General features: G+C 40.2%; 3 protein-coding genes and 1 long non-coding RNA gene across 5 annotated transcripts; 2 read left to right on the forward strand and 2 right to left on the reverse strand.

The window, feature by feature from the left end:
- Window positions 1-2,092: 2,092 nt before the first annotated feature.
- On the reverse strand, window positions 2,093-27,822 carry LOC131686851 (exportin-4-like). Of its 2 annotated transcripts, XM_058970845.1 has the most exons (8): window positions 27,181-27,822; window positions 11,955-12,931; window positions 11,717-11,891; window positions 10,520-11,655; window positions 10,265-10,466; window positions 3,833-4,246; window positions 3,259-3,770; window positions 2,093-3,177 (listed from the first exon to the last, which is right to left on the reverse strand). In XM_058970845.1, the coding sequence occupies exons 1-7, from the start codon at window positions 27,229-27,231 to the stop codon at window positions 3,297-3,299; spliced, it is 3,429 nt and encodes a 1,142-aa protein (XP_058826828.1). In that variant the 5' UTR covers window positions 27,232-27,822; the 3' UTR covers window positions 2,093-3,177; window positions 3,259-3,296. The 2 variants fall into 2 exon arrangements, with proteins under 2 accessions (XP_058826828.1, XP_058826827.1); XM_058970844.1 differs by having other exon boundaries at window positions 2,093-3,770.
- Window positions 27,823-36,855: 9,033 nt separating this feature from the next.
- Window positions 36,856-38,583, forward strand: LOC131691495 (uncharacterized). Its single transcript, XR_009305785.1, has 3 exons — window positions 36,856-37,442; window positions 37,502-38,228; window positions 38,285-38,583. It is a non-coding gene; the product is annotated as an uncharacterized LOC131691495 (long non-coding RNA).
- A 3,342-nt stretch (window positions 38,584-41,925) lies between these two features.
- Window positions 41,926-43,510, forward strand: LOC131692333 (zinc finger protein 180-like). The gene is made up of 2 exons (XM_058979315.1): window positions 41,926-42,174; window positions 42,237-43,510. The coding sequence occupies exons 1-2, from the start codon at window positions 42,001-42,003 to the stop codon at window positions 43,458-43,460; spliced, it is 1,398 nt and encodes a 465-aa protein (XP_058835298.1). The 5' UTR covers window positions 41,926-42,000; the 3' UTR covers window positions 43,461-43,510.
- Window positions 43,511-66,903: 23,393 nt separating this feature from the next.
- On the reverse strand, window positions 66,904-68,986 carry LOC131691277 (glycoprotein endo-alpha-1,2-mannosidase-like protein). The gene is made up of 2 exons (XM_058977552.1): window positions 68,400-68,986; window positions 66,904-68,344 (listed from the first exon to the last, which is right to left on the reverse strand). The coding sequence occupies exons 1-2, from the start codon at window positions 68,799-68,801 to the stop codon at window positions 67,313-67,315; spliced, it is 1,434 nt and encodes a 477-aa protein (XP_058833535.1). The 5' UTR covers window positions 68,802-68,986; the 3' UTR covers window positions 66,904-67,312.
- Between the last annotated feature and the right edge of the window lie 3,103 nt (window positions 68,987-72,089).

Here is a 72,089-nt window from a genome sequence, read left to right on the forward strand (position 1 = left end):
AGCAGTGATGAATACAATCGAGATTATTTTTCGCGCAGATTCGCTGTTCAACGCTTGATGTCATGAAAGCCGTGGACTATTTCTGTGGTCTTATGGTGGACGGACACAACCGGAAATGAGTTAAGAAAACCTGCAATGATTTCAACGCGTGGCTTCTCAAACGAATTTTCCTTTTCTTCTGATATCTTCCACTTCTCATCAATGTCTTGCCTTTTCATGACTACATGCGGGGAGTGCTCTATTTTGGCCAATAGATTCTGATTCCTGATTGTCTCTGTTTACTGTAGGCAGCATCAACAGTGCTGAGCTGCATCGTGGTACTGATGGTAATCTACTAGCCAAACTGCGTACCAGGTATGAGGTTCCATAGTCGGATTCACAAAGATCACATTAAAATGACTCAGCACGCTGAATAGTTGCCATGCGATAATTGAATTTGCAGTGGCCGGTGAAAACCATGGCCAGCGTACCGCAGGGGAGTTTCGAAAAATGTAGTAGATTTTTCGAAATCACACGGAACGGTTGTTCATGAAACGCCTTTGTAGCTAATAATTGCGCTGCTTGAACGAAACCCAGAACTGGATTTTTTTCTCTTACATCAACATAGTTACTATTCAAAAGATCAGTAACCTGCAGTCTGTATGTGCATAATAGTGCATCTTTTTAAGGTGTATGTGTAATGGTTTGATATTTAGAAGTGTCTATGGCAGTAGTCGGAGCTGTGATAAAACCATCAGTCAACGCCATGAATCCCATTATTTGCAGATGGGTGAACATTGACTGGACCGTCAACACCTCTCCCCTCTGCCACCACACAAGGCATCCATATGACACAGTATTGAATGTACAAAATGTCGTGCAAATCCAATAGATGTATTTATGTTTAAGACCCCAGGTATTTCCAAAACTTTGTCTGCACTGCCCGAAGGTCATGCAAGCTTTCTTGACTCTGAGCTCAGTGTGAGCAACCTAATTCAGTTTGGAATCCAATATAACTCCAACGTATTTGACTTGATCTGCACACAGTAGCTCAGAATCAAAGAACTGCAAGGGATGAACCCCGGTTTTTATCCGCTTCTTCGTGAAAAGAAAGAAATCTAACAGTTATTTATCACCATGCTTTCGAGATATACCCGGTAGCAAAACTGGTAAGCATAATTTTTTTCAAGACATGTTTGAGAATATCAAATCTCGTTTGCACGGGAATTATGCCATCTGTTCCAGGCAATTTGTACGGAGCAAAGCTGTCAACCGATTCAGTGGCAACCAACGCCCATGAGTTCTTAATTACCAGAATCAGATCTGTGAACATTGTTCTGCTGGGGATCGATACAACCTGGAAAACGTGCATCGAAGAGACAATTAAGAGTATCTTTTTCGTCCGCGACGTAAACACCCTTTCTGGTTTTCGAGGTGAAATTATGAATCAGTGACGGTTCGATGCCCACTCATAACCGAACGAAAAAGACCTTAAGGTCTCATATGAAAGTTCTGTATAATTGTGAATCAGGGCAGAGACACTACTAACTAACGAACTAACAAAAAATACGCTGAACTATTGGAGCATACAAAAAAAAATAAGTATGTACTATGTTAGCTACAAAAAATCAGTGATTTGTCGCAATGCAGAAGATAGATGTAACTGAATGAGCGGGAAGTAGAGCAGTGTGTAATTTCCTACGGTAAAGATGGATTTTGTGCAACTCTGGACTGACACAGGAATAACAGCAATGGACGATGCTTCTGCTTGCTCAGATAGCACGCATAAATCAAAACGAAAAATGTCATGCTTCATACAATCGGTTATTTTTCGCGCATAGATAGAACCGATAGAACTGAATAAGAAACTGAAAAAACAACCATTGTATGATCTCTTTCTCGAAACAATACATTGTATGATTTCTTTCTCCCCAAAATTCCATTCTAGGGAAATCACCCCTATCTAAGTACACGAGCCTACCTACTGATACATGGACCTTTATCACACCTAACCGTTTCGGAAAGATTTGGAAACATTACGTATATGTAAAAATTACTGAGAATTAAAATACACATTCAAAGAGACGCTCACAAAAAGAAAAACAAATTCCAATCACTACTAATACACCAAAAATACATTTTTTCTAAAAAGTACACATCAGTGTTATAAATATTTGTGATTTTGTAGAATCGCATCATCATAATTTGGTGTTTGCATTTCTGTCGCTCGTCATACTCAAGATTCGCTGTTCAATATAATTATAAAAAATAGTTTCCGACCTCGTGTTGTAAATATGTATTGTAAAAGCAGCAATAGAGGAAGTCATAAAATTACGCAAAATATTATCAGCGATTTAAGAATTAATTTGAAATAGAAACTAAAGAACGTGAATGTAGTTTGTGGTCTAACCACATTCAATTGAAAAAGTCCTATTTCTTTTTCCCTTTGCGACCATTTTAGTCAACGAAATAGTTGAACCTTGTAATTGATCAAAACGTTGTTCATTTGAAGTGATGGTAATTTACCTCCCTTATTTGAATTTCACGATAAGGTGCTCCAGTTTGTGCTGTTCGAAAAGCATTTATTACATCTGGAACATCAAATTTTAAATTCTTATAATAAAAACTATCAACGACGTTAAAAAATATTTCATCAATAATCAATTTTTAAATCGAATTGAAAGTACAACGTATCTTTCTTTCTTAAATATTATATACTACCTAATGAAAGTTATTGAATTGTGTTGTTCGCCAAGTTATATGATCCATTTTCTCATAACGTGAGATGCAGCTCACAACCTCGGATATGATACTAACAACTCATATCTAACACAGCAACGTACTAAGAATCTGAGAAATAGAAGCAGGTCATCAAAATGGAACCATATGCGTAAGGTTGAATTTCAAATATCCAATTCAATCTTGTTTTCTAGCATTTTAGTTGTCGGTTTTTTTGCGTACTTGTTATCCTCAATTCGATCTTCGCGTTTCTTATTTTAAGTACTGTCCAAGGCCGTCCAATATTTGACTGAACCGTAATTCTTTGCATTGATAAGCATAACAGCCCACGTTACTAAGGAATTCCTCCGTAGATGGGATTGTTGTGCGAATCACGGGAGTTCAGTATCCCCAAAAAACCTGTTATAAGCTTCACATTTCCGCAACACGATTCTTCCAATCACTCTCTCAGCACAATTTCTAAAACGTGTGCAGTCGTACAAAATAATAACTATGTAACAGAAACAAACATAAATTCTAAACAAACTAAATGAAACTTACCGATCCGATTCGAAACTAACGTAAAAAATACATCGCGCTTACTTTTTATACATGCTACTAAAATTCGCCACAAACCGGTCGAACCGCTCAACAAATTTGGACTTGGTCATCCGATTGTTGACATACTCCATATCATTCAGTAGGCTAGTAATGGAAAGCACCACGTCGCTGGTGATGACATGCTCCGGGTCAAGCAGCTCGCTCAGAAAATTGTTGAGCAATTCCTTGAAGTGATCCGGGAAACAGCAAATCACGACAAACAACATACGGTACCAGTCCATGGTGTTGTTCAGATCGATCTTCTGACCTAGAATCATATCCAGCGACAGTTTAAGGAATGGACGCAGCAGCTGTGCCATCGGCGCCTGTGGGTCCTGATTGAAGTACACATTGTTTGCGTACATTTCTAGGAACTCTAAACATTTGCTCTCGATTTCGGACGTGAAGGAACTGAGCCCAAGTTCGATGGAACCGAGCAGCTGTTTCAGCAGATCCGGATGCAGATTGGGAATCTATTGAAAAAAAAATCTGTTAGCACGAGTCAGAATCTAGGAAAGAAATAAACCAAACTCACTATACTATATTTTTCTTCGATAAAAGACGTGATTGTGCTGTAGTACTGTAGGCAAAGATCCGGATATTTGATCAGATCGATCGTGATCAACGGTACAATATGCGTCAGACCAAAAATGCAAATTTCCGACGACTGTGCGTTGCTCTCATCGCTTCCGGTGAGAAGTAAATCGTCCGTGAAAAGCGGTTTCGATGTTAGATAGTTGAGCAGCTTCAGGATCAGTATCAGATCTACCGGATCACTGTCGGTGTTCGCCGCACCGAGTGAGACTCGATTGGAATTGTTTTTGACGTAAATTCGGATCACCGAGAAGCAGCAATCATGCACAGCTGTTCGTATCACCTGTTCCGATGTAACGTTCCCAATGACGGACACAATTTCGCAAACTAGCTCCAGGATGAGTTCAACGATTACCTGTAAGTGAATGTTTGTTCGGTTGATGAGCATTTTTAGATAAACAAACGAACGACTTCGTCAGGTTGTTTTCGCGCTGGTTAAATTGAATCTTTGAAGAGAGTAGGTATTTTTTTCGTTTGTTTGTTTATTTGTTGTATCTTCACCAAAAAAACCCTTGGCCCCAGTGGTCGTTGCTTAAACTATTCACATTTGATGATGGACAATATTATCAAATTTCTCGTCAAGTGGAAGTCAAATACCGTCGCCATACTATTGAAAATAACGCTGAAGGAGACCAGAGTTGGTTCTCCTGAAAGGTAATCGTAGGTGAGAGCCACTACGTAGAGCGCGATACGGGCCTGAAGATCCAGACATTCGAGCATTGTAGAGCTATCCACCCTCGCTGGTAGTAAGCCCGTGTCGAACAGAGCTCGAGAACATTTTCTCTATTTCATCAAGGAAGATGTCGGAGAACAAAGCACATAAGCCGACGTTGGACAACCTCTATTCTATCAAGCCCGTTCTAGTAGTACGGATTCCAAACAACAGAACAATATTCTAGTGTGGAGCGAACGAACGCACAATAAAGTGATTTTACACAGTATACATCCCTAAAGCTTTTTCTATTTGAAAGAATCCCAGCTGATGCCTTATTCACGATGCATTAAGTATGTGGCTTGAACGTTAGAGCCGAATCCATGATGACTCCGAGATTCTTGACGTGAGAGTCTCTTGGAATGCTCGAGTCGAACAAATGGTAGTTAAAGTGGATTGTGTTACGTGTCGTGTTCAGCCGGCTGTGAATGTCTGATGTCTTCGTTTGCAGGTGGTATTGATCACATCCCGTTAGATGACAACCACCGATTGACAACTATCGGTTGATAACTGTCGGTTGACAACTGTCAGTTGACAGGCGTGAACGTGCGTATAATAGAGTCGCACTACAACACCTCCCATTTTAGTAGAGCTGGCGGCATCGGCATCGTAGCGGATCGGTACAAGTTGCTGTCTCGTCTCGAGCGACGCAGAAGCGCTTCAACTGGGTTAGGTCCCCTAACAGGAACCCGTCCACGACGTTGTTGGCTAACCGGCTCGAGAAGCTCTCGTAAGAACCATCGCTGCAATTCGTTCAATCTTTCTAGTTCAGCTTGATATGGTGCTGCTACAGTAGTAGCGGAATCTTCAGACGGTTTAAGCCTCTAAGCACCTAAAAGAACATCAAGAGGAATAGTCTGCTCTGCCCTATCTGGTACTCCATTGCAGTCGTCATAGCGTTTCCGCAGCTAATTGCTGTGTGAGCGGGTTATTCGCTCCCGTTTGAATTTGTTGTCGTTATTGAGAACGCAAATCATATTCGTTCGAAAAAGCGATCCGTCGTAATGCAGAATAAGGGTGTTTGTCTTGCACGTCAAAGTTCTTCTCTGTCGCACCATGTTTCGTGTTGAACTATCCTGCTTGTTGTTGTTATCCTTTATAAACCTCCTGTGTAGTTGCTCGAGGACTTACTGTTGTAGTGTATTCGGGATGACGCTAAAAACGTTTTACGCCAAGTACAGCGAATTCCGACCCGCAAACAGCTGTGTTCCGGAAAGAGATTTTACGTCACTTGGCCATCCATTATGTACGAGCTCCACGACTTCCTTGCTGGTCTCGGTGGATATCATGAGACGCTCAATGGGCTGACAGACGATGTTGCAGATAACTGTTTCAACCTCAATCGATGCATTGATGTATTCCTCATCGGGTTTAACATGCCAGTTGATTAAAACGCGAGAGAATATTTGCATATCCGAAATGGTCAGTGGAAATGTAGAGGAGCTCGGGGCTAGTTGGCGGTTGAGGTAAGATGACGATTGGGGTAAGTTGACGGTTGGGGTAAGTTGGCGGAATCTCTTTCCCTCCGTTTCTACTAGATATATAGCGCTACCTCTCGTTGTGTAACTCAAGTTATGTGAAAACCATTATCCAATGTGTTTTTGCTGCAAAACATTTTTTTTTGTAGAAGGTGTGAGCGATATTGTGCTTTCGAGCATACCAAGTGAATTTTCTAAATTCTAAACGCTTTTTTTTTAGGTTGATTTTCAATTTATTTTCCGGAACCGAACACGAATGTCAGACAGAAGCATTGTTGGCGCCCAGCACTGTAGGCAATTTACTGTGTATGGTGGCGAATTACCACGCTTTGAACTGAAAATCGCAAACAACGGCTTGTGATCCGTCTGAAGAACGAAATACCTTCCGTTGATCATTCAGTGGAACTTTGTGGCCGCGTACACCAGACTCAGGGCTTCTTTCTCAATCTGGCTGTACGGGACTCGGCTGGAGTTAAAATTCAGGATGCACGTAGATTCCTTTCTCTGGTCCGTTTGAAAACCGGTCTGCAATGCTGGCGCCAATTCTCACGTTCGAAGCATCTGCAGACACAACTATCTTAATGCGAGGGTTATAGTGCATCAGTATGAGCGATCAAAAGAAGCTGACATGCATCAGACCACTGGAAACCGTTACTTTCCTTGAGCAGCTCATCCAACGGTTGGCGAAGTGCGCGCATTTCGTGGATGCATTTCCCATAATAGTTAATCGCACCCAAGTACGATCATTAGGTGGATGCATGTTGACGATATTCTCAGCCTTGTCTTGGTCTGGCGCATAAGGAAAAGACACTTCTCGAGCTTGACCGTGAATCCTTACTCTTTTAGTCGATGCAAAACACTGTACAGACTCTGTTTCTGCTCCTCAGCGGTGCGACCACCGGACTGAGATGTACATAATCCAGTCAGCATGATTTGCTGAAAAGCGCCGGGAGCGCTCTTGACCCCAGAGGAAATCCCATTGAAACGATATAGCCCCTTGTAAGTGTTGATCGTGATAGGCTTCCAATTTTCTTCGTGGACCTCAAATTGAAGACATTGAACAGGTCGATGTGGCTAAACATCGTGCAATTTGTCATCCGTTTGATTCGAGCGCACCATTCAATCCAGTAGAAACATCTGCGAAAATACGAAGGGAGCGGTCCGGTTTGCGATCCACCACGATAGGTGACTCGAGTTCCCAAATCTTTCAGTCGCTTCAATTCCTCTTCGTCAACGGCTTCCATGTTTGGTGAAACGCTTCGGTTTGAGTACAGGCTGTGTGTCCGGTTTGAGAATGAGTCGAACTTACTTTGTATTGCACAGGCCGATACGGTTTGTAAACACATCGGGGAACTTGGCTTTTAATTCTACTATCTGCTGATCAGGTTGTACGCTGCCGATTAGCTTGCAGAAGGACGAAAATGGCACGTCCCAGAGCCCTGTTTTCTAATTGAGATGTACACATCTTGAATTTGATGTAATTTGACATGACGTAGTTCTATTGGGATCGACTTTTCACTTGGACGATCGACTGCGATTGACCTGAGGTTGTAGATGAATCGATTGACCGAGGCCAATGTGCGGAAGATCAACGAAAAACTAGAACGTCTTTTCAAAAGCTACAATTCGTAGTAATAGTTTGAATTGCGTCGAACTACCAGGTGGTGCGACCTGGCAGGTCTTGTTTCCAATAGATCATCGCCTTGAACATCTGGAGAAGGAAACCACAAAAGATTACCAACAAGTTCCGCCGGTGAGTTACAGCGGGATGCGAGATCTGCGACGGCCAGCTTAAACGAGTCCATACGCAATGCTCAATGGCAAGATGAGATAGCGCTTGAATGATACCTGCTTGATCTGTGCTACACGTGATTTGTAAACAATCAAAGCCAAAGAGACGTTACCTTGTTCATCGATTGTCCTTGCGTACACCACGGCTGCATATGCCTGCTCGGAGGCATCCGAAAATATGTGACGTTGAATTCAACCACGAATAGAAAATATACATCGTGGAATTCAGATGACTTCAAGTAGAGATAGAGCCTTCTTTATTGCTTTCCATTCAAATTCGACGGTGAGTCATCCCATACAACATCGAAGAGGCAAAGTTGTTGGTAGAGAATTTTTATCTTGACCGTTTCAGGAGACCTGCCCAATGGATCAAGTAGTCTAGCTGAATCTGCAATCATCTGGCGCTTTGTGTTGACCTTGAACCATACTCGTCCTCGGAAGGGTACCGGTTGATTTCTAGTGCCTTAGCTGCATTGATGTTATTCAACATTTTCACCGGAACATGTTCATCTTGGGTCTGATTGCTAGTTGGCACTATATTCGTGATGTTGATAAACTGACAGAAAATCATCTACATAAAAATCGAGATTGACGGATTCTGCTTTTGGAAGTACACCGCATTAAACCGCTTTGCTGCTTCTTTCATGTACTCTATTATCGATTAAGGGACCGTCTTTGTGTCATATATCATAGTACATAGTTGGTAGTGCTTCATTCATTGATTCCGAGTTTTTTTGAAAAAGGATACGTTGGAAGTCCTTAAGCGGTGGTGCCTTGCAAATCTCCTCATGCTCCAAAATTTTTGCGATGTGCGTTGTTTTCAAATCCATCTCAATATGCAGCATGATTGTGGCGTCGTAGCTGCGCTTCATCTGCACCTAGGATGAGGTCTATTGTGCCTGGATGATTGAATTCCGTATCAGCCAATTCACCGAGATCGTCCAGCAGCTTAATGTTTTCGGAGTTGAACCGCTGAGATGGGATTACGGTGGTTAGTTTTCCGAGAACGTAAACCACAAGTTGGGTCCTCGGAATCAACAACTTCCTGGGAACAATTTGCTCGCGTATCCTCATCAAGTTTCTCCAGAATACTATGATTTGAGTGTTGCGAAACGAACGAGCAGCACAACAAGCCCATTTGTTTGTGGATGTGTACGAACTGCATGCCTAGCGTTTTTCTTCGGTCACGCAAAATCTCGAGCGAGAACAGCATCGCTGGATTAATCAGCCATAATCTCTCATCTCCTAATGCATCTAACTGGTGAATAATCTCATCTGAAGTTGTTACCAGCTTGGTCAATGATTTAAAAGTAGCTTGTTCTGTTGGATATTAAGCTATGAAATCACAGTGTCGTAGTGGCTGAGTGAGATGCTCCATGCATTTGGATAATTTGCACCAGGATTATTTTTATTTATTGACTAATCTCTTTACGTCTCCCTCGAGTTAGGAAAAAAGGTACTGCATTTCCAATGCATCCGAAATATGATTTCGATTATAAATCGTTGAAACGTAAATATTTTTAAAATATATGTCTTTGGTAATATACTGAAGCACAGCTCTTCCCGTACGTTATGCATGAATGCGATAGCTTCAATATTTCCCTTTTTCTTCTCGATACATCCTTGTATCTGCCAGAAAATAATCAGCTCCTTTAGTTGGTCCAGTTCTTAACCTCATTTACGGACGGACGTCGTTCTTGAACAGCGTTTGTGACTATAAGCTCAGTAGGGTTTGAAAACTACAAAAGAAATATACGGCGCTCGACAAGCGTAACAACGATGCCGAAACACTAGGCGACTGGTTTTTGAAATCTGGCAATCTCGTACATTCCTGATCAATTTGGTTTTTGATTATAATCATTTCTATTCTATTTTTTCGTAGCTACTCATTCGTGTATTTGATATGGAACTGCCATCAGACCGCGGTGAATTTGGAGCGGAGTTCAGTCCGTCGTCCACTTGGGTTTGTTTGTTTTATAGTTGCGGTCATAGAAAAGCTGGTTTCGTTGCGAACTGGTGTTAGGAATCCTTCTAGTATTGACGTTAGGTCAAAGACGTCGGAATTGTCGTCGGTTCTTACATGTGTAGCTAACATATCTGTAATTGCTCTTGTAGCTCGAACATATGTTTATTGCCTCACAATGAAGTTAGGCAATAAACATATGTTCAAGCCCCAACTAGAAAGGACTAGCCACGCCAATGTTTTTATGGTTGGACTCATCATCGACTCCGTCGAAACAACAATCAATATTTTGCAATAGGATTACAGTACCACGTTAAAGGAAACAAAACATCGAGTGCTCAATTTGTTTCGAAGAAAACTACTAGGTACTCGTATGTTTCTTAGTCTTCCTATATAAAGTCATAACAACCCTTAACCGATAATGCTCACCGCATAATTATGATACAGATCGAGAAAAATCGGCAACTCCTTGCATATGCATTGAATCTTAGTGAAAATGATCGTCAACGAATTTTGGTAAGCTCCCTGTACGCAACCAATTAACTCCTCCAGTATTTCGATGACCTTCAGCTTGACATGCTCTTCCTGATAAACGGATTGAAAATTTTGGTGTGAGATCAACATTTTGTACCTGAAAACAAAGAATATTAAAAAATATACATATGCTAATGTCAACCATCATACTTCTCCTCGATCGGCGCCAGAATCTTTCCCAGGTACTCGGCCCGCATCGCTTCACTCTCGACGCTGGAGGCAACCATCACAAAACCCTTCAGTAATTTACGTTTAGCCGTCGCTGGAAGATCGACGCTTTTCAAATCACAGATCGAACGGAAAAATTCCGAATTGAAGATAGCCCTGCAGCGATCCTTTCGCTTCAGCAGCACCAGGAACAGCTCGCAAGTTTCCTCGACGACGGACTGCTCGGCTCGGAGGAACTGTGCGTTCAAGCAGATCTTGTTCAGCAGATAATTTATAACCCACACTGAACCCGGCGTTCCCGTTCCGAATGCTTGCCGAAATATTGTACTCACGTACTCTTCATTAACCGGCATTAGATACGCATCGGACCATCTCCGTAGGAACCAAACCAAGGTGGAACTCAGTTCGGGACTGAGAAACTGATACATGCGAACCTCAATGGCACTCTTTTCCAACTCACACAACCGAAAGCCGGCTGCGATCAGCCGAATCACCGGATCCGCATTTATCACCGCATTTGGAATCTCCTGGATGTCCTGGCTAGGCGATGCCAGCAACTTCAAACTATTAGTAACGTCCGTCACACCGTTAGCAATTTGTTGCGTGCATAGCTGCAGAATTTCGCCTGGAATCATTGCTGATTCACCGTCCGCTTCCAGTGCCAACACATGACCAGTGACCAACAAAATCCAATGTATGTCTTCGAATAAGTTTACCATAGTCTTGGAACTGGAGGCGCTCATTGTCTTTGTCGAATGCAACAAGTGCAGCTGCGTTCCCAAGTTTCTCGTACGATCTTCCAACAGTTTGGACAGCAGCGACAGCGAATGTGTCAGAATCTCTCGCCCAAAGTAACCGATTATTATCAATTGCTCCTTAAAACGCTCCCGATCAGATTCCTCAAAATCTGCAATCTCATCTATCGATTCGTAATCCCGACCGACACCGCGCATTCCATCCGGAGCCGCCAAATGGTACTGAATATATTTTTCAAACATTTGCGTAATAAACGGTACCATAACTTCCGCCGGATAGTTCTCCTTATCATTCAACACGTACAGCCAAATTTCCAGTAAATTTCCTAGCGCATCAATGTAAACTGTTTCATCGGGAGTCATCTAAAATGATAGGAAAATAATTAGGTTAACTTTAATAGTTGAACATTGTATCGAAACATACAGCCTCCTCCATTGCGGCCAACTCGATGAACTTTAAAGTCATAGCGAGAGTTTGCTGCATAAACGCATCGCAGAGAGAATTCGGAAGATCTTTGATCTGTGCACGGGGAAGCAGCTGCAGCAACTTACGTAGAATCAGGGAAAAACTGTATGCCTCTTTCTCTTTGATTTCAATGCTGGAATAAAAATTGTGACATTAGAAAAAGTAACTAATTTGGATAGGGCAGCAAATAACTTACGTATTCAACATCGAAAGAAAATGAGTCAGATAGTTCGTCAAATAGGTTATACTTTCTTCTTTGTTATCTGTTATGATTGGCCCTTTCAAGGTGGACAGCTGGAGGATACAAATTAGTGCTTTCGGTTGTAGGTCTTCATTATCACGAATCTTCCAGTAGATGTAGAAAAATATCTCCAACAATTTTGGTTCGAAAACCACATTCTTCCACTGGGCATGTAGCCTCAGAGGGGGTGCATGCAGTGCTTTCGTAACAGTTTCCGATGTGTCAATAATTTTCTTCGACAAGGACGGTTGCAGGAAGCGTACAATTTGTAGCTTAGGCAGCAAAAAACCCCATGCCAGGATTGTTTCCATAACGGAAAGCATTTGCTTGAAAAGATACAAATGCATAGAGTGACTGGCATCGAAAACTTTGATGAGTTGCTCCATGGCTTGCAACGTCATGACAAAGACCTTCAGCAGGTCCGAGACTTCGAATTGTTTCTTCGCTCGGAAGTGTTCATGCGTCGTTAGACCGGTATCATCCGAGCGCACGATGTTGCAATACTCCTCCAAAATGGCCAGCGTAATACTGCAACTCAGAATCTGTTGTTTGATATCACCAGAAGTCAGCATCTTTTTTGTTTCCTCTATTATTTGACCCCGTTCCACTCCCAAATCTTCCAGGCTCGCTCGTTTGATCATGATCGCTACCACCTGGAGCAGTTTGTCCCTTATGAATACTGGAATGTCCCGCTGGATGATGTAGTTCAGCAAATATTGCCGAAGTGACGCCTTGTCCCGATCTGGAATGGACATCCATTCGGCGACTACGGCTTTCTTGAGGACGTCTGCTGCCTCGAAAAGCACTAGATCTACGACGGATTTTTCCAAGATTGTCTGGCACAGGACGTACGGGGACTTCGTTCTGCGAAAGTTCATGAATATGGCTTCGGACTGCTGGCGCTGCTCTCTGGAGACTACCGTCGGCGGAGCCTAAAGGGAAAGAGAAAAAATAGAATAAACGATATTGGAAATAGTGTATGTGCGCGGGTCTTGAGTCCGTGGGATTTGTTGAAAACAGCACTAAGAATCTGTAGACCAAATCCGTGGTTTTAAAAAAAGATTTGGAGTTGACTTTCTAATTTTGGTAATGTCCAACGAAAAACCGATCGATATATTAACTGCCGCTATACGCATAACTGTCCCATATGCTATGGGATTTCCTATATACGGGACCATTACTTATGCGTAGAACTGCAGTTAATGATTGAAACGAAACTTGAATATGTAGTCACATGGTCTTTTCCGCCTTTCACATACGGAAAGGTTATACAATGGATCGGAATTTGGACTTCTTAACCGAGGCCGCAGGGTCGAGTCTTTTATACAATTCGACGGAAAAAGTCTGCATATGATTTTTTTTAATAAAACTAAAAAAACCAGAAAATCCAGGAAAAAATCTACAAAACCCTAATGTCTCAGGGAACGGGTTTGGGCTGCCACCATCCAACCCGCTAAAAACCACTGCTCTTGCCCAGAACATGATTCCTCCCCGGCAGTACCTTACGACATAGTGGCGAAAAAATCTTCCATTTTTCGAACTTTTCTGAAACAACTCAAAAAAATGTCTGCTCGCAAATAATTTTTTTTCTGAACGAAAGAAAATTCTGGAAAAAATTTGGAATAAGACGGAAGTAACATTGAGAGCCTTTCTCTTTCGATTATTACGACGTTACTGTGATAATCTGCACTACTTTTCCAGTACATGTCGAAAGCCGAAGGTTTTTACTAGAATATTATGCAAAGATGTGAATAGTAAAACTGAATTTCTCATTGTTACTAACGTCCTAATCCAAATTTTATCCAGAGCTTTTTTCCATGGCCTACTTTTACTAGTGACCCGTTTTTTCGTTCTTCCCGTTACTTTTTCACTCTCATTTTTTCTCGCATTCTCATTTCATATGTACTCTCTCATTGAAACACTCAGAAAAGTACCATTTACGAATAATTGGTCTCTCGTCTCGCTTATCAAGTCGAGGGGTTACCAATCGACTGAATTCAATCACTCACCAAATACATAGTCAATTTTGGGAGAGAAATACACAGACGGTCCATTTCTGCATGGCAGTCGGAGAACTAGCTGTGAGCCGAGACTTAGTGCTCTTCCCCCCGACGACGGAGAATTCCCCGGTTAGAGAAGTCCTCTTGAAACCGAGCCAAGCAACAAGGTGTCGAGGTAAGTTCGATGATTCCGGTGGAGCAGGGCGTCCGGTTTGCTGGTGCCCTGACGACCCGCGACAGGTGGTGTCTCGTCGCGGTATGTTTAGTCCCCGGCGGTGAATCTAGCTTAGGCCGACGGAGCTCATCGGCGGTGAATCTAGCTTACGCTGACGGAGTTCCCCGGCGAAGGAAGTTCTCCTGATAACAATTATTCTTTGATTTTAGTATTACAACTTCTTGAGCCCATTGGCTCCCTGTCCGGTGCCATTTAGCACCGCAACCCCCTTAAGTTGTTTGGTTCCCCCCTGGTTCCATTTCGCCCCATTTCCCCGATGAGCCATTCAGATCCCAATTTTAGTAAAATCTTGTTCGCGAACTATTTGGTCTAGTCTCCGACAATGGATTTAGCCTACTCCGACGGAAAATTCTCCAGCGAGAGAGGTTCTCCCGAAACCGAGCGTTAGAGTGCTCCCGATACCGATGTTGATTTAGCTCCCCGCTTCGTCCCAATCTACTCCATCTGGTCCCCGGCGGTGCACCTAGCCTACTCAACGGGCCAACCAGTAGGTGCTGGGGTCAATTCAGCGGTGGAGCGCAGCTTCCGGCTTACTGGCGCCCCAACGACCCACTGCTAGCTATTCGGCGCTGTCCAATCCCTGGCGGTGGATCTAGCTTAGTCACGATCTACCCGGTAGGGTGTCGAGATTGGTCTGGCAATTTCGGTGAAGCCTGGCGTCTGGTTTGCTGGTGCCCCTGCAACCCAAACCCGGTGATACGCCGCGTATGATTCAACTGGGCACCAACGAAAAGTTCCCCAGCGGCGGAATTTCTCTCGAAACCCGATTTGGGGTATCACGGCGACTTTCTAGCCAATGGCGCTACTTCATTGGTCCCTTTGCCACTTCCTCTGCAGCTCGGAAAGTATACTCGTAGCCACTTTGTTGACAGCGTCCTAGGTATGCTCGTCGTGGCACATCTCTTCGACGATACTGTCAACTGTCACACCAGGCATACCCGAACTTCTTCAAACCTAGGGCATTAGAAGACCACGTGTTCCGGTGTCTCTTGCACGTACGCACAATTCGGGCAAAGCGATGACGAAGCTTGTTCAAATCGATGCAATGCTTCCGGAAGTACTTGCATCAGTTTGAATCAGTTCCGAGTTCGCGGGTTCTTAGTTACAGAATCGACAAAAGTAATCTACATCCCGCATCCGGTGATCCACTATGTGACCTCATATGAGATGTCCAAGTTCGTCATCCATTTTATATTGAACTGTGGTCAAGACAGGATTTAGGTCGAGTTCCCTTATTATACTCAGGTGACCATTTAAATCCCTATCAAGTAGTGGTTTACCCTTTAGCGCTCTATGTTAAAATTTTATCGCAATCTCCTGCTTGTTCCTAATCGTTGGAAATATTGCAGCGACATCTCGTTGAATGAAACCTGTAATTGTACTAGTCCGTTCATCAAAACTGCAGCTCTTGGAGTTGTATGGTCTTTGGAATATACTAACTTGTGAGCCGTGGAATTTAAAATAAGGATTGAAAGTTTATTTGATCACGGCTCCTGTATGAAAGCGATGTCTAGGCGCTCCTTGGTGAACCTCCGGGCAAGAACTCTTGTGGCACTTTTTGTGCGATGAAGGTTCACGTTTGCTGCTCATTGTTTGGGTGTTTTCGGCAGTCGATTTTTTGGGCCAATGCTTTTTTTTTTTTTTTTACAATGGAGAAGACCTTTATGTCCTAGCCCAGTACACGTGCTAACGGTAGAGTCCAATCTACCACACGGGGTGCACTGGGGGCGTGTCGGACTCGAATGGTGACCAGCCATTAATACCGACTAAACTCCATTGGGCTCCGCCATCATTCCTCCCAGGAACTACCTCTCGGTATTACTTCTGGGGGGATGGCTGTACTCAATGTACTCATTCACTCTCACTCACGCGATCATACATCCTGTATGAGGCTTACTTGGGTGCTCTCTCAATCACACTTTGATTCACTCTCAAACACTCCCACATGAGGCCGACTTTTGTGCTCACCTTTTACGTTCCATGCGAGGCTGATTTGTGTGCTCACCTTACTCATTCCTTGCTAGGCTTACTTTTGTGCTCGCCCTACCCATGCATGTGAGGCTGACTTGGGTGCTCACCCTATCACCTGATTCACTCTCAATCGTGCCACTCTATTGTACCTTTGTCACTCCCTCTGGCATCCCATGTGGGACATTTTTCTTAGGCCCCACTTCTGACATACCATGCGAGGCTGACTTTTGTGCTCACCTTTTTCATTCCTTGCTAGGCTGACTTTTGTGCTAGCCTCTACCAACCTGTGAGGCTGACTTTTATGCTCACCCTTAACATGCAGTGTGAGACTGACTTGGATGCTCACCCTTTCACTCCTCTGCCACGCCATGAGGCATCGATAGCTTAGTTCCAACATACTACGCTACGACCCTCCCGTCTTGGCATGAGGCAGTCCACTTATACGCCTATACACTCACTCTTCTGTCTTGCTTCGGGGTGGCTGGGTTTACCCCTTACGCGGTTGCCATTCGCTGCGCCAAACCTGCCTCGGCATGAACAGACCATTCACTCCCTTTTTTGCGCTTGGCCTTTTTTGCTCCAGCTAACCAATCACTAGTTAGCCGTGCCCGCCGTCTGTTGCTCGGTTCGCCAGATTACCTGTAGCCTGCTGGCAATCTGGATGGTAGCAGCCGAGACTGCGTTCCACTTCTCCACCGTTTGACACATCCGCTGGATACGGGTATCCGGGGTTGTGTCCCAGCCACAGACGTCAAGCATTGCTCTTCTTTCGACGTCGAACCGATGACATACGAACAGTATGTGTTCGGCAGTTTCATCTACACCTGGGCAGTCCGGACAGACTGGGACCTCCGCGTGCCCGAACCTGTGGAGGTACTGACGGAAACAGCCATGGCCTGACAGGAATTGTGTCAGGTGGAAGTGAACTTCCCCATGGGGTCTTCCCACCCAGCTCGATATGCTAGGTATCAGCCGGTGGGTCCACCTACCTTTCGAGGAGTTGTCCCACTCACGCTGCCATCTGGCGACCGAGGTCACCCTGGTGCGCTCGCGGGCTCCCCTATTTCCACGTAGCTCAAAGCACTCCTCATCTTCCCGAATGACCAGCCCGACTGGCATCATGCTCGCTATCACGCAGGATGCATCGTGTGATACCGTGCGGTAGGCAGATATCACTCTGAGGCACATCACGCGGTAGGTGCTCTCCAGTTTCTGTAGGTAACTGGTTACCCTCAGTGCTCTTGACCATGACGGGCCGCCGTACCTGAGGATAGATACGGCAACGCCTGCCAGTAACCTACGTCTACTGGCGCACACCTTTGAGCTGTTGGACATCATTCTCGATAGTGCCGCAACAGCAGTCGACGCTCTCTTGCACGTATAGTCGACATGGCTGCCGAAGGTCAGCTTGTCGTCTATAATGACTCCGAAAGACTTCAGACTTCGCTGTGAAGTGATCGCGACTTCTCCCACATGGATAACTGCATGTTGTGCCGACTTGCGGTTGTTGACGATAACTACCTCCGTCTTATGATGAGCGAGCTCCAGGCCTCTCGCGCTCATCCATTCCTCCACCGTGCTAATCGCGTGTTCTGCGGTTAGTTCTACCTCAGGAATTGACTCCCCGTAGACCTCCAAGGTTACGTCGTCGGCAAAGCCGACGATCTTGACCCCAGGAGGGAACTTCAGTCTCAGAACCCCGTCATACATGAGGTTCCATAGCACCGGGCCTAGGATCGAGCCCTGCGGGACTCCGGCGGTAATCGGAACCCTTTTCTGACCGGCATCGGTCTCGTATATCAGTACGCGGTTTTGGAAGTAACTTTCCAGGATCCGGTACAGACCCACCGGTAGGCTAAGCCGGTGTAACGAGAGCGCGATGGCATCCCAGCTTGCGCTGTTAAATGCGTTCTTCACGTCAAGTGTCACTAACGCACAGTATCGAATACCTCGCCTTTTTCGTTGGATCGCTATCTCGGCAGTATTTATCACTGAGTTGAGAGCGTCCACTGTGGACTTACCCTTCCGGAAGCCAAACTGGTTGCTTGACAGACCGTCCGTACCTTCCGCGTACGGGGTGAGCCTGTTGAGGATGATCCTCTCAAGCAGTTTGCCAGTCGTGTCTATCAGACAGATTGGTCTGTACGCCGATGGGTCGCCTGGCGGCTTCCCGGGCTTCGGCAACAGCACCAGTTTCTGCCTTTTCCATCTATCGGGGAAACGGCACTCGTCAAGGCATCTCTGCATAGCTAGCCTGAACATGTTCGGGTTCGCTATGATCGCTGCCTTGAGAGCGTTGTTTGGAACTCCATCCGGCCCTGGAGCTTTGTTCATTGCTAGGGATTTAGCCACTGCGAGTCGTTCTTCATTCGTCACTGGAGCCACCATTTCGACCGTGCCCGCACTGTCTCGTAGTGCAGGTGGCCAGGGGCTTGTGGCTCGAGACGGGAAGAGTACTTCGATAATCGTTGCCAACCGGTCCGGAGACCGTTCTGGGGGTGAGGAGCCCCCTTTGGTCTTGGCCATCACAATCCGGTAGGCGTCACCCCACGGATTCGCGTTGGCACTCTCACACAGGTTGTCGAAACACGCTCTCTTGCTGCTTTTAATAGCCTTGTTAAGGGCTAATTTCGCAGCTCGAAACACTTCACGGCGGTTCTCTCTTGCATCCTCGGTGCGAGCTCTTTGCATCCTACGTCTAGCTCTGAGGCAGGCTGACCGTAGAGCTGCAATCTCGGCACTCCACCAGTATACCGGGCATCTACCGTTTCTTGGCAGTGTTTTTCTCGGCATAGTGGCGTCGCACGCGCGTGGTAGAACAGCTACCAGCGCATCCCCGCTTAGACTGTCGGTGTTGGCCTCCAGTCCCAGGGCCGCGGTGAAAGCTTCGCTGTCGAAGTGATTGGACTTCCACCCGCGTACCTGACAGGGATCTCCCGCCCTCGGATGCTGCACACCATAGTTGATCTTAAAGCGGATTGCTAAATGATCGCTATGGGTGTAGCCTTCGTCTACCCTCCATTCCATGCCTGGAGCCAGACTCGGGCTGGCAAAGGTCAAATCAATCCACGCCTCCACTCCGTTCCTACGGAATGTACTAGCGGAGCCATCATTAGCTAGCACAGTATCGAGTTTCGCAAACGCTTCCATTAGCGCTTGACCCCTGCTATTTGTACAGCGGCTGCCCCACTCCACTGCCCAAGCGTTGAAGTCTCCCGCTATTACTACCGGTTTCCGGCCCACGAGGTCCGACGAGAGCCTGTCAATCATCTGGTAGAACTGTTCTATTGGCCACCTTGGTGGGGCGTAGCAGCTGCAATAGAACACACCATTGATCTTGGCAATCGCCACACCCTCGGCGGAGGGGTGTATTACCTCTTGAACCGGGAACCTTCCCGTTGTACAGATTGCCACCATTCCAGACCCGTCCGACACCCAGTTGCCGTTGCCGGCAGGGATGCTGTACGGGTCTGATAAGAGGGCGACATCTGTCCTCGACTCCGAGACCGACTGCCACAGCAGCTGTTGGGCTGCTGCACAATGGTTAAGATTTAGCTGTGTGACTCTCACGGCTTCTTCTTATTTAACTCGCCGAAGGGACACGAAGGTCCGCCCATAGCATGTTTATGGGCTTGCTTCTTAGCGGTGCAGATAAGGCACTTATATGCCTTAGTGCACCCCCGCTCTTTATGCCCCTCCTCGCCGCAGCGACGACATAGCTTGCTCCTATCTATGCCTTTGCATTCGTATGCTTTATGGCCGGATTCTAGGCACCGATAGCACCTGTCCACTGAAGGCGGCTGGGGTATACTAATAGGGCATACCGACCAGCCGATCTTCAGCTTCCCTTTCTCGGTTACCTTTTTGGCATCCGCATTCAGTAGCCTGAGGTAGGCTACTTGGGTGCCAGAGGGTCCGTCCCTCAATCGCACAGAGGCCCGCTCGATTGTGACGCCGCAGTGCTCCTTGACGGCTGCGACGACGTCTTCTGCGGTCGTGAACTCGTCCAAGTGCTTGCACTGGAGAGTTGTTTCCGCACCTAGCGACCTGATTTGGGCGCCCTCACCAAGGACCTCTTGGGCCAAGGCCTTATATACTGCACTTGATTGTGCGCCTCGCTTCAGCACCAGGAGCATCTCTCCCGTGTTGGTGCGTCTTACGCTACGCACATCCTGCCCAAGGGCCGAAAGGCTTTCGGCCGCCTTCATCGATTTAAGGACATCGGCGTATTTGTCCTTGTCGGTTTTTAACCACAAGGTTTCGCCTCTGTCCTTGGCCTTCCTCGCAGGCCGCGGTACCTCCGGTTTCGGTGCCGGCTTTTTCTTGGTGACCAGCGTCCAGGGGTTTGAGCCCCCCTGCCCCGGTCGTGCCGGGTTGCTGGTACCATCGCTCTCCACAGCGAGGTCACTCTCGCCCTCGCTTACCTCACCCAGGCGGCGTTTGACCTTGACGGTTGCACGCCGAGTGGTGTCGGTTTTGGCACCCTCGCCTGGCGACTTCCTAGGGCGCTTCGCATTCGATGCCGTCTTGCGATTGTCCTTTCCTTTTCCCTTCGAGGGGAACTCGGTCGCCGCTCCGATCGACGTGGCTGCTCCGTAGAAGGTAAAGGCCACTGTCTGTGAACCTCTATCGACCTTCTCTCTTTCCTCCCTATTGGAGGCCACTGTCTGGGTTTCTCTGTCGGGCCTCTCCCGACATTCCACCCTCTCAACATAGGCCTGCTGTTCCTGTCTTGCGACACGAACAGCTTTCCGGAGCTCCAGAAGGCTCAACTTCAACTCCTTGGCTATGTTCTGCTTTGCGCTAGCGAAGTCGATTATAGAATCGAGTTGCTTCGCTACTTTGCGCATCGCAGATATTGGCCTTTTCGATGCATTGGTAGGGTTATTGCCTACCGCCGCTGGGGGGTCACTGGTGCTTTCGGATGCAGCACTCATCGCTCCACTACTCTCCCCACGGGGGGGAGACCTCGCCAAACCACCTCTAGCGAAGGGGTTTGGCACCTCCGTCTGTTTGTTTTTATTTTTATTCATCTCCATGTATAGTCCCACGAGTAGCGCGAGAAATATATGTCCGCCACGCCAGAGCTCCGCATTAGCGTGGTAAGGGACGCTTACTGTGGGGGTTGCCCAGGTACCCCACAGGCTCCGTTAACGATCGAGCATCTTTTTCACCCCCTCGATCACTCATCCCTCGGCACGGGTCGCTTCACGCCTTGGAATTGGGGTTATGCCCTACCTTGCTTTACGTGGTGATCTCAGCCCGGATCATCACAACCATCCTCCTTTACCAGGGCTTTGGACCTGTAGCTCTGGTTCTCAATAGTTCCATGTACGTATGTTATTTCAGACATGCTACTATTGGGATCCGTCATTCGCTAGCGGAGTTCGCAAATGCCAATGCTTTGTCCCCTTTATTTTGTCGACGTCTAATCGCAGGCTGTGTGCTTCTCAACGTTCCAGCGAAGTTCTTCGGCCCAGTATTTACTTCAGCTATAGCCGTTTGCGCACCTTCGCCTACAAGGGGGTTTCCGATCATCTCCTTCCTTATTAGTTCGTGAGCCGCATACGAAAGGCAACTTCTAAATATAGATCGAGACGGGCTCTCACAGATGCACGAGTTATCGTTGCTGCAAGCTTGCTATGATCAGAAATCCGTCGAGAAATGTTCCGCATTGGGCCACCCACAGGAGCTTTTTACGTCCACGCTTGCCCAAAACTTCGTCGAAGACCGGGTCACCCTTCAACTGGCGCATTCTAGCCTTTCCGAATACATAGTTCAGTGGGTTGTGTTGCGAGGTTATCAGTTTCATTGAAGCCTTTTTTACTGCCAATAGGAACCCTACAGTTTTGAGAATTGCGTTTCTCTTCACGAACCTCTAGCATTTTTTTTTCGAGAGTTGTCCTACTGGAGCTGTACTACAATTTACAGATGGGACAGGCAATGTCGCCCACTAAAACACTGCATTAGGCCAATTGTAGCGGGCCGTAATTCTGAATGTAATATTCATTGTACGGTTCAGGTATGTGCGGGCGTAGGGACTCGCGATCGCGTGTATCATCGCGAAGAGCTCGAGCATTTGTAGTTAACGTGTTCGATCGCGCGTGCGTTTGTATGTCGCGTGTGATAACGTGTATGTAGCTTCGCGTGTATAAATTCTTTTTTTAACCATGTGCCTTTCGCATATTCGCGTGTGTTCTTGGATAATCGTGCGCGGACCGTGAGTCTAATACTTATTTTTTGGTGTACTGCTAAGATGCTAAAAGAGTGTGAGATCTTCCATATCACTAGAGTGCCCGGTGATGTCGCCATGGAACGTGTTGTCTAGTGGATATGTGCTTTTTTTTGGTCCTACTGTATGTATGGACCTAAGTTATTAGGACAGAGAGTAATTGTTTCCGGACGTGACCGATTCATGAGCGCGCGAAAACGGACGTTTGTAGGTTCGTGTTTGAGACAGCGTTTGAAACTTCGTGAGTGCTACAACGTTCTCCTGATTACCGGGGTGTTATAAAGTTTGCGCGATCGCGAACGTAGGTGTGCGTTGTTAATCGCGAAGGCTTAAGCGTTCGTACGTTAACGTGTTTGTCACGTGTGCTCGCGTTCATGTCACTTCGCGTGTACAAGACTGGATTTTGTAACCGTGTGGCATTTCCTATATACGCGTGCGTTCTTGGATGGTCACGTGGACCTTCATTCTGATAGTTAGTTTTTGGTGTACAATTCACATTCTGACAGGGAGTAAGTTACCCCATATCACTAGAGTCCTTGGTCATGTCGCCATGTAATGTGGTGTCCAGTGGATATGAGAGCTTTCTTTTTCTAATTGATCCAATTGAAGGCATGGACCTAATCTGCTGATATCAAGGACAGAAACAACCGGAAGTGACCGATTTTAGGTTCACGCTTGAGACCGCGTTTGAAAATTTATAGGAGCTGAGACATTCACTTTATCACTGGGATGCCATTATGTTTACTAGATCGCGGGTGTAGATGTCGGGGATGATCGCGAAGGGCTCAAGCATTTGTATATTAACGTGATTGTCACGTGTATGTGACTTCGCGTGTATAACTTCGATTTTATAATGACGTAGTGTGTATTTTTGTCTGATTGCGCGCGGACCGTGAATCTGATGCTTAATTTTTAGTGTATGGTACAGATGGTAGTCCGTTTCCCTATAAGGAAGCTTGAGTTCCAGGTCATGTCACCATGGAACGTGTTGTTTGGTGAATATGAGCGTCACTTTTTTGATTGGTTCAACTGAAGGCATTAGTCCAGACTGGTAAAACTTTCGGACGTGACCGTTTTATGATCGCGCGAGTGGTGGGTTAATGTTTGAGACTGCGTTTGGAAGTTTAAAGATGCCACGTTTACTTAACTACCGGGGTGTTTTCATGTAGGCGAAATCGCGGGCGTAAGTATAGGTGGATTATTGCAATTGCATGGTCGCGTTTGTGGCCAGGTTTGTGTTATCGCGAAGGCCACGAGCTTTTGTACCTATATGAGTATGGATAGCGTATAGTAGGGATATACTAATAAAAGGAATCATAACATGCCGAATAAAGAAAGAAAGATGCAAAGAGCTTGACTAGAAGTGTATAAATTGAACAATGCTATTTTGGTATACGTAAATAATGGAAAAGCAAACTAATAGATGTACAAAATAAACAGACTAATGAAGTAGAATAGAGAAACATATGTAACATGCAATCAAACTCGTCTAAATGCAGCAAATGTTGTATATTTATCATTAACAACAATTGCATGCTGTTAGACTTTCATCATGCTATGCTGGCCGGGAATGGATGACTCGCGTGCGTCGGTAAATTTATTTTACCCTAATTTATCCAACCCGATTTTTCCGAATGCATAGAACCAAATGCTCAGATTGATCTCCAGAAGTATTAGCCACTATTCTATCACATACGTCAGCTCTGCATCCATTCCCTGACCCAACAGTCACAAATACTCAGACGAATACATACATAGATAGGCATACGACTAGCACATAACAGTTTTACACTAGTACGAAAAACTACGATTATCACAAAGCTACAACTAATAGGTTTCTACTTATTCTACTTTATTAAATTAATTTGATCATTAAATTAATTTAAGGGGCCGTTCATAAACCACGTAGACTCATAGGGGGACTGGGGGTCTAGCAAAACTCTACGTTTGTCTACGAAGGGGAGGTGGTGGGTCTTTGAAAAAGTCTACGTGGACTTTTTTGTTGTTCTCGTATTACTAATTATAAATGGGATTTAAAGAGAGTTGTTGGTAAAAGTCTACTAAAGTCTACTAGGGGGGAGGAGGGGTTGAAAGTTCTCAAATTTTGGTCTACGTGGTTTATGAACGGTCCCTAATTAGTATACGCATGATGACGAAGTCGACTGATAAATGTACACACAATGACTCCCAGAACAATATTTGCAAGCACGGCACACAGCAAAAGTCAATCTACGTCGATCAGCCAGTCGGCCACGACACCGCGCATAGACCAGTGGTTTAGCGTTGGTATGCGCAGGTGCAGAGTATGAAGAAACATATAGCATAAAAAGGCGCATAAGCCCTCTCGGTCTCCTCGATGCACCACTATCGAGGCGTAATGCAATACCCATCTTAAAGCAATTGATGCTTGATGATGTTTGCAATACCGTCAAACCCCTAAACCTTGGGGAGGGCTTCACGAACCTCTAGCATTTTACACATAAATTGTTTTGATTCTGCATCAGGCGGAGAATGTTTCTATTAACCCATTCATGCCCATGTTGTTTGTGGACAACAACGTTTTTCAACAGCTATAACTTTTCATTGGGGCTAGATTTGCTCACAAAAACAAGTAAGACTAATAAATGTGACTGTTGCCTTCCATTTGAGCATTAACAGTTACCAGGATCAGTTCTAGAACCGAAGTTATTGCAATTAGTCTGATTGGATTCCGATGGAGCAGTGCTGCCAGGGACAGTTTACGTTGAGGATGGAAAATGAATTTTTCATATATCTTCGGTATGGTGCAATATTATTGAAAACTAATAAAGCTTATCAATTTGGGCTGTCTTTGGCTATGGTTTTCACGTGACTGGACTATTGTAAATATTCTAGGAGAATTGTATTGAACATTAAAAGGTAAAAATTGAGCAGCTTCTAGCACTGCAAGGGAAGCACCTATCTTTATGAAAAAAGGCTTTTCGGGTTTCTTGATCCCACCGTTTTCAAGGAAAAAGGTGTTGGAAGCTGCGACGTTTCTACGGCTTCCAATGAAGTGCCGTTTTTGGGCTTCATCGCAGCTGTGGAATGCTGCAGCCACTTGTGTGCACAGATGATTTCGAGTTCAACTAGATCATTTCGTTGAAGGTTGGGCGCTACTCAATTTTTTGTGGTAATTTAGGATCCTGCCGCTTGATCTTTTACGGTTGGGGCTCCTCCCTACACCCACTATTGTTCGTCGGACGCTGTCGCTCGACTGGTATATTCTCTATATTTGGCAATTCTAGCGCATCAGCGGGTTTGTGGCCGTTCCTCAGCAGTCACCCATAGCGTTTCTTCGCCGCTCCGTTGAAGTGAGGAGTTTCCCGTGTTCCTCACGTTTTATTTTCCAAGCCCTCCGACCGGTTCCGCCGGGCTGATCAGTTGCGTTGACACCTGTCCGATTCTCGTCTCTAATCGGAGAGTTGAGAATGGACGAAGTGTAGGACACAACCTCCTCCAACGACCTTCAGCAGCTCCTCAAGTTCGCATTCTGGGCAATCCTTCTCATTTTCTAATGGTTTCCGGTTTCTTCTTACGAATAGCCAGAGAAAGAAAGTCAACCCTGTCAAGAGTCTTGCCTGACAGGGTAAAGGCAAAATCAGTGTGGGGTGCGCCCTGGCGCATTGCTTGCTTTTTATAATCACTTCAAATCCCAGTCAAAGTTTTAGGTAGGGCCGGGGTCTGAAGTGTTGAAAAGATTTATTTTACAAATATTTATACGAATTTCCGTTTCGCTAGTTGCCAAGCTCAAAAACCTATTTAGAATGACGGAGTCGGTCATCAGTCGGCAATAACTGCAAAACGCAAAGAATGTCTCTGAGCTGTGGACCATGTGGCGTTCACGTCCAAAATAAACAAGGCTTGCGTAGAATTTACACCCCTTAAGCTAACGGAGCTATGGCTTGAAATCGGAGAATGACACCGAAAACCATGTTATCCTTGTTGGTTCTGTGGTGTCTTAAAATTCGTTGTGGACTGTAGTTTCGATTACCATAAGTACTCCAATTGTGGCCAATTGGGAAATCGTGAAGAATACTGCGACGCCGCAAAGTCTCAGAAAACACAAGTCGGCTCAGTTCATTGTTCCGGAACGAATATGCGACTGTAACTCGGCACCGCATCTTCAGTGGGATTCAGTTTTACCACATCAGCAAGATCACATCAAAATTTCGCAAAATTCAATCATGTGAATTAAAATTGTTGAAAATAACAGTACAGCAATATGTTTCTTTAAACCTGTCCAATCTGGTGCATTGAACTACAAGCTGAAACTATTGATCGTACAGCTCCAAATGACCTTGAACTGCTACATTTAGGTACCAGCATACCTGGTGGAGATAGTCGAATTGAGTACTGACCGCGCAAATTGCAGTCGTCAGCTCTCGAAACTTCCCATTAATGAACGATTGACTGCGATATCAAGCATCGTTACCAGAAAAAACAATCAGCTGCCAAAATAATGTTCTTTATTCGCACCTGAATCACAAACTGTGCGTTATTTTTGTTGTTATTGGCACTGACTGTGTTTGTGTTGGCTGCGACGTCTGTGGAGCTCGAGAAGTACAAAAATCAATAAATACTTTGTTGCTTTGTTTTGGTTACGCGCTGGTAGCTGAGAATAAGTTATTTTTAATTGGTCCATTGTACTGAAGGTCCTCCAAAGTTGCCTTTGTACGAAAATAAGCCAAATGTTTTAATTGAACACTATAGAAGTTAACTTACCATTATAATATGAGCAGCCGTCTCCAAATCCTTCAGCAAAGATTCTTCCATTGTGAAATATTAATTCACCTCTTTTTCTCTTACTCTATCTAGAGGACTGATTAATTCCAAAGTTTATCTTCAGTCACAAATATTATTCACCAGCTTTTCATCCAATGTTTGCATTCGCTTTTCCTCTGCTCTGGCGAAAAATTTCAAACCGAAGCAGATGCTAACACCCGTAAAATCGCAACACAAAAAAGAATGCAATAATATTCAAGAATCACTCCTTTTCCTATTTTCTTCAAGACGTTCCAACTACTAGGCCTGGTTTCAAGTTTCAACACGTCCGTCTTCACGACCTTTTCTTTTTTCTTCTTATGCGAACCCCGTCTAGAGCAGGTATATCGACTCCCTGCTTGTGGGGTTCGGAATGTGAAAATTTTCCTGGCAATCGAAAAGGGAGTTTTCCACTTAAGTTTACGTGTTTTTTTCGAGCACTACACAGAATGAGCAACGGGAAACAATTTTGTGAACTAGATTTTTGAAATCTGTACACGATTTATACAGAAAACTATAAAAAGGTATGTACTTTTCACTTTTCTTTACGCATGATGTCTAACGGGTGGCAAATAGTGAGGAAATGGTAATCTTGAAGAAGGAAGCGCGAGATGAAAGTAATAAAAGCAATGGAGATAGATTTCGGTAAACCATCTTGTATTAAATAAAACGTCAAACTATGCACAAGAAGGAGTCCGTTCATATTTCAATTCGTGGCAGCGTTGCTAGATATACCGAACCGATTGTTATCCAATGAACACATTAAAAAAACTTTACCCATTTTATGTATTCAAATTACCCATTTTCGGAAGTTATTCGAGCTGTCAAAAAATGGGTATTTTTTTGTTTCTAACAATGAGTACATTTTATCCATTTCACAACTACTCGATGAGGTGATGTCAATGGGTATATTGATCTTGATAATGGGTGAAAAATCCTTAAGCATTATTTCAAGCGAGTTAACCTGCAAACTAAGGATCGTAGTGGAACTTGCAAATTATTGCCCTGCATCGGAGTCTGTGGCGGAAACGGAACATTTCAGCAATGCTCCGAAAACAACGTCTGTTTAGACTACTGAGGATGTTGAAAATATGCGCCAGTTCGGCATTTTTAGAGCAGCCAAAGGATCCAGCCATGAAAAATATGTCCAGTTGGCGGTTTTATTTTGTTAAGTAGTTTTAGAATAGGATTTCTATCTAGATTCCTATACTTTTATAAGGAAACAATAATGTGAAATGAATGTTATTTTATGTTTTTTAATTCAGAAATAATTCTATTGACAGTATTTTTCATTCTGGCGCGAATTTCATTAATGGGTATTTTTTACGCATTTTGTTGTAACAGTTCTGCGAAAAATAATGGGTGAAACATACACAGGTTGACGTACAAGGTCTGTACTCATTTATGGGTACAAACGCTTTAACCATTTAATGGGTTATTCCACTTTTATTGAAAATGAGTAGTTTTCTACGCATTAATGGGTACTTGATTTTATCAGTGAACCCTCTATAAATACAGATTCTTTTCACGCTCGTAAAAAGTTACTCAGATTCTGAGTACTTTTAACTCAGTTTTGAATGATGTTCGTAAACGTCAAAAATTGAGTTGTCATGTATAATATCTCTGAGTAACTCTGACTCTATTTTTGGGTATTACACAAGAAACCGTTTTGGAGTTACCAAACGGAAAAGCCGTTTCTCGCCAAGTTAAAAATTCCAAGCGTCATCCGCCATTTTCCATTAGTAGGTACACGCTCGTTTAGTTATCGCTCATCACTTTTTCACAAATAAAAATTTGTTCAAATATTTATAATAGTTGAAGCTAGAGTTGTAGTGTGTAAAATACATTTTAATTGAAAGAGTGGATTTGAACAACCAGCATGCAGAAGATTTCGGAAGAGGTGGATGCTGAAACTGCAATGAAGTTGCGAGGTAATATTCACGTTATATTATATATATATATATATATATATATATATATATATATATATATATATATATATATATATATATATATATATATATATATATATATATATATATATATATATATATATATATATATATATATATATATATATATATATATATATATATATATATATATATATATATATATATATATATATATATATATATATATATATATATATATATATATATATATATATATATATATATATATATATATATATATATATATATATATATATATATATATATATATATATATATATATATATATATATATATATATATATATATATATATATATATACTGGAAAAAAGTGTAAGGTTTCAGGTTTCTCATGCCATGTGCCAAATTGTGGGAAGATGATTCCTGGACACGTGGATGAATTGAAGGAACACTTCCGGTTGGTACACAATTTGAACACCAGCAAAGCAGCCGCTCAACCTTTCCTTTGTTCAGAATGTGGTTCACTGTACCAGAGGTTTAAGAGCTTGAAACGGCACATAGAGAGTGTTCATCCACTAATTACAGAAAATTCTACAAATATTTCATACGACCATGACGCTGTTGAACAAATTCAAAATAATCATCCGGAAAATATGCTCGTAGATGATGATTATCTGTTGAGAATAACGAATACCATATTCTTTAAAACGGCGCCGTCGTTGGATGAAATTACTAAGAAAATTAGTAAATTCGCCACAGATTTGCGAAAAGATGTATCTCTTCCCGAGACAAAAATCAAAAAGTTCTTACAGGTTACCTCGAATCTTATAGAAGATTACGAGTGTTACATGTTGAATCTATTCAGAGAATTTTTGAAATCGAAGTCGATCCCATTAAACGATACCGACGCTTTGAAATTTATAAACGACGCATCTTTGGATGGAATTTTTGCAGACGTAGCTTCTCCAAAAGACAACCTAGCATATTTGTCTGGAGTTGCGGGTTGTGCTGTGCCAAACCCTAGAGAAGAAGTCTTGGGAAGAACTAGAATCACTAAAACTGTCCCTGCGATTACCAAACTAGGCAAAAGAAAAAGTGTACAAATAGTGAAAGACGTTGCTCACTATATTCCACTAACCAGCATTTTAGCACTGGTTATGAAGAATCCCGGAGCTCGCAAGATGATAGCAGAAGAAGCAGTGAATGACGATATCTTGTGCGGTTTCAAAGATGGTCAACGTTTCAAAACACACCCGTTCCTGACACGGTTTCCCGATGCATTACGACTCTCGCTTCATCTGGACGATGTCGAATATCTGAACCCTTTGGGATCACGCAAATCAAAAAAAAAACTTACCAATTTCAGTGTTAAAATTGAGAATCTCCACCCCGCAATTAATTCATCCTCCAACAGGATATATCTAACGCTTACAGTTCGCTCAAGAGATGTAAAAAAATATGGTTACAATAACGTTATGAAACCGCTGATTCAAGATTTGCGTGAGCTTGAATCAGATGATGGTGTTGTAGTACAATATGGGAGTGAAAAGTTTACGATGAGGGCAGTTCTAGTGCATGTTTTGGGGGACACGCTGGCAATTCATGAAATTTTCGAGTTAATGGGGCCCCAATCAAGTCTATTCTGTAGAATGTGCTATGCGACGCGTACTGCACTTCATTGTGGAAACATTGGTGATACCTTCCCTCATCGCACTGAAGAAAGCATACAAGGTGATTTAAATGCTCTTCAAAGCGGAACTAAAACACCTTCACAATGCGGAATCATTCGAAAATCAGCACTGAATGAAGTTAAATATTTCAACATAGCGGAAAATAACACGTTTGATCCAATGCATGATCTTTTGGAAGGCGTCGTCATGGTCGTAATCAAATGTGTTTTGAACGAAGCTGTAAATATCCATAAAGTGATAACGATTAGTCAAGTCAACCAAATTATACAGCATTACGAATACGGTATAACTGAATCGGCTGATAAACCTACCGCTAATTTTACTTGCGAGAAGTTAAAAGCACGTGGACATGCTATTCCTCAGTCAGCTTCGCAATGTTGGCTTCTCCTTCGAGCATTCCCTTTTATGTTCAACCAGATTCTCGGATTTAATTCAAATTTATCATCATTGCTTAGAGCTCTCATGAAAATAACTTATTATAGTTTCTCCAATAAGCTAACATTGAATCAGATTAACGATCTGGAAAACGAAATCGAATGTTTTTACAAGTTGTTCAAATCCTGCTTCCCTGCCATCAACCCTACCAATAAATTCCATCACATCTCTCATTATCCCTACATAATTCGTCAGGATGGGCCAGTTGTTAATCATAGTTGCTTACGCTTCGAAGCGAAATTCAAGGAGTCGAAATCCCAAGCGAAGACATGCAACAATTTCATCAATTTAACAAACAGCTTTGCTAAGCGCCTGAATCTAGCACAGATAACCACTATTCTTGACCATTCATACGAAATTGGTACGGTAGATATCGTTTCGTCAAAGCACATACACAAAAAATCTCTAAATAATTTACTCCTGATCCGGGATCTACCAGATTCAATCAAATATATAAACCATATGAAAATAAATAACACAAGCTTTCGGCCGGGACTGATAGCGAAATACCAAGTATGCAACGAAATGTCCTATGGTTTGATAATAGATATATCGCAATCGGATAATCAAATTGTTTGCCTAATACAGCATCTCGAATGCGAATATTGTTTACAATACAACAGTTACAAACTCAAAACTGACAGTCAAGTTATTCGCATATCACACAAGAACTTGCAAACGAAAAAAACATACAACTTATAGTCTTATCCACGATGACGTCATCAGTTTTAACTTTGACAGTAGCTGCGGGTGGAACTGTGTTCGATGTTTTTCTTCTTCTTGTGTTGTATTTATTTTTGTTTGAAAATTGACAATCACTGTTTGTTTACCAAACTGTATTTGGATAGTTGTTGTGATTTTTATTTAAAATGACTCATGACTGTGTAGTAGGTAACTGTAAGTCGACTGAAAAGACGTTGAAAGTTCGTTTGTGTTAATTCCTGCTGTAGGTAAAGCAGCGGAACTGTGATACTCATCAATTGGGTACTCTCACATAAGCTGTTTAGATTCTGAGAGCAACAATGTCCCTGAAAACATGAAAATGTACAATCTTCGTGTAGAAGATTGTAGTGATAGAAAAAAGCGGATTTCATGATAATGCAATACATGCCAGCTCTAAGAGCAGCACACATTATTATTCTGCTAGGGGCTTTTCCGAAGATCTGAAAAAATCATCGAACTAGAAAAAAGGTACATCGCTATGCATGAAAATCGCAACTCTCCACCAAATTATCAAAAAATTAGTTCAGACAGATTTCCGATGCGGTCAGCTGCATCCGGGCGCTTTTCTTCTTCATGTAAATAGTTGTACCTGTATGAAAATTTCTAGTATATCCTTACAGTGGACATATGAAAAGTAACTTTAGATTTAGTGCCGATTTCTTCACCCACACCGAACTTTTAAAAATAATGCGTGGGCAAAGAAATCGGACCTTAGTTTATTTAGTCACTATTTTTGAGTAATTATTCTCTGGCAAGAATCTGAGTATGTTTAATAAGATTTGTTTTCATTTCAGATGAAACACCAAATGTAGAGAATTCAAAACGGATCATTCCGAGTCCATTCCGATGAAAATCGCGAGTGTCGATTATTAAAACAACGATATCGTTTGCAATTGGCACGGTTGCAACAACGTGTTGAATTTCTAGAAACGATACTACGATAATTAAAACGACGGTTTGATTGGCTGAAAAATGACTGGCATTAGGAAATTTTCAACGTATTAACAATTTTGTAGAAAGTAGCCAAACCTTACTGTGTAATGACAAAGACTGAAGTCTTCGTAATGATATTGCAAAAGCTTCTAAGTAACGTTTCATTTGATGAATATTACTCAGTGTGTGCTACAACAATTTCGAAGTATTTTTACCGAATAGTATTCGCAATGTACGAGTGCTTAAAGTATGCAATCGAAATCGTATCAAAAGATACAATCGATAAGCATACGCCTCGATCGATCAAATAACAGTATGGAAATAGAAAGATATTTATTATTGGCAGTTTCGAAATTAGTACAGAGAGACGGTAGAATCCTGAAGCTAGATCATTAAAGCGATTACAAACTTATGCAAACTACAAAATTTCTAATCGGCCTGGCAGCAAATGGAACGCTTGTGTTCATCTGTTGCCGAATTTCTCGATATTCTCGAATGCAGCTGATATAGTTCTTGCTGACAAAGGATTTTATATCCCCAATATAATCACATCAAAAGAAACTACTTCCTTAGTAAAGGGACTAAATTAAATACGTTAAATATTGATAGAGGTGAACGAATCACGTCGCTTAGAGATCACGTGAATAATTGGAGTTCTGAAATTCAAATTTACTTCTAGGAACAATTCATATCGACTCTTGGAGATGGAATTAATGCCGTTGATTTGATTGTATGTTTGGCTTGTATTTTAGGTATTTTTTATTCCTTGAACATTACCATCGCAATAAAGCGTCGAAGACTTCTTTTTTATTGATGTGCACCGGTGTAGTGGAGTGCACTGGTTTTGCACTTTCTAGCAGAAGTGTCAATGGAACATACCCAGTTTTCTACACTTCTGCTAGAAAGTGCAAAAATGGTGCAAAACCAGTGCACTCTATTACACCAGTGTCAATCAATCGAAAATCCCATAAGTGTAGCAAGTACGTTTCGATAACAACCCAGTAAAGTTTAGCCGGAATCCTACCTGTTTCTAACTCGCACTCCGGCTCCAGTGTCCCTGGTGCCGGAATACTATTTAGAACCAGGTTCATTTTTCGGTATAAATTACTGGGAAATACTATGAAGCTCCAGATCAAACCATTCAGCATTTTATTCGGAATCTTAAATGGATTCAGTATGGCATCCAGCTCAAATGCAACAATCAACTCCAAAACTGGGATAAATCCTCAAGAAAATACATGAAATGTTTATTGCCAGCTGGTAGGGCAATTCAGAGGTTCTTTTTTCACTATCCAGAAAACCTTGACTTACTGGACACAACTTTCCGGAGACACTATCTTCCATAATGTTCAGTCTCGCATCAAATCAAACCATTTTAACCCGTAAGGTTTAGATTATTGCAATGTAGCTGAAAACCATACAGGACCCATTCAGGATTCCGATCACCGGGTGCCAACTTTGGAACTTTGAACCCATTGAACGATAAGTGACATTTATAACTAATTTTTTTCAAATCCGTCTGTCCGTCGACTGTACATGCAAATTTGCCAAGAAGCAGATTATAGCATTCAAATGGGAGCAAGCAACACCATGGCAGTTTGAGGTCGGGATATTTTCTCGTTCATCCGCATTGAATAGATCGCTTGAACAAAGAATTTTCGAATGTTTTCTATAGCTATAGAACTAGCAAGTGAAACTATTTTATTGGTTAAATTTACTTTTCCCACAACCACCTATTTTCCTCTACTATCATGTCCTCGACTGTATGTACAAACCAGTTTAATTTTTATTGTAGCGATCCAAACTACGTTTTTTATTATATTGTTAGTACACGACGAAAGTTCATTAAAAAGTCAACAACAAGTCAGTCGTCACGGATATTGATAGCTCGCATAGTCGAAATACAACATAGTATGGATCAATGTTTCTAATAACTTTTGTTTTATTGATGTACCATGATGTATCAATCGATAAATAAATTTCTGGTTAGCTATTGTTAGATTTTACACATCGGAGGACAAAGAACCATAATATTAATTTCACCCACAAATAACAAAATGCTCTAAATAAAAACTCTGACCAAAGCTACTCTTCGTTGACTTGATATTCAGTGCAAACTAGCAGATTGTCGTATTTAATAAGATTACAAAATTTTATTAAATTACGAAAAATTACTACAAATCGTATTAACCAAATGTAAACAATCGAACAAAACGTTGGTCGCAGTGTAAAATGTACGCAACAAACAAAAACAACAGCTGTCATTCCACCCGCAGCAAACGTCAAAACGGCCGGGAAGTTGAAATCGTGGATTGGACTATGGAGTATATACGGAGATTCAGAAGAAAACTACTATATAAGTTTGAAATATGTAGATAGTTAGTAGGGAAATAAACTTGGAAATAAATTTATAATAAAATAAACAACAATCAAGAAGGTAGTGCAAACAACTTGAGATGTCACTTTAAACCTTTATATATACTTATTCGCTCTTTTCAGCCCAAAAAATAAACGATCAGAACCTAGTTCTGCTCAACGATGCCGACCTAGTTGAAATGGGGATAATCGAAAAAGGATCCCGTCTAACAATTCTTAACATAATAAAAAACTATAGTTCTGAAGCTAATCCGACCAAAGATAAAATTGATGAGACTTCCACTAATGTTCAAAATTTGGTAAACTTTCTACTATAATTACTGTAAGCGCTTGTCGTACTATACATATTTAACGTTTTCAGATTAACCGTTCGACATTCGAAGATGACGCAAAACTCCGAATGAAAATTTTGTATCCAATTTTGGATCAAGGGATCGTACCAGATAAGGACGGTTTAAATCATCTTACACGAGTCGCATGCAAGCAAATGGAGACTCAAATAATGGACGGTCAAAGGCAAGTAGAAAGTTTTATTTGTTACTCTACTAGTGCATCAAACTATGAACACTCCTTAAAGTGTGATAGAATGAATTGTTTACATTGAACCGCACGAGTCTCTCCGCTAGAGCAACCTTGCGGCGAAATGCGCAATGCCTATACATATTTATAGGGCTTACGGCCAATTTCTTTATCCTCGCTTAAATTTTAAACCGGGTTCACCAGTACGTTTAAACCTGGTTAAGACGTTAAGCGAGAATGAAGAAATCGGCCCTTAGTAGTCCTTCGAGCAAATATGCAGGTGATCTAACACTGTCTATGAGCAGAGAAAAGCAATGCCTTTCGTTGTGAAGCTTCTATTTCAAAAAACATCGTAGTCAATCAGTATCATGCATTATTACTTCATTGAGCCTATGAAACTATGAAGTATGCATAGTAATGAAGCACGGCCAAACAACTTCACTTCTGATTATCAATGTAAAGAAATGTATGAAACACAGTACAAACTGCTAGAGGAAACCACATAGTTATCAGTTCTTCGCATCCTGATTTCAATATTGACCATTCTTTTCACATCTTCAATCTGGTTCGATTTATAAACTTCGGCATAAGAACGTACATGCGTCTTTGACGGTGGTACTTAGAAAGCGTAATTCGTCATGTTCCGGCACAAAATTATAAAGACGACTGACGACGACGAATTATAATAACTTAAACATTTAAACCAACAGAATTTAAAGGTATACAATTTCTGTTTATAGCGAGCGTGTTTATTTGTTTACATATACAGTTCAATCGTAAATCGACCAAAGGGTCTAACTAAGCCGCAATGTCGTTGAATCGAGCAACAGCGATGCCAGATTTACAGACTGTGGACAGATTTGCTGCACTGAGAAACAAAAATATGCAGAATTAGCATACTTTCATTCCCGTCTCTTTTGCTGTAATTCTCGACGAACATATGATTACGGCCTAAAAGCCAACCGTCAAAATCCACTTTGAATGGAAATTCCAGACAAACCGTTACTAGTCGAACACAGCTCACAACAGTTTATGAAAGAGAAAACTTTTCTCTTTCGTTTACTACCAACATCTGTGATTGGCGTGTAACGGTTTGTCCGGAATTTCCATTCAAAGTGGATTTTGACAGTTGGCTTTTAGGCCGTAATCATATGTTTGTCGAGAATTTTCATGCATTTTCTAGCATATACTTCTAGTAAATATTCAATTAGTGGATAGACCGAATACGTCCAATGCACAAAATTTGCAGCAGAAGAAACGAGAGGCAGATCAAAAAGTATGATATCGGTGATTAAAAAAAAGTTCTGCGTATGCCTGGTCCAGACATTTACAGACTTTTAAAACAGTAATAAACTGACCGATTTTCTTCAGAAAATAATAGATGTGTCCCAGCATGCAAAGAATTACGAATCAAATACCGTTCATACTTTTACCATTTAGATTTTTTTAAAGAAATTTAGAACTTAATCTTTCACGGAATCTTTTTGGTCTTTTTCGGAGTAACGAACCAATGATCTCTAAATGCGCAGGTATCCTTCTGTTGATCAACAGCATGCGGCAGCTGTTCAAATCGTAAAATTATTTCCACAACTTAGTAATACGCGAGTCACACCAACTGCTCCTGATGAGGTTTGTTATTCTATGCTTATTTAATTTCTCTAATATAATTATAATTATTTTCATGCTAGTCATTTTTCTTTTGGCGCAACGGAGGCAAGGAAAAGGGTGCTCATACTGGCATGATATTTCATCGCATCCGGAATGTCATCAAACAGCTACCTGCAGAAAAACAAATATAATCGAGGAACTATGCCTGTAGAAGAGTCCGTTTCAACTGAACTTGTAGAGCGGGCTCAATTGCTCCGAGTAATGCTTGCATCGGCATCAGTAGCAGAACATATTTGTGATGAAATGGACCGATGCTTTCCAGTCCTCAAACTGTTATTAAAAGAAAAGAAACCCGTTAATGATATCTTGGATATGTTTCCACACCTGTGTTCATATGAAGGATTGGTGGTAACATGTTTATTTTTTATTATTTACTATTTCACTTTATGGTATTCACGGAACATATGAATATTTATATCATATCACTTTTTCTAGATTCGTCAAATGTTTGAGAGATTGTATCCTAACAGAACAGAAGGTCTCAAAATCGAGGATGTCTTCTCTCAGTGTCTATCTTATTCACCGTCCAGATTCTCTAGAGTAGAAGATGGTGAGATATAATTTTTTTTAATTTAGCCCAAAGGTCTGTCATAAAATTTTAAATTTGTAAAACTATTCACAGATCACATTCGAGGATGCTTGAGAATAATTTCTCATATGCCAATTCGCGGACAAAAAAGAACGCTGGTAGGCTGTCCAACTGTAGGCGAAGAACATTCGGCTTCAATTTTAATTCGTTGGATTGGGGTAAATGCAATATAATATACATAAGGTTAGATGTAATGATTTTATATCATCATTAGGAGTGCTTAGATACATACATGGCATCCCCCGCAACTGATTCCATACTACACATGGTGTGCGTAGCAAGCCCGATGAAAAGAGGAAATTATGCCGTCATTTGTGAGAAAAAAGTTATATTCGAGACTAACAATTCTATTCATGCAGTGGAAATTTTATTCAAATGCCACGCAGTTCTCGGAGTGGAGGTGCCACCTAATTTTAGAATGTTTTGGGACTTTCTGGCATGTGCCATATATAATATAATTCCGCACAGTCAGAGGACAACTGTGAATAGACTCGTCCAAACTTTTATTGAAGTTTCCCGCACACGTATTGACAACAAATAAAAGGACAACTTTTTTATACAATACTTACTAAAAACCATAAAATTTAATAAACAGAAGTTTCTTTAATTATTATTGTAAAAATATTCCATAAGAAAAGAAAGACTGCATTGTGTTGTATCCAAAACAAAATTTTGACGGCCAATTTCTTCACTGGATGTAAACCGGTTTAGTTCCAGTTCAAATGCAACAATCGATCATGAACCAATTTAAATAGGAATCGGTTGTTGCATTTCTTCTTACAGAAACCATTCAGAATTGCAAGTCATAATCCGGATGGCTCCAGTCAGTATTCCGGCTCCAGTGACACAACCTATTCTAACTAGAATCGATTGTGTCACTGGAGCCGGAATACTGACTGGAAACAGCTGCAATTCCGGCTCATTTCCGGCTGAACTTTACTGGGTTTTAATGAAATCCCACTGAGACGTCCAAAAAATTGTTTCAAAATCGTTCAACACGGGTCCAACGATGGACGTTCGTTGAACGGTTATTTGGACGATGCCCAAATTGGTCCAACGAACGTCCTTCATTGGACGATTTTGAAACCAACCGTTCTTAGAGGAATATTGCACTCATAAATTGGTTAATATTCTACCCAAAAACTGAGGAATTACAACTGGCTTTGTTGTCTACTCAAAAATTGGGTAAGCTTCTGCTCATAATATGAGTAAAAATCGATCAATTTTTGGTTTTGTTGAAGTTCTACTGAACCCAAAATTTGAGTAATGTTCAACTCAAAGTCTGCGTAATAATTACTTAATTTTTGGTTTTGTTAAATTTGTACTGAACTCAAAATTTGAGCAATGTTGAACTCAAAATCTGAGTACTAGTGAAGCACTTTTGGGTTTAGTGTAGATATTATTGTACTCAAAAACCGAGTAATAATTACTCAGTTTTTGGTTCAGGCTGGCTTACTCAAATTTGAGTAACTCCGGAATTACTCAATTTAAGGGTTGTTCCACTTTATCTGGAAATGGGTGGGATTAAACTCATTTTTGAGTAACTTTTTACGAGCGTGTTAGTAAGATTTGAATACGTTAGCAAGATAACCTTGAAATTAATTAAAACCCATTTACAATTTAATAACCATTATATTACTCCGCTTACAATAAACGTGTATATTCTTCACTTCTATCGAAACAACCAATTCATAGTAAGGTTCAGCCGGAATTATGGCTGGTTCTAATTCGTATTCCGGCTCCAGTGAGACAACAGATTCTAACTTGAATCAGTTATGTGACTGGAGCCGGAATACGAATTAGAACCAGCCAGCATTCCGACTCATTTTCCGACTGAACTTAACTTGGTTATACCCTAGGGGCAGATTACTTGTGATGTATTTTTAAAATTCAGCGAAATTAAATGCATTTCCTTTCTATCAAAATAGAAATTCACAATGTATTTTGCGTTGGGCGCAATGTATTTTGCTGTGCGTGTAAGACTTCAAAACCCTATCAAAAACTTGCCCTACATTCAAAAAACGTGGATCAACGTAGGACGTTTGTTGAACAAACTCTGCGAGGGAGTGCAAAGTTGATGCAAAATGGAAATTAAATGCATTTTTTCTATTGCGAATCTTTTCTAAAATCCACATCGTGACATCAGTCATGCGCCGCCAAGCCTTGCGCCGAATCACGCGCCTATTCACTTTGCATTAGTGGAAGCTAAAAAACGATTTGACGTTTATTTTTGTTTCGTTTGCACTCATGTGTGAAACATATAGCAACAAATCGACGGAATGCTAGTTTATCTCGGGATAGACAATAATTTAATGCAGATTTGTTTTGCATTCCTACACTGAACAAAATCCAAATTTTAATTCTTTTTGCTTCAAACCACTCTAAATCCATATGAATATGAGATACTAATGTTATCACGCGCACACATAGCTTCTATGTGTCAACTGTATAAACTATGTATGCACACAGATAAGCTATATGTGCGTTTTGTTATAGAATCGGGTTTTATGTGCCTTATAGTTATGAAATGTGAATGTAAGATTAATGTCTTGTAAATACACAGATTAGGTTTATGTGTCAGAAAATTGCATTTTCGGTCCAACTAGCGAATCAAATTCGTTAGTTAGACAGAGGCTGTGACCCAACTAGCGAATCACGACTGTAGTTGGACCGAAAATGCATCTGCTCACATATCTAATTAATGTCAGCTTGCTTGTCAAAGTGAATTTGACCAAGATTTCGACATTTTGATGCTTTTGAGTTGGACAATGGTCCAACTAAAAAGCGTTCCAGTTAAAAAGTGTCCAACCAGCGAATCACGATTGTACTTCATCACAGTACATACGTCAATGTATGCAGTCCGACGAAAGGCTGTTGGGGCTACATGTAATTATCACCGAGATAGAGGCGCTGAAATCGATTCACACCTGGGAACTAATCGAGATTGCCACCAGGACGAAAGGTCCTGGAGTGCAAGATGGTCTATAAGATTAAGGACAGACCGGATGGATCGTTGGAACGGTACAAAACCCGACTTGTGATGATTAGCTGGATACCAGGTATCTTTCAAATGTCCATATTTAATAAACAATGTATTCATCTGCCTTCAAGCACCAGTTGGCTTATACGCCCTAATCATGTGTTTGTCGAGAAATGTTTTCACAATTTCTCAAATGTCTTAAAACTAAACACATATCTTCACATCTGGCATCTCTGGTGATTAGAAGGATTTTCGATACACCACACGGAAACGAAAAACTACCTAAAATTGAGTTCCTTTGACTCAATCTCGTGGTATCGTGGGGGAACTTAAAATTAGGTAAACCGTGTTGAAGGTAGTTTCCATTAAACCACGGCAAAAATTACAACTCATTGATAGGTTTTTTATACTCAAATTTAAGTTGAATTTACCTAATTTTGAGTTCACCCCAAACAACTCAAAAGTACCTCCCTCCACGGAAGACCTCGACTGAGTCGAATCTCTCTTTTTGTTTTTGACATCACTAATAAGTGCGAAAGCGACGCACAACTCAAAAGTAAGTTAAAAGAACTTATTCTGCAGGTTGTTTTATTTAAGGTTGCACAGAGAATGCGTAAAATTCGCAAACGAAAAAAGCAGTTTTTTTCCACACCGTATGTCAGATCTTCATAAAAATCAATCAGCGTATGTAGAATGTTGTTACTGTACTGCTGATTGATTTTTATAAAGATCTGACATACGGTGTGGAAAAAAACTGCTTTTTTCGTTTGCGAATTTTACGCATTCTCTGTGCAACCTTAACCGTGCATAAAACGTAAAAATAAGAACGTACTCCATATTTACATTTAACGACATTTATTTTGCTCTCTTATTTCGTTATGATTTTTGGGCCAAGTTTGATTTTTTAAAATTTCTTCCGTTCTGGAGTTTTTATTGAATTGTGTACGAAAATGTCCGAATTTCTGTTTAAATCGCTAGTTGAGAACAATTTCCGCGTCTGTCGCTTCTGCCTACAATCAAATGAGAAAGAGTTGTGTGATATTTATGAAAACATCTTTGGAAAAACAAATCTCGTCAGTATAAACACCACCGTGCGAAATGTGCTAGCACTGCTTGATATTCAGGTATGAAACAGTAATTCTAGTAATTATAAATCTATTGATATATTAATTTATCTATACTGAAGGTCACTCAAAATGACACATACCCAAACTTCATCTGTCGGCGGTGCCGAGATTTACTGTTTTCTATTCAGCAATTTCGCGAAACAGTACAAAAGTCTGCCCAACACCTGGCCCAAGCAAAGCTGCTGAAGGAGTTTCCTAATGTAAAGTTCGTTGATTCTCTTGACTCTACCCAAGAACAGGATATGGTGAAAACTGAGTTGGAATTGGAAGAGGAATCTGTCTCTGCGGAACAAGTAGAAGATGTAGAAATAACTGTTGAGGAAATACTGGTCGAAAACGAGAAGGACAGTGACCAAGAAACGGAAATCAGTCGATCTTTCCAAGAAGAACAAAACAAGGCAGCAATTCAATTAACGATTGAAGCATTAACGGACGAAAACGAGAAAGACACCGTTCAAGGAATGGAAAACAATCAATCTGTTCAAGATGAACAAAGCATGGCATCAGATGAAATTGTTAAAAACGAGTATATTCAAACGGAATGGATCGTTTATGAACAAATAGACATACCACCCGAACAGGAAGAATATACGGAAACGCTCTATCTGGAGGATGAATCTCAACATGAAGAAGGGTCACCAATTGATTATAAGTCTGCTGCAATGTTCTTGGATATACAAAAAGATGACGAACAGCACGCGCCGAAAGCAAATAGTAAACGGCACTGTTCTGCTCCAAAAATTTGTCCAATATGTGGTACGACAAGCACTGCTATGGTAGTCCACATGCGGACACACTCGAAATTGCGACCATTTGCATGTCACAGCTGTAGTAAAAGTTTCTACACCAGCAATAAGCTACGATGTCACATTCAATCAGCGCACATCAGCGAGCGAAGTTTTCAGTGCGAGATCTGCGAGAAGGCTTTCAAGCTGAAGAAAACGCTAAATGCTCACATGATGTCACATCTGTCGGAAAAATCCTACGCATGTTCACTCTGCCAGAAAAGTTTTCTTTTCCGGTGGGCTCTGGCAAAACACCAAAGAACTCATACCGGGGAGAAACCGTTCGTGTGCACCTTGGACGGCTGTGGTAAGAGCTTCGTTTCATCTTCGAATCTGCGACAGCATCAGAAAACCAGCGCACATCTCAGGCAGCCCCGGAAGGACGCTTGCGACGAGTGCGGGAAGCTGTTCCAAAGCAAGTATGCTCTGAGAGCACATCGAAAGGTGCACGAGCTGAAGGAAATGAGACGGAAGCAGATGGAGCTGGCAGTAGTATAACTAGAATCATTATGTATTGTGTTCCGATCAATAAATTCACATTTTTTGTATTTTATGCGATTTCCTTCAGATGATACTGCAGTTTTAGTTCAGGACCTTTGTGCGAGTTTTAGTCACCGTGCTTTGTTTGCCGCATAGTACGGTACCTTCCGAGCCATGGGGTAAAACGTACCCCCGGGGCAAAATGCACCCCTGGCTTGTATCGAAAACTGCTAAAAATTTCCAGAAAAGGGTACAGGTGCATTTTGCCCCGCTTATTTTTCAAAAGGTAATTTTGAATGATTTTAAACAATTGAATATTTTCCATGTTTTTGAATATTTCGCAGTGTTATGCTTGTGATTACTGAGGAAAATGTTGACTAAACAATATCATTAATTCAGTTATGTTAAACCTTTGGGTAATTTATAAAATACTTCGTGAGCCCTCATATTATGTCGAATTAAGCATGGGAAAAAGAAAATATTTGGAACGTTTTATTACGCAAAACACAAAAGAATAAAATTTCATACGCTGGGCGGATAGGGTATCAAAAAATTCGGCTAATACATATTCGACGAGAACATTTCAAATGGGCCGATAAACAAAACGTAAACAATTCCGGTTAATACTTACTTCAAATAGACACTAACAAAGCTTTAAACACACCTTAAATAAGCCGGTTCTGAAGCCTGGCTGTTGGCGAAATAATAGATTATCGAAAAGGCACATAAGCAAAATAACTTGTTTTGATTATGTTCCCTTTCACTTCCCCTCAAAAATTAACGGTTCATATACACCAAACAACAAAACGGGAAAATTTGCTTATGGGCCCTTTTCTTAATGAAAAAGACTATACTTGAAAATGGAACAAAAACATCGCAACACCAAGAAAGGGATCAAAATAAACGTCACATAATCATTTGCTGTAAACAAAAGGGCTCACCCGCACGCACTATAAGCTATCGTCTCGCCGAAAAGGGATTATAAGAGAGGGCACAAAACCAGTACGATATTTCAAAAGGGACCAAAAAATTTATCTGCAAAAATCGTTCAAAATACAATTTTTTAATAAAATCTGGTGTACTATTCGGAAAAAATGGTTAATTTAACATGGCATTGAGTTGTTTGGTCCTTAAATCAAGCTCCTGTTCATAAATGGGAATATAAAGTACGAGGTAATTTTTCAGACGCCATTTTCTCAACATGAGCATATTGTATATAATGCCTTATGAAATGTTGACGTCGATATATACATTTATATTTAGCATAAAATTGAATACTATCTTCAACCTTGCGAGATCATTCATTTTGCAGCTTTTTTGAATGATTTTAACACTTCTCTCCTCTCTCGAGCCGTTTTATCTCATGATAGCAACGCTTTTTCTTGAAAAGGGCGATACTAGCAGTGACACCATTTAGAGAAAATCACGCGTGTTTTTTGAAAAGGGCCAATAAGCATACTGTCAAAATTTACTTTGAGAGGAAATTCTGGCCAAACCATCAATCGCCGATTATTAGTGACAGCAGTAAACGAAAGAGAAAAATTTTCTCTTTTATAAAATGCCAACGTCCACTCTTGGCGAGCTACGGTTTGTCCAGAATATTCTCTCAAAGTGAAATTTGACAGTATGCTTATTGGCTGTTTACAAAAAACACGCGAGAAATCAACAATGAATATTTCCCGACTTGGTTTTATTTCCTATTTAAGAACTATTGTGTTTTTACACCCTAGATTGCATGATTCAGTGATTGAAACACAAAACTTCATAAAGTATTTGAAATTATTACATTAAAATTTGTTTTTGCTATTGAAATTGACAAAATCCATATCAACTTTTGAATAGGGCTAATAAGATTTGTAAACAAACTTTTGTTTTGCTGATTTCTCTTATTTTGTTATAATTTCAACACAGAAAACATTTGAAATTGATTCTACCAAGGGTAAATATGTTGATTCAAGTGTATTTTTCATGAAATTCAACCCGGCAGCGGAGTAATGAGCGAAAGAAGTTTGTTTACAAAAATCTCATTAGCCCTTTTGAAGAATTAATATTGAAATGATAGTATCGCCCATTTGGCGATTGTTTACTTTTTCGGTCCCACCTATCAGCATTGAAGTATCGCCCTTACGTTTTTTTACAATAACTACCGTTTTACACCACCAATTTCGTCCGGGTTTTTTTCAATAGCGATCATTGTTACTATTTACAACTGGTATCAGCTTGATAATCTTAAAAAAATACGTAAAAACCAGTTTCGCCTCTAAACTGCTAGCAAAAAAAGTATCGCCCTGTTTGTTTGCATGAAGCGTGGAGGGCGAAACTTTAAATAAACAAACAAAAATACAGTTTCGCCCGCTGTATTTTTTTCTGTAGTTTGAGAAAGCAAAATCGTAGAATCCAAATTTTTAGGTTAATTTGTTGCGCTTCAAAGCCCTCATTCGCATGTACACAGAAAAAAAATATTGATAAAAGTAAGTGTTCCGCTCTTAGCAAAAAACAACCAACGCCAACTATTAGGTTGAAAGTAAAACTTTTAAATTAATCAAGAATAGTAATGAAAGTAAAAGTTTTTTCTTTTTAGCAAATGAAGAATAGTACTCAAAACAAAAGTTTTATTTTTAAACTAAGAGTATGCGTTGGTTGTTTTTTGCTAGGAGTGAAAATCTCTTATTTTTACCAACATTTTTTTTCTGTGTGTATGAAAAAAACCTTGTTTACATTTGTAAGTATCGCCCCTTTCACAAAAAAGCGCTGATAGGTTTGTTGCAATGAGGTTGATACTAAGGTGTGGCAATGCTATTGCTCTCTCGCTCGATCTCTGTAAAACACGTGGACAGCAGATATATGGAAAATATATGGAGTTGAACTTTATTACGTAATAAAGTTACAGAAATTGAGCGAGAGAGCAATACAGCATTGCCACACCTTTGTATCCAGTACATTGGGTTTGTTGCATCAAACCATCTTTCCCTCCAACTTTGTATCTGTTAGTTTAAGTTGAATATGTTGTTATGTATATCATTAGGTTTCGATGTAATCTGTTGATGCGAAAAGATGAGGAGGTTTTATGCCTATTCAAGAGAGAAATTGTTTGTTTTTCTGCTTGAACGGGCTTTTCCCTGCTCCAAATAAACGAAATAATAGTCCAATTGCGTGGAAATGCGGCCAAAGACAGCCTAAATTCTAACTAGAATCTGGTGTGTCACTGAAGCCGGAATACGAACTGGAACCACCCAGAATTCCGGTTCATTTCCGGCTGAGCTTAACTGGGAGGGAGTGCGTTTTACCCAAGAGGGTGAATATTTTGACGCTTCTTTGAAAAATGAGTGAAGCCAACATAAGATGGCTTCCTGGCTCGGATAGTTGCCAAAAATGACAGCGAACGCGCTTTAAGCAACATTCACATTGCTACGAGCCAATGTTGCCAAAACGACCCGAAACTTGTCGAATGCAAACAAACTTCATTTTGATGTGCATAACCGGTATGCAGGCGATAAAAACGTTCGAATTTTATAGAGAAGAAGCAATGCAAGAAAAAGCGTGCTTTCTCATATATTGTTAATATTTATTTATTCTGAATCCCACTTTCAAACAGAGTGTGTGAACAGACCTTAATTATTTGGAACGTAGCTAGCGCTACTGGCATTTGGTGGTAGCTTCAGGCAACAAACAGTTTTCATGGGGTTGGTTTTACCCCATCTCCTCCTATACGGAGGATAGACTACCCACATTACCACGGCAGATGGATAGCTAACTGAGGGCGAGATGCCCCACCTGCCAACACCGATCGCCTCAATACATGCCGACAAGTGACGGGCGAACGAAATGCAGGCTCAGATGCAACAACCAGGCGGATGGCTGCGTTTTTTGCTATGAATATTAGCCCCGCCATTCGCATGCCTTTTGCCTGCCGTTCGCACGCCATCCGGTCGCCAGCATGCCTGCCGGCGGATGGTACCTTCGGGTGGGGCATCCCGCCTCCCATAGAGTAACAAATAATTCAAAGTTGTTCTAAATCAATGAAACGTGTAAAAGCTGTCTGTAAACGTCAAAATTTGACGTTTAATGACAGCTCATACTCCTTTCATCGATTTAGAAATATTATTCAGGAAAAATTGAAAATGTTTTACAAAGTACATTTAATATTAGTTAATCTGAAAAAAAAGTTCTTAAAGTTTTGTATTTCTGGATTTGTGTGGATAATTTCTGCATAATTTGTTTCGGAATTTTGGACTGCAGTATTTGAATTTTCTAGTTGTTTAATTGTTTGATTTTTCAGTTGTACTTATTAACATTAGTAACAGTTATACAATGCTCTGCCAAGTGATGTTATGCAGCAAAGTTAGTGTGATGCAGCTTGGCCACACAGCTGAGGCCAAGTTTCCGCTGGAGAACGTGTTTGTAAATCATCCGTCGGAAGTGCAATCAAATCTGTGATCCACTCGTTCGTCTGGTTTACTCAAACATGGGTTATGGCTAGTTTAAAGCCGACTAAGCGGCAGTGAAGATGGATAACGCACATAAATGCAATGTAACGTTGCTACGGATGTAGTACTTTGATATTTTGTATAAATGATATGCTTAGGCACAATCACAGTGCGTTTTTGTGGATACCAAGTTACTGCAGAACAAATCGATACCACTCAGTCGGCTTACCCGGTACCTGGTCAAACCAGTCTACCTATCGAATCCAGTTGAAAGGCAACAACCGATTCCGAAACCTACTGAGTCAGAATAGGTTATTGCATTTGAGCTAAGTCGAAATCCTTATTGAATTCATTAAAGATACCGAACCGGTTTCGGAATCGGTTTGACTGAGTATATTTGAGTAAACCGAAGGCACTAGTACCCAGTTAAACTCATTCCGGAACCGGTTCGGATTTCTGAATGGAGTCATTATGGATTCCAAATCAAATGCAACAACCGATTCCGACTTAGAATCGGTTGTTGCATTTGATTTGGAATCCATACTGACTCCATTCAGGATTCCGAATCAAATTCCGAATGGTTTGACCGGGTACCCTCTAAGAACGGTTGGTTTCAAAATCGTCCAGTAAAGGACGTTCGTTGGACCAATTTGTACAACGTCCAAATAACCGTTCAACAAACGTCCATCGTTGGACCCGTGTTGAACGGTTTTGCAACAATTTTTTGGACGTCTTAGTGGGTATAAAGGGGCGCAAAGAGTGCAGAGAGTGAAGCCAAAAATGTCTACTTATCGAGCAAAATTGCTACAAAGACGGATTCCAATTGTGCACGATAGGTAGACTTTTTTGACTTCACTCTTTGCGCAATTGTTCTCTATAAACTGTGGAGTAAATCGGACAAATAAGTGAATCACAGGTTGGTTTGCACATCCGCCGGCGGGTTTGATAACACCTCTTCAGGTGGACCGTCAGCGGCTTTGTGCAGCTTGGTATCCTTCGCTGCGACTATGTGGTCCAGCCACACAACGCTAGCTTTGCTGCATAACATCACTGGCAGAGCACTACGTCACTGTTACTAGTGTTATTAAGCACAACTGAGGAATGATAAATTCAATAATTTGTGAATTCAAAAACTGAACGAAATTCTAAAACAGGATAAATTATGTACATTATAACAATCAGAAATACAAGACGTTGAGAGCGAAAAATTTATAGTTTTTTGAAAATAAATGGCAGAAGTAACAAAAATATATAAATTGCTTGCTAAAAATATCTAAAATTCAAGATATCTGTAATCAAAAATTTAAAAATTTTGAGATTAGAGAATTCCAATAACAACAACAAACATCCACAAAAATTAAAAAAATGAATATTCCAAAATTAAACAATGTTATTATTAAAAAAAGTCTAAAATTTAAAAATCAAATCTTCAAAAATTCAGGAAAGTTGAAGAATTCAAATGTTAAAAATTATAAACTTCAAAAATCGAAATGTTCAAAAAGTAAGACCCAAAAATTCAGGAACACGATGATACAAAAATTCATGTAATGCAATTCAAGTATTACAAATTCAATAGTTCTAAAATACAAAGATGCAAAAATTCCAAATCAAATTAATACAACCACAATAAAAATACAAATACAAAAAGAAAAAATTAAAAATACAGAATTACTAAAATTAAAAAGCACTAAAAATACAAAAAAAATGAAAACCCCTTCTTAGCACAAAATTCTCAAATTCAAAAGATCAAAAATTGAAGACATCAAAAATTCAGAAATTCGAATATTCGAAAATTCAAGAATTCGAAGATTTTTAAAATCCAAAAATTGGAAAAGAAATAAAAATTCAAAGATCCGGTAATTCAAAGGTTCGGAAATTCAAAAACTCGAAAAATTATTGATTAAAACATGCAAAAATTTGAAAATTCTGGTTTCAAAAATTCAATAACTCCCAATATTCAATTATTAAAAATTCCAAAATTCGAAGAGCAAAGAATTCAAAAATTCTGTAATTCAGAAATTCAAATTCAAACATTCAAATATTAAAAAATATCAAGAATTCAGCAATTAAAAAATTCTTGTTTTCTAAAATTAAAAACTTCTGCAATTCAACGCAACAACACAAAAATTGTATTGTAAAATTGTAAAAATTGCGTTTGTAATGCAAAAACACAAAAATACAACAAAAACAAAATACAAAAATATATAAATGCAAAAATTCAAAGGATCAATAAATTTAAAATTCAAGATAACAGAATATTAAATATTCAGAAATTGAAAAAATCATAAATTCGAGTATTTAAAAGTTCAAAAAGTCAAAGATTCAAAAATTCAAGAAGATGAGAATTTTAGAAATTTCAATGACCAAAAATTCAATATTTCGAACTATTCAAAAATTCTAATGTTTAAAATTAAAAACCTCGAAAATTTATAAAAATCCGATATTGAAAAATTCTTAAGTTCAAAAATTCAAATTTCAGAAAAAGACAAAATATATAAATCCAGAAATTCAAAAACACAATAATACAAACAAACTAAAATACAGAAATACTAAAATTCTAAAAACATAAAAATTTCAAAAATACAAGAATCTATAAACACAAAAAATATAAAAATACAGGGATAAAAAAGTACAAAAAGTACAAAAATGTTAAAAATACAAAATTATTGAAATGCAGAAATATAACAATCCAACAATACAAAATTACTAAAATTCAAAAATGAAACAATACAGAAATACAAAAATTCATACAAAAATATAGATAAAAAAATAGAAAAACTCAAAAATACCATAATACAAAAATACAAGAGCATAAAAATATAAAAATACAAAAAATTCAATGATACAAAAAACTAAAATACTAAAAATACAAGAATACAAAAATACTCAAATACAGAAATACAACAATACAAAAATACAAATATGTATGAATACGAAAGTGCCAAAATAGGCAAATACAAAAATTTTAAAAAACAAAAAAAAAAGAAAATGCAAAAATACAAGAATGCAATAATAGAACACATACAAAAACACAAAGATACAAAATCACAAAAATATAAAAACTCTAAATCACAAAAATACCAAAATACAAAAAACAAAAGAGTAAAAAAACGAAAATACAAATATACGAAAATACAAAAATACGATATTACTAAAAATGCAAAAATACCAGAATACAAAAATACTGAAACACAAAAAAACGAAATGCAAAAATACGAAAATATGAAAATACAAAAATTCAGTAATGCAAAAATACAAGATTACAACAATACAAAAATGCTAAAAATCCAAGAATAAAATAATGCAAAAATACTCAAATACAGAAATACAACAATCCAACAATACATCAATACAAAAATAACAAAATACCAAAATTCGAATATACTAAAATACAAAACTACGAATACGAAAATACAAAACTTAAAAAATACAAAAATACAAGAATAGAAAAATTCAACATACTGAAACCCAAAAATACAAGAACACAAAGATACAAAAACACAAAATCACAAAACTATAAAACTATAAAACACAAAAATTCAAATAAACAAAAATAGAAAAACACAAAAATTCATAAATGCAAAAGTTCAAAGGATCAATAAATAAAAAATCAAGAGATGAAAATATCAAATATTCAAAAATCCATAAATTAAATTATTTAGGAATTCAAAAAGTTAGATTCAAAAATTCAATATTTCAAAAATTCATGAATTTTAGAATTTTAGAAATTTCAAAAAGTTCTAACATTCAATCATTTAAAAAATTAAATAATTTCAAAATTCAAAAATAAAAATTTCAGAAATTCACCATAATACAATACAATACAATGAAAATAAAAATTCAAATTTGAAATGATTCAGAAATGCAGAAATACAAAAATACAAAAATTAAAAATACAAAAATATGAAGAAACAATAATACAAAAACACAAAAATGTTATAATACAGACAAAAAATCCAAAATTACAAAAATATAATAACAAAAATGCAATAATTCGGAAAGGTAGAAATACAGAAATACAAAATTTAAAAATACAAAAGTACGAAAACACAAAAATATAATAATACAAAAATAGGAAAACACAAAAATGCAATAAAACCTGTTTTAATCCACCTAGTGGTGTAATTGTGTCTTTCTCATTTATCAAAGCTGGTTACGTTCAGTATAACATTGAGGAAATGGCTATTACATTCTTATTACACTTGGTAAGTATATATGAGTGCACGACTGCTACGAACCTGATGAGCAACATGTCGACTCTGACACACTTGAGACAAACAAAAATATAATATTTAATTAGCTTAACAGCGCGAGTTCAATGTTGTCTTCACTTTAACATATTTTGAAATGCGCAGTGGAGGGAAATGGTAGGGGCATAATTAGTGGGAGGGGAGGATGCGTTAGGAAAAACCTAACATATTTGGGGTGAAGGGAATGCGGGTGTGAAGTTTGTCAAAGAGAGGGGGAGGGGGGTGAAGGTAAGAGAGTTGGAAAGGGGTGTGAGAGGAAGGAGGGGTAGATGGGGGGGTGCAACTTCATACTATGCCTTCCATTTGAGACTAGGTTAGTGAAAATTGGTTCAGTCATCACCGAAGTGGCTTTGATTCTGAAATATGTCCGGAACCCGGGACTTCCGGAATTATCGATAGTGGACAATATATTCCAAGAATCTAGGCCAGCGAATCGAAGTATTTTGATGTTCATTTCAATAGATTTTTAAACTATGAGGTGTTACGATTGTACCGGTTTATATGAGAAATTCCTTTGTAACCGCAATAACCAAACTGTAATTCCGGAACCAAAAATCAAGGCTGAATGAAATTCAATAGCAGTCAATGGAAGTATTATGTCTTTAATTTGAAATCAAGTTTGCAAAAATCGGTTAAGAGTTCGCTGGAAAATAGGGGGATATTAGCTTAGGAACTTGGCGGGGTATCAATAACCGCCATAGGTGGCCAATGTGGTCAAAACTACTTTGATTGGTTATTGATATAGAACCGTAAATCCAAGTAATGTTGAACCTATTTGAATATGTATTATATCACTCGGGCACTAGGGGCAGATCACTTGTGATGCATTTTTAAAAATCAGCGAAATTAAATGCATTTATTTCCATCAAAATAGAAATTCATAATGTATTTTGCGTTGCGTGCAATGTTTTTGCGTTGCGTGCAATGTTGTTTGCGTTGCGTGTAAGACGTCAAAACCCTACAGAAAAACTAGCCCGACATTTAACAAAACGTCGAACAAAGGTGATCAGCGTAGGACGTTTGTTAAACAAACTTTTCTGCGAGGGAGCGCAAGGATGATGCAAAAATGGAAATTAAATGCGTTTTTTCTAATTTGATGCAAATTTGTTATACATTCTTAGAGTGATCGGCCCCTAGCTCGGGCATCATGGTGTTACCAGTTTATAAGGGAATTTGCTGTGTGACCGTACTCTTCAATTCTTAACTCCGGAACCGGAAGTCGGATCAACTCAAATTTATACAGCAGCTTATGGGAGCATTATACCGTTTATTTGAAACTAAGTTTATGTAAATCGGTTTAGCCATCTCTGAGAAAATTGAGTTAAATTATTTGACACACACATATATACACATACGCAGACATTTTGCTATCTCAAACTGAATCGAATGGTATAAGAGACTCGGCCCTGCTGGCCTCGTTTAATAGGTCTAAATTCCGACCGATTGCATAACCTTTCTATATAAGAAAAGCAAAAAGGTGCGAAATCAGCAAAGTTCCAAAAAGTCTATTTTTCTCAAAAACATTTTTTTCGGTGTAACATAAAATCTCGACGTTTCATGAATTTTAAGAATATTAAAGGAAATACGAATTAAAATAAAAATGCAAAATACAAAAATGTAAAAATTCAAAAATACAACAACGCAGAAAACTAAAACACAAAAATGCAAAAATACATAAATACAAAAATACAGAAATCCAAAAATACTTGAACGCAAAAATACAAAAATTCTCAATACAAAAATATACAAATATAAAAATACAGCAATACAAAAATTCAATAATGCAAAAATACAACAATACGAAAATTTGAAACTACAAAAATGCAAAAATAGAAAAATATAAAAATGCAAGAATTCTAAAATACAAATATACTAATATACAAAAATATAAAAATACCAAAATACAAAAATACGAAAACACAAACATACAAAAATGTAGAAATACAAAAATACAAAATTACAAAAATGCGAGAATACCATAATACAAAATGGTAAAGTACACAAATACAAAAACACAATTATGTGTTATTTATTACAAAAATATAAAAGATACGAAAATGCAAAAGTCCAGGAAAACAAAAAATTTAGAAATACAAAAATACAAATTGATAAAAAGTACAAAAATTCAAGAGATAAAAATTTAGAAAAAGCAAAATTTTCAAAAAAAAAACAAAAATTCAAAAATTTATAATCAAAGAGCTTAAAAATTTAAAAACTCTGAATACAAATATTCAAAAATACGCAAATAAATTGAAAATTTCCAAAATTCAACAGCTCTAAATATCAGAAATTGAAGCTTTTAAAAATTATTATAAATTATAAATTATTAAATTTTTAAATATTGAAATTTATGAATTTTTAATGTTTTAAACTTTTAATTCTTAAATTTTTAAATTCCAATTTGAAATTTTTTTAATATTGAAATCTTTAAATTTCAAAATATTTTGATGTTCAAATTTCTTAAATATTTGTTTTTAAATCTACATTTTTGCATTCCTTAATATTGAAATCTTTTAATTATTAAATATTTAAATTTTTAAATTTTTAGATGTTTAAACTATTAAATTTTTAAAATTTTTAGGTTTCTCAATCTTTAAATCTTAAAATTTTTAATTTTTCGAATATATAAATTTTTAGATTCTTGAATATTTAAATTTTTAGTATCCTTAAACTTTTTAAATTCAAATTTTTGTATTCTTGGATTTTTTTACTTTTCAATTTTTTAATATTTAAACTTGAAAATTTTTAAATTCATAAATTTTTTATTTTTTGATCCTCAAATTCTTTTCAATTTTGATTTTTCCTAACTTTTAAATCTTTGTTTTTAAAATTACCTTTAAATTCGAAAATTTAAAAAAATTTAAGTTTCGAAATTTTAAACATTAAAAACTTTTAATTTCTAAACTTTTAAATTAAAAAAAAAATAGTTTCAAAAGTTTGAATAGTTAAATTTTTTCATTCCAAGATTTTAAAATTTTTGGATTCCCAAATTTTTGAATTCCTAAGTTTTTAAATTTCTAAACCTGTAAATTTTTCCAATCCTCAAATTTTCGCATTTCCAAATTTTTAGGTTTTCAAATAATAAATTTTCAAATCTCAAAATTTTTGAATCGGTAAATTTTTAGATTCACATATTTTTAAATTTATGAAACTTAATATTTCCAAATTTTTAAATTTATTGATTTTAAAATTTCCAAATTTTTAGATTCTTAAATTTTTTGCCGAGTTTCTATGTACGCATTTGAGTAGAATACGTGAGTATGGAATTTAAGGAAGTCGCTATAATTGGGATTGGTTCTGATAGTCATTTGCATAAGTACCTGGCAATGAGTATGTATTAGGTTTGGATTCTCCTTAATTATGTGATGCTACTTAACACTTACAAATACTTCATCACATGTGTGACAAATCTTCTTATCGTTTGATTTGCCTTGAAGCGGAGAGAACTATGCAATATTAGGAAGCTTTTCCTCCTGACAATTCTGATAAACTATTTCACAATTGTACATGAAACCCTTCACCTTGACTAGGACAGTTGCAGTACACGAAAATTGCTCCGGAGCAAAACATACTTACTCCTTTTTACTCCGGTTTACTAGCAGAAGAAGAAAAAAGAGAAAAGTAATTGTCTAGTTTAGTGACTCTAGTGATAGAGGTCCATTTTCAATGAGGTTTTTTTTGCCAATAGGGTGTATTTTAGCCTGAATAAACCGAATCCGAGAGCGGAAATGTGAAATTTTTAACCAATGTTCAATAAACTGAAAAGAATAAGTTGTGATTTATAACACTCATAACACTAACAGTGCTTAAACAAGTGAGTTTATACAGTGGAGCTAGTGTGATGTGGCTTGGTCGCATACCCGAGGCGAAGGATCCGAAGAGGCGCAAAGCCACTGAGAATCCGCCGGACGAGGAATTGATTAACCCGTTGCTGGATTTGCAAGCAAACCTGTGATCCTCTCGTTTGACAGGTTTACTCAAACATAGGGGCTATAGTTAGTTGAAAGCTCGTACATCAGAAAGTGATGTGGCATAGCCACATTAGTCAGTATTCGGTTGACTAATGTGGCTACCCCACATCGTATTCTGGTGTATTGTCAGACTTCGCTGCCGCTCAGTCGGCTTTAAACTACCTATAACCCTTATGTTTAAGTAAACCGGACAAACGAGATGATCACAGGTTTGCTTGCAAATTCCAGCAACGGGTTAATCAATTTCTCGTTCGGCGGATCCTCAGCGGCTTTGCGCCGCTTCGGATCCTTCGCCTCGGGTATGCGGCCAGGCCGCATCACACTAGCTCCGCTGTGTAAGCTCATTTGTTAAAGAACTGCTATTGTTAAGACTGTTATTAAGCACAACTTATTTCTTCAGTTTATTTAACTACGGTTGAAAATTTCACATTTACGCTCTCGGATTCGGTTTATTTAGATTGAAATACATTCTTTTGGCAAAAAACCTCATTAAAATTGGACATCTTTCACTTTCTAAACTAGATAATTATCAAGATAAAGAAGAGACTACAGGAACGATTTTCTCATTGTTTCCTCCGGAGTACTTCAAGTTTCTCTTGGCATTGGAACAAACCTAACACTTTCTACGCAATATTACTCACCGGACAAAAAGGCGTGAAACGAGAAATTTCCACAATACATCGTGCAGCACCTCCAGCGAGGGTTGCTGATGTACGAAGCAGCGCGGTGGAACAGTCACCCTCCGGGTACTAGATCACAAATCCTCAAGGTGAATATTTTAGAGCAAAGCAAATGACAAATGAATGCAATAATCAGTGGATACAATTTAGTTTGCAACACTCCGTGAACTAGCAAGTGTTTATCGACTGCTTTTTTCCAACACGCAATCCACAATGAAATTTCTTCACCGAATCAACATCTGAATAATCTTGGCTCTACTGGCTACTTTACTATCAATATAATACTTCGCTCACCTCTGGAAGAAACAAATATTTTCACGCAGAAGAATTTGACAACGACATCAACATCTATGATCGAATATCACTATTTTGCACAACAGCAACTTTTCTTATTGAAAACACTTTTGATTGCGGAGATTCGGCTCGATCCGTAAATCACTTGCACTAGCAGTATAATCCGCTCCCCCGAGAACGGGAGGAAACACCACCGAAATTCACTGCTGTGCATCTCCAGTAAAATACCGTAAAGTCCCATAACAAAAAATCGAAAAAAAAACTATGTCCCGAAAAAACACAAGTCCCGAAAAAATCGCGAAAACGGCTAAGTGTCAGCCGTCGATGAAAAAAATACAAGTCCCAAAAGCGGGCTGCGCTATTACGATGTTCGCCCGCCGTTTACTAGCCATGGCGGACGAAATCAAAATTTCATTAGCCATCATGCCTCAGCAGAAAGTGGGTATACCGCTCTACGCCCGATTCCATGTCTAAAATCCAAAGGTTTGGCAGATGATTGCAGATATCACCAATACGAATAAGAAATGTTCAATGGTATATGTGATATCTTCGCTTGTTTACCTCACCGACAGTAGAAGTGGTAGGTGATGACGTCGGTCAGTGTGTTTTGATTGATTTTCGTTAGCTGTCTTTAAATAGTTTGTTGTTTAGTGGCAAGAAGTGCGAATTATTTTAAATAGTCACTAAATTATTGTTGTTCTTACTGCATCTTGCGTACCGTCGCTGAAAAACAGACTGTACTTCATGCAGTACCGCAAAGGAAAACACTGGAAGAAACGGTTACCCAGGTAACCAATAAGCAAGCTGAATGCGTCTTAACGGCTACTTGATAAGCACTTAAGTCGTTTTAAATGCTATTTAAAAGTCGCTTTTGGCAAAATATACGGCTACATTACTGCTGTGCTATGAAAATGCTTTTTTACTACTGTTGTGCATTCAGAATGCTGCTTACTGGCAAGAAGTTTTTAAACAGTTTTTCAAATGCTGATTAACAACAGTTATGCATAACGAATGCCAGCATACTGCAAGAAGCATCCGGAATGCAAATTTTACGCTACTTTACTGCATACACTAATGCTTGTTGGTTACCTGGGTACTGCTCGGTAGCAACCGACAACTTTCTGGCACACATCGTGTGTGCTCGCAGCATTTTGAGTCAGACGTTTTCGAATTTAGAAATCAGGATGAACACTGATACTTAATAACGAAACCAGGTGAGCATATCGGTTAATATACTTTTTTTCTGTTGCTGTACCGCAAGTTCGTAGGCCGTCGTCAGAAGTTGACTTCAATTGGTTTACATATGCGAAATGAAAGGCTAATGCATAGCTGGAAGAGCTGCTATTCGCGACCGTGTACCCTTCCATGGTCAGCGACAGTTGTTTTATTAGTGAGCGTACTTAACCTTCCGGCAGTCGCGCTAGTGCACTGAGTGCACGCTGTTCTGAAAATCTAGCGAAATCGTCTTAGGGCACCAGCGGCTGCTCGTTCAGTGGGCCATAAGCGCGACTTCTGGAGGATTAACGATCACCCTTCTGTGGTCAATAACAATCGAAAAATAATAAAAGAATATCGATTAAAAAACCATGTAATGCTTCGTAAGAAAATTGTTTCGCTGTAATATCTATTAGAGAAATCGTAGTATATTCCTTCTTCTTGGAAACTCCGCACAAGTACGGATTAACTTAAACATAATCTAATCGATTGTATTTTGTTTCTGCTGTTGCTGTTACTAATGCAAAAAAAAGTAGTATTTTTTTACTTTTGGAATGATTTCCTTTAGCTTCTCCATGCAAAGCATCGAACTCAATGACGTCATCACAGGTTACTTCTGGATTGTTTACCTATTTCGCGTTACTAATTTCGAGAAATCCCTTCCTCTGCCAGACCTTTTGATAAACGTCATTGCGATTGTCCCATGTTTCGAAACAGTCAACTGAGGGAAAAGCGATCAAAGTTGAACCAAATAGCTACATATTTGGTTGAACTAATCAGTCTATGAGAAGAATTTAATAGAAGAATAGCAAGTGCGCAGTGCGGTTAGGGGACGGGCATAGCATAGTTGGTAAATCGATTGCCTTGTACGCAGCTCACCTTGGTTCGATTCTCAACCCCGCACATAGGGTTAGAGATTTTTCCAAAAGAGATTTCTTTAACCCGAAAAGAGGCCTAAGGTTAAAACCCTAGAGGCAGATCACTTTTGATGCATTTTTTTAAAACAGCGAAATTAAATGCATTTCTTTCCATCAAAATAGAAATTCGTAATGCATTTTGCGTTGCTTGTACCCAGTCACCAAATTTTCTGGCAGAGACCGCTCTACTAGATTTCTGTCAGTCTTGGTTTGGCAGCCCTGTCAGATTTCTGCGCGTATCCTGTCGGGTTAGTTGAGCTAGGGCGAACTCGGTTTCGCTCGCGTTTTCTGGCAAATTTTGACAGGAACCGAGCTAAACCCTGACATAACTCTGACATAAACTTTGCAAAGATCCTGGCAATTCCTACCTGGTAGAATTTAGCACGAATCGAGCAAAGATAAAGATGTGGCAGGAAGCGTACAGAGATCTTGACCGTACATTCCTGGCTGGAATCTGGATAAAAGCGAGCAGCATCGGTTGGTTTTGTGGGAACTAACGACCACAACACAGGTTATGCAGCGGAAAGTGGACACAACCGACCGGAATTACTTTCGGGAATTCGCGCTTTTAAATAAAGAGACGGCACACTTTATAATCTGCGTGTTGTTTATTTAACGTACTGGCGTGGATATGACAAAGGTATTTTGTTAAAGGTATAGCACATATTTCTCTATAGGGTTGCCAAACAAGCAACTGATGAACTTCACCAGTGGCGGCGTAAGGAAAATATCGCTCACACCAACACTCCTCCTCCATTTTTTTTTTCATTAAGCTGCGCCGCTGTTACTCTCTGTGTTCACCAAACCCATCGCCTTCGAGAACTTAACCTGTTTAATGCTTCCCAAAGGTTTGGTCAAAACGTCAGCAATCATTTCTTCGGACGAGCAGTACTGTAGCGTAACGATACCCTTCTCCAACAGATCCTTGGTATAAAACATCCGAACGTCGATGTGCTTCGACCTTCTCGACTGTCTCTCGACTTCTACGAAGTCGATACATCCCTTGTTATCTTCGTTAATCACTGTTGGTTCTTTCTGTGTTTCACCGAACTCTCCGAGAAGCCGCCGCAGCCATACCAGCTCTTTACATGCTTCCGACAAGGCAACATACTCCGCCTCCATACTAGAGAGTGACACGCAAGCTTGCTTCCGACTTGCCCAGCTTATTGTCGCATTGCCCAGTTGAAATAAATAGCCCGTGTTCGATTTTCGATCAGAAGTGTCACTGCTCCAATCCGCATCACTGTATCCGCAAAGTTTTACTAACACTTCTCTCTTCGCAATCAACTTCAAACGATAATCACTTGTCTTGAGCAAATAGCGGACTATTCTTTTCAGCTCCGTCCAGTCTGCCTCGGTAGGATCGTTCACTCTTCGACTAAGTATCGACACACTAGCTGCCACATCAGGCCGCGTATTCACAGACACGTAAAGAAGTGCTCCAATAAGGCTGTGATAGCGTTGGTTGTCCGGTAGCTTTTGACTTCCATCACGGTCCTTGTATCCATAGGCACCTTCGAACCTTTCGCATTTTCTAGTCCGAATCTACTCGCAATCTTCTTTATGTAAGTTTGCTGGTCCATACAGAAGAAACCCGCGCTATCCTTCGTTATTCGGATTCCTAAGAAACAATTAACATCTCCAAGACAAGATAGTTTGATACTCTTCTGCAAATCCTTCTCAATTTTGTTGATTTCATCCGTAACAGTACATGCCACGATCATATCGTCAACGTAAATCAGCAGGTATATCCAAACACCCTTAGAAAGCTTAGTGTATAAGCATGGATCTGCCCTAGACTGCTTGAAGCCGATTGCCACCAGTAGTCCATTAATTGTGTCGTTCCAGACTTTCGCGGCTTGCTTCAATCCATAGAGACTGCGTTCCAGCTTGCAGACGAGTTTTTCGTTCCCCGGTTTTATGAATCCTTGGGGCTGTTGCATGTATAAGTCTTCGTTCAATCGACCGTGCAAGTATGCGGTCTTAACATCCAGGTGCTTTACCGCCATCTGCTTGTGCCCCGCGATTGTAAGCAATATCCTCAACGTAGTTTGCGTAGCCACTGGAGCAAATACAGTATCATAGTCGACGCCGTATTGCTGCGAAAACCCTCGAGCAACGAGGCGAGCTTTAAAACGATTTACGTTGCCAACACTGTCTTCCTTCTTTTTATATACCCACTTACAACTAATAGGCACGCGGCCAACGGGTAACTCTGTCAGTGCCCATGTTCTATTTACTATCAGTGAATCGTATTCGTCCTGCATTGCTGCTATCCATAAGTCACGCTCTCCTCCGCTGATCGCTTCTTCATAGCTTGTTGGTTCTTGTACAATCGCCATAGCCACGTCCACCACAAAGTCCTGAAAACGCTTTGGAAGCATACCTCTCGTTCGCCGCTTTGTGCTGCCACCGGGTAACTCTTCGCTAGGGTCTTCATTTACATCATCGTATTGTAGTTGCTCCTCCTGAATAGATGCTTCTTCCAAACTTAACGGCACATTCTGAACTTTGTTCTCATTGTTTTGCGAATCTATTTCAACGTGACCTTCGTCGCGACTTTCCGCTTTCTCATCGAGCATTAAAGATCCGTTGTTTAATTCAATAAACTGCGCATCCCGGCTGATTGTAATCCTGTCGGTGGACGTGTCTAGAAAACGGTAGCCCTTCCGGTCATCACAGTAGCCCACAAAAACCAGCTTCTGAGCCTTACTATCAAGCTTAGATCGCTTGACGTCTGGGATGTGCACGTATGCCACGCTTCCGAACACCCTCAAATGCTTTAGACTAGGTCTTTTGCCATTCCACTTCTCAAATGGTGTCTTGTTCACCGAGCGCGTCTGTTCAGGAGGTATGTCGCTGTCATTATGGCTTCGCCCCAGTATTTCTTCTCAAGCCCTGCATCGAGAAGCATGCACGTAGCCATCTCCTGCAAAGTGCGGTTTTTTCGCTCTGCGACGCCGTTTTGCTGAGGAGAATACGCCGTGGTGAATTGAGCCTGAATACCCTCAGTACTGTAGAAATCCTTCAACTCTTGGTTGACATACTCTCCTCCACCATCTGACCGTATCACACAAGGAGTTCTACCAAAACGCGTCTTAACATACGCAACGTACCGTTTGATACACACTGCCACGTCCGATTTGTTTCGCAATAGACACACTACCGTGTAACGGCTGTGGTCGTCGATTAGGGTCATGAAATATTTGCACCCTCCCGGTGTCACGTTAGTCATCGGGCCACATACGTCAGTATGGACCAGATCTAAGACACAGTTGGCTCTGTTTTCCGTCGCTTTAGGGAAAGAATTTCTTGGCATCTTACCTTGTAAACAATGCTCACACACTTGCCTTATTGCACAATCCTGCAAATCAAAACCATCACCAAGATCGTCCGCCTTAATGCGCTCCAAAGCTCGGGGATCTCGATGTCCCAACCGCCTATGCCAAGTGTGCTGGCAGTTCAGCAAGTGATTCGCTTCCTTGCTTAGCTTCGCGTCTTCTACCACTTTCAAACAGTACAAATTTCCGCGAAGTTCGGCTACAGCAAGCACTTTACCTGCTTTTCCCGAAATATTGCACTTCGATGCACCGAACTCAACACTGAGTCCCTTCTGCGTGAGCTTTCTCACAGAAAGCAGTCCACTATCCAAGTTTGGTATATATAACACTTCCTTAAATAGGATTTCTGAAACTTTATCTTCTCCGTCAATGCACTGCACAAAACCTTCTCCGATACCAACGGACGTCGTCGTAGAACCATCAGCCAGCACCACTTTAATCTTCACACTCTCGTCCAACTTCGAAAAGAACTTACGATCGTTGGTCATATGACACGAGCATCCGCTGTCAATATACCAGCGATCCTTATTGCGACCATTTCCGACTGTGAAACAAATCGGATTATCCTCCTCGGTAATCTGTTTCGCTTTTGGTTTCCCCTTCTTGGTACCTTTTGATTCGCTTTCCAATCCTTTTTGTTGTTGCTGCAATAAACGACAGTTTCTACGAAAATGACCGGGCTTCTGGCAATGGAAGCAGACTTTCGTGTTTTGTTCCTTCACATGCTGACTGTTCATTGCTTTTTCTTTGGGGGTGCTCGATCGTTCAACCCGTTTTTGCCATTCGTCCGAGAGCTTCTGCTTGACGAGCGCCATAGTCAAATCAGCGTCTGGCCGGCTCTCCAAGGCCGTCACCAATCCGTCGTATGAGTCCGGGAGACTCCGAAGAACCATCGCTATTTTTAATGGCATTTCCAGCTGCTGTCCTGCGCACTCCAATCGGTCGAACAATTCCTCGAGGTCGAAAATGTGTTTATCCATATTCGTTCCATCTGTCATATTGATACTGCAGATTCTCTTCAGGAGCGAAACTCGCGACGTAACGGTCGCATTCTCGTGGTATACTTTCAATCGGTTCCACACTTCACGAGCCGTAGTAGCGCCCTTGATGAGATTCATTTGGCTGTCTTCGATAAAGAGAACGATATTCGCCAGTGTCTTTTGGTCAGCCTTAGTCCAAACAACGGTTATTGGTTCTGGTTGCGGGTCGTTCACAGCGAACCACAGTTCATCCCTTTTCAGCAACATTTCCATCCTCACCTTCCAGGCGGAATAGTTTGTGTTGTTAAGGCGGGGAAATAGCAATTTTTCTGCCATTGCAATCTTCTTTTTTTCACTTAGCGTTACATCCGCGCTTTGAACGGGCACCAAACAGCCTACTAGCCGAATTCACGCAAAGTTAATCCGCTTCCCGCAAATGTCCGAAATGCAGGGAAAACAATACCACTTTCACATCCGCGATGCTGGGCCCATAACCTGTGGGAACTAACGACCACAACACAGGTTATGCAGCGGAAAGTGGACACAACCGACCGGAATTACTTTCGGGAATTCGCGCTTTTAAATAAAGAGACGGCACACTTTATAATCTGCGTGTTGTTTATTTAACGTACTGGCGTGGATATGACAAAGGTATTTTGTTAAAGGTATAGCACATATTTCTCTATAGGGTTGCCAAACAAGCAACTGATGAACTTCACCAGTGGCGGCGTAAGGAATATATCGCTCACACCAACAGGTTTAACCGCTTCTGTCAGAAACGGTTGTTGCATTTCAGCGAATTCTTTGCCAGAATTCTCGCACAAATCGCGCAAAATGCTCGCAGAAACTCTGCCAGCATCAATTTCGCTTTGCTCAACTTTCTGCTTGCCATACTGACCGGGTATTTCTTATGATGTTGATATTCTTTTCACACCATGTTCGCGTGAATTTCATTTGAAAACCATATTTCCCACACTCGAATTGATATTCAAGTGGCAACCGCGTGCATTTCATGTGTTTGTGGATTGAAATAATTCAATAGATTTCCACATGATGTTAACGTGTTAAATTTTTTCAGTGTATCAAAAGTCTTTAAAATACACACATGTCCGTAAATCAGGTATCGCTGTACGCATATCAGTCTAATCTTGCATGGCAGCACTTATGCTGCAGCAATTAAATGTCAGATGTAGTCTGCTTTATTTACATTCGTGTGCATCGGGTTTTTTATGTACCAGTTAGTTTTTTGCTTCGCTCGTAATCGGAAACGGATGCCTTGGTCATGTTAAGGGTATACGGAAGTGATACTAGCTAAAATAAATTTAACGGGTTCGATCCCATCGGCGGACCGGAAGAACGATTCTGTAGCTCAAGCATGCCATTATCGGCTATATGGACCGCTTCCTAGCGGGATTTGCAGAACGAGGCGAAGATTCCAACGGAAGCATTTTTGGGTCACCTAAAACAGAAAATGTCAGAAAAAAGAAGCTAAAAAGAAGGATTCCGCCAAGAAATGGCGAGCAATCGATTTCGTCATTGAAAAAGATTGTGAGTGCCGTAAAATGTGTTTAAAACTTTTGTCTCATGATGACAGAAACAGGATAAACGAGACCTACTGGAGTATGGGTGCGAATGGTCAGCGTATAGGTATTTATACCCAAAAACTACGTCAGTTTGACTATCGTTTAACAAAAGGTCTGTTCCAGTACCAGGAGAAACTGGAAGTACTCCGGAGAAAATCGTTCCTGTACTCTCTTCTTCTCTTTTTTCTTCTGGTACCAAACCGGAGTAAAAAGAAGCAAAGATTTTTTGCTCCTGTTTACTCCGGAGTGACTTCCGTGTACTGGAACAAACCTAAAGACCAAACCCTCGTGCTGTAAAATATTTGAAGAAGAAGCGGTCATACGTTTGCACTCTTCCTACTGCCAGTAATGTTCCAATTGTCGTGTGTCGAACTGTCTTTTTTTTCAAAATACGATTGGCTTTGGTGAACCCAGCGGGTAAGTTGCGAGATAATTTTTTTCAGAGCATAAAAAAATAATTTTAGAGACATAATTTATTGGTACATCGCCAGAAACAAAGAGACCGAAACATCCCTCACGAAGCGTGGGAGGTACTCGCGGAATAGTGATTCCGCGTGAAGCCATCAAGGCCCACATTTTAACATTTTAGCAGGATTGCAATCTTCGCTATTTGTCATGCGATTTGACCCAAAGAGCGTTGCATGAGTAGTACCAAGCAACACATTACGTCAAAGTCAGTTACCCTATGTATTCTCCGAAAATTTCGTTTGTTAAATTGAGCCCCGAAGAGTGCGAGATGTGTGTCACTGCGGAGGAGCATCAAAAGATGTACATCTGGAGTACGCAAAGCTAGCACTAGCGGAATACCGCGCAGATGGCGATATAGCTGTCGCTAGTCAGCTAGTAATGGCTGTGGATTTGCAAAAGGTAATATTTTTGTTTTATTTCTTTTTGTTTCTAATCAGTTTAAACATTTTATTGTTGGTGGGACGATAGCCACGTTTGGATGGGTTCAAGACAGTTGGGTATTCTCAGAGGATCGTGTGTGTGTGTGTGTTTACCTTCAAAATCACACTGGCCGATAGTGGTATTATAAAGTTTTCTGCATAAAATCTGGTTACCCTATGCAAACCACTTGATTTCGGGATTTAGTAGGAGGTAGCTCTGCCGATTTTCCAATGATCCATTTCAGAATGGCAGAGATCTGCGGTACATTCCTATGTCATTTCCCACGGCAAGCCCCGTTCAATTATATGAGTATCAAATTTATACCAGTATTATATTTAAACTTTCGATTCTTTGCCACTAAAAAGTGGGCATGGAACTAACGCATATTCAGTGTACCTAAAAATTTAAAAAAGGGTAATTAAACGTATTACGAACTAAACAATTTAAACCGCCATTATGGCACGTAAAAAGCTGGATAGCTCTTATTTTGAAAATAGTTGTTTACGCCAGCTTGACAGTAATGCCTTGTTGTTGGCCACCATTGACACGTGGTAAGCACCCTCGGAAAAAATCTAGGGACCAATTTTTACTTTATTTATAGAAGTGGTACACTTTGAAATTTATTACAAAATTGATGCACATCTTTCTAACTGATTAGTGCAAACATGCCATATTAACGATAATAGTATAATCGTTGGTTTAATTCAACGTTAAAAAATTATCATTTCTGTTTCGTCCGAAATTTTGGTCTCGAAACTAGAAGTTAGAAGTTTTTCTTAAGTGATCAATTTTTTTTTATTCTTATGTACCAAATTAAAATAAACAGCACAAGCTGTGGTTGGGCAAATGCAATTCGGACTGTGCCAATCACAGAACCTCTTTATAAATTTTCTAAGACTAAAACCACTCGTGCTGCAAACTCCAATGGTGAGTAAGCCTTCCAGTGAATAAGATCACATATTTATTTCTTCAAAGATACATCCATAACCTACGTCCTACAAGCTACAACACTGTACAAAGATAAAACGTGAAATTTGTTATTTTGTTAGAGAACGATAGATGGGATTACTGTTCCATTTTTCGTAAGCCCGCTTTCAAAAATCAGGAACTTTTCCGCTGATTATAAACTACTAAGCTTCTAGTGCTTTGCTAACTAGGTGAGCAGCCAATCATTGAAGAGGTCAAATAACCGATTTTCTTTTATTAATAAAAGTGTCTGTCTATCGGCTACACACTACAGTACCACACTAATCTGTTGCACCTACTCTATACGGACAATAGAAGAAGATAAATTTCTCTCAGCACATGTATCAATTACGACAATCTAGCAGATGGTATTATTAATAAAATCATAACAGCTCAGTGAGCTTTCGCTTTTCCTGCCAAGCTTAATACTGTTGAGCTTATATTTGACGAATTCCTCGATCCATGATTGCGTCAAATCCAGGTACTTTTCGGGCGGTCCTGGAAGATAATCCCGGAAGCCAAAAACTGGTATCGCGGCTTCGATTTGTGTTCCGTCGACCCAATTATTGTAGCTGTTGATCGTGATCAGCTGTGCGTTGTTCTTCAATGCTGTTCGCCAAGCCACATCGAAGTATTGCCCATTCGAGCGATATCGCTTGATGTTGTTAATACCGTGATTTTGGTGTCCACTGCGGGAGTATTTTTTGCGATCATAATACCCGGGACCGATCGTGGGGACAAACAACAAATGATAGGTATCGGCAAACTTTTTCAACTGGGACCAATTCTTCCACGTGGTTGCATAGTTTGCTCCGTTGCTGGGTAGATAGGTGTAGAAGCCGTCGAACCCACCGCGTCGTACTATGGATTTATGTTCCTTGCTTCCAATGTGAGCCAGTACTATGGCATCGTAATTAGTGCCACGGATGGTTAGAATTCCATTTCGCGACAGCAGCCGTACCCAGTCTGCATCGTTAATACGATATGCTTTACGTACATAGAATATCGGAAGGTCACGTTTCTTGGAGAGAACCCGGAAATAACTCAACGTGCTACCCTGATCCTTGCCGAATAAATCTATAAAGTACTTGATATTATTCCGAACACTTTCGATCGTGCGATCAGGATATTCCATTATCTCTACGGCGATTTTCAGATTATGAATGGCTGCCGTTTTGAAGATAGCCATCAGTAAGTCCTCATTGAAGCTGGGATGCCACACGAGGATAACAACTCCGATTCCACAGTTTTGAATATCGTTGAAGTGCTCTTGGACGACTGTTTCCGTAGTGTTGTAAAGCTTGCGCTTCGGATAGAACGCAATGTTGATCACTTGATCGTCATTTGGACGGAAGGAAACGGCAGATCCGTTTTCGATCAGACGAATAACCTGAAATGTTGAAGAGTTAAACATGATGAAGTTTTGAAAACAGTAACCCAAGTACCTTGTCACTCGGTAGGGTCGGATGTGGTTTGTACCAGGCTACTGGAGCATAGTAGAAAATTTGTATGTTTCGATTCAGTGCGATGGTCCGGTTTCTACGAGCAGGAGTGCTCAGCTCTGCATTTTTACCTCCTGCCAACCGTTTGATTTTTTCCCTTATAATGCGAGATTTGACTTCGTGTTCATTGTACTTTTCCGGTACCAGAGCTGCGTTCTGGCTTCGCAGCAGTTCATAACTGATCACCTGCTGATCGGTGCTGGCAATCAGTGGCTGGACCACTTTTTCCGGGGTGTTCAGAGTGCTGTAGAGGCACAGTATTAACAGCAGTAGTGAAGAGATGCCGATGAAGCAAATTAGCAGCTTCATCGATTTGATGGTGAATTTGAAATTGAGCAAGGACATTTTCAAGACTTGATAACGAAAGAACACATTACGCTACTAATTTCACATATCGATCACTACGGGCAGTTTGGAACTATTCTGATCGAAAACGTTGCCCAGAAATTTTCAAAAATTGTTTATTTGGAAAACGTCAGATGGAAAATGTTATGTGCAATGATACGACCTGCAAATCAGGGTATGTTCGATTGTACGCATGTGCGGAAAATCCTGGAAAACACACCGGCTGTTTTGGTGCGATACGAGATGCGATGGTTACATGTGAGAGAGTTGGAGTTGGAGTTGCAACGAGAATGTTTGTAAATAGTCCGCTATTTTTAGAAAGCCGCTTCGCGTTTTTAGATTCAGGTTAATGCGCGCCTGTTGATTCACGTTCAGCAATGCGTGGAAGGTGCATATATAATTTTAGATCGGTCACTGAGTTCACTTCGTATAAGAATTCAAAACTGAAATCGATTAATTGAAATGATTTTATTACTGCAATGAGGAAAATTTAAAACTAAATGGTGGAATAATATAATTTTTTGAAGCTATCAAGATTGTCATTGTTATAGCAGTCATAAACGAAAATTGCTTAGTGTACCCCGGTTGAATTATGATTTCGCATAAATGGGCTTATTTGATAACAATCTAGATGTGTTATTCGTTCAATTGAGTATCGTACAATAATATTTATTTCACTAAATACCCAGGTAATGCTTTCAAATGTTGGTATGCCAAGCTCTACTTTGAGGTATTGGATTCGTTGTTGCACGTTTGCCTCGTGCATCAACCGGAGACGAATGAGAACCTGCTTTGCTTGAAACTGCGCGTTGATTCGTCTGCCGTTTCGGTAGCATCACTGAATATTGAAGACGAGTGCTGATGAATATTTTGTTTTTATAATTCGTTTATTTGACACGGCTCGATGCGTTAGCTTAGAGGAGCCGTGGGTCTTTTATATTTTTACAAGATGTAAAACATAAAAAAATCAATTTCATTTTTAGAGCCTGACAAATTCCGACAAGTCTTGCCATTGCGAGCAGAGATCTTTTTTGACGGCGGAAAAACATTAGTTGTCTCCCCAACTACGTTTTCAGGGTCATCTATGTCTCTTTCGTTGTCCTTTACGTCAGTATCATCATGTTGATTAATGCCTTGATACTCGCCTTTGGATGTTCTTACTCGATTCTTGCCTTTGCGGGTCACGAGTGTGAGCTCTGCGTCCGTGGCAGCAGATTATTCACTGGTGGTATTGGTTGTTACTTTGAAGTGCTTGACTCAGCTCTTGCAGTGGTCATTATTGCCTGAACAGCAGTTACAAATTTGGTTACCGTTTGTGGTTCAGGAAAAGATATTGGAGACTGGGTGTTGGCATTTTTTCTGGAGATTATCTCCTCAGTTAGTGTCTGGGCAGAGTTGTCCGCAATGCTCCATTTGTTCACAGAACTGGTACGTATTAGATATTAAATCAATACTTTTAAGGTGTAAGGGTAACATTAATAATGGTAGGTTTATTGTCAATATTTCGATTCGAGTAGGATCCGCTATCCACCAATAGCGAAGCTTACACAAACAACACTATTAGCGGGTTTCACACGATAAATACGCGTTAGAAGGTGTAATAAGGAGAGTGGGGATAGACACGAGTGGCACGATCTTCAGGAAGTCCGTCCAGCTTCTTGGCTTCGCCGACGACATTGACATAATGGCACTGAACTTTCACGCGATGTCGGAAACGTACATCAGACTGAAGGCTGTTGCCATCAACGTTTCGAAGACAAAATACATGAGACGAAGAGGTTCTAGACACAACAATGTGAACCTCCCATCCCGGATTGACGGTGACGAAATCGAGATGGTCGACGAATTAGTGTATTTGGGCTCACTGGTAACCGCCGACAATGATACCAGCAGAGAAATTCAGAGACGGATCTTGGCGGGAAATCGTGCCTGCTTTAGACTCCGGAGGACACAAAATTCGCCGCCGCACGAAGTTGATTATCTACAAGACGCTAATTAGAACGGTGGTCCTCTACGGTCACGAGACCTGGACTATGCTCGTGGAGAACCAACGCGCCGTTGGAGTTTTCGAATGAAAGGTTTTGCGTGCTGGTAGCGTGCAGATGGAAGACGGAACGTGGCGCAGGCGAATGAACCATGATTTGCATCAGATGCTGGAAGATCCATCGCGCATACCGCAAAAATGAACATTTGCGGTGGGCTGGACACGTCGTAAGAATGTCGGACGACGACCTGGTGAAGATGGTTCTTGAGGGTGACCCTATAGGAACAAGAAGACGGGGCGCACAGCGAGCACGGTGGATCGACCAAAATAGAAGACGACCTGCGGACTCTTCGAAGACTGCGAGACTGGCGACAAGCAGAAATGGACCGAGTGGAGTGGGGACGGCTTCTGTATACAGCAAGAGACAACAAGGCTCTAGCCTGAACGGTAAGGTAAGTACACGACAAATATTATCGTATTAACGGATTGAAGCAAAACAAAAAAAAACTAAATAGCATAAATTTTATGCTAAAACCATATTCTGTCTGTTCATGCATAAACTAGAAATATGCTATCATAGCATAAACCATATTTATTCTTCGAATGCATATTCCTATTTTATACTAATAATGCATAATAGTTGTTTAATAGAAGTTTGCATGATTTTTTCTTGGGAAAATGAAAACAAAGCGATGAGAGGAAAACGATTTTGTCGAAAATTCTTTCAATTTCATTCTACAGTCGTGATTCGCTGGTTGGACACATTTTAACTGGACCGCTTTTTAGTTGGACCTCCGCTAGTTGGACCATTGTCCAACTAAAAAGCATCTGAGTGTCAAAATCTTATGTCAAATTTACTTTGGCAATCAATCTGACAATTATTAGAGATGTGAATAGCAATAATTTCTAGGGTGACTTACAATTTACTTTTACCATATCACTGTATACAAAATCAATCATCTGAATGAAATTGGCAGATCTTCTAACTAAACGTCAAAGTCCCAAAAGTAACACCGAACACCTAACTATGCATCGCAAATATTAAATTATTAGAATACGTGAAAATGCATAAATATTTATGCATTTCAAAGATTAATAACGAAGAATATTAAAACTGAGTAAAATAAAAGCTTTTTAGTTTCTTTTTATCCGTGTAACAAATAAGTTAATTGATATCAAGAAAAACGATCTGGCCACCCTGCATTCAAGTCCGTCACATATCAAGTCGACGAGAACATTTCAAATGGGCCGATAAACAAAACGTAAACAATTCCGGTTAATACTTACTTCAAATAGACACTAAC

This window comes from Topomyia yanbarensis, chromosome 3 (assembly GCF_030247195.1).
Source record: "Topomyia yanbarensis strain Yona2022 chromosome 3, ASM3024719v1, whole genome shotgun sequence".
NCBI classification, from domain to species: domain Eukaryota; kingdom Metazoa; phylum Arthropoda; class Insecta; order Diptera; family Culicidae; genus Topomyia; species Topomyia yanbarensis.

Bases quoted from the DNA above. Each gene is read 5' to 3' on its own strand.
- LOC131686851 (XM_058970845.1), bottom strand. From the start codon at position 27,231: ATGGAAGAATCTTTGCTGAAGGATTTGGAGACGGCTGCTCATATTATA. The intron at 11,892-11,954 runs GTAAGTTATTTG...TTTTTATTCCAG, and splicing joins TTTCTTTCGATGTTGAATAC to CATTGAAATCAAAGAGAAAG. The intron at 3,771-3,832 runs GTGAGTTTGGTT...TTTTTTCAATAG, and splicing joins TCGAAGAAAAATATAGTATA to ATTCCCAATCTGCATCCGGA.
- LOC131692333 (XM_058979315.1), top strand. From the start codon at position 42,001: ATGTCCGAATTTCTGTTTAAATCGCTAGTTGAGAACAATTTCCGCGTC. The intron at 42,175-42,236 runs GTATGAAACAGT...TCTATACTGAAG, and splicing joins TAGCACTGCTTGATATTCAG to GTCACTCAAAATGACACATA.
- LOC131691277 (XM_058977552.1), bottom strand. From the start codon at position 68,801: ATGTCCTTGCTCAATTTCAAATTCACCATCAAATCGATGAAGCTGCTA. The intron at 68,345-68,399 runs GTACTTGGGTTA...TCAACATTTCAG, and splicing joins CGACCCTACCGAGTGACAAG to GTTATTCGTCTGATCGAAAA.